The sequence below is a fragment of the Triticum urartu genome, chromosome 4 (genome assembly GCF_003073215.2).
Source record: "Triticum urartu cultivar G1812 chromosome 4, Tu2.1, whole genome shotgun sequence".
Taxonomy (NCBI): Eukaryota; Viridiplantae; Streptophyta; class Magnoliopsida; order Poales; family Poaceae; genus Triticum; species Triticum urartu.
In genome coordinates, this window is record NC_053025.1 from 550,655,547 (window position 1) to 550,727,635 (window position 72,089).

The window sequence follows — 72,089 nt, forward strand, 5'->3', positions numbered from 1 at the left end:
GAGGAAGTAGAATCAAACAAATCACACTACCGGATACAATATTCTTCCTCTTTTTTTCCTCCTATACAGTAACACCAACGGAGGGAAAAGAGACGAGGGAAGATAAGGAGAAACGAGGCCTGATATATGACTGAGGAAATGACATTTTACTTCCATGATGGTACAGCGATGTTGAAGTGCACTCAAAAAGGAAGGGCCCGGTTGACCGAAGCTTGCGGTTGTGTTACGAAAAATAAGCACTTCGATCCAGCACTCTCTAGCCAGCAAAGAAAGCTTTCGTTTTCACCAATTATTGACGGCAAACTAATGCAGGCGCTTTGTATGTGTACGTCACTTTCGGTTTCCCAAGCCAAAGATGACAGCGACTTGCGCAACCCTTTTGTTAAGCCAAAAAGGCCTCTCTCCAATTATTTTTCTCGCTTGGTTTCTCTTTCCCTCTTGTTTTGTTTTCAAGCATACCACAATGGACCGAAGTCGAACACAATTGATGCACCTAACTAGTTTACCGACAAATAAAATAATAGATATTCAGTATCATTGACCCGGACTCATTTTTTTCGATAAAGTCTAAGAGGAGCTAAACACCAATTAAATTAAACCCAAAAGCGAGTTCAAACATAAGATGATTACCTCAATATCCATGGTGCTACCCAGTAAGCCCTTGGGTGACTTCGCACTATGTTTCTAAAATCATGTTCCATTCATTCAATTGTATGAAGGCGATACAACCGAGCAACAGTTTACACCCGGTTGCTTTCTCGGGCACATTTTAATTGCATCTCAGCTGTCAACCAGGAATTGAACACATATTTAAATGAAAGCTATTTTGAGGTCCATCAACTAATAGAGGGAAAGGGGGTGAATAGGAGAATACTAATTTACACCGTATTACTTGCTTAGTCGCAAAGGCGAGGTCTTTATAAAGTGAGGCAACAAGTAAAATAGCTGCATCCTAGCAGGAAGCAAAAGTAAGTAAAGAGCCAAAAACAAAGGCATGGTGCTTATCCTAAAATTCAAGTCGTTGGCACAAGTCTACATCTTCGGAGAATACTAATTTACTGAAATAGTTGCTTAGCTACAAAGGCGAGGTGATTATGAAGAGAGGCAACAAGGCAACAAGTAAAATAGCTGCATCTTAGCATGGAGCGAAAGTAAGTAAAGATCCAAAAACAAAGACATGGTGATCATCGTGAAGTTCAAGTCATTGGAGAGGCTTGATCACAAAGTTTTGAAGTCACTGCGATTAAAGTTTCTTCTACTACAACTAATTATATTCACTAAGAACTTGCCAAATCACTAAGGCGGATCATGAGGTGATCCCTCGACCTTCACAAACCCTCTTGAGGCACATAAAAAATGGAAGCTTACAAGTAACGCCTAGCTGTTAAGGACAAGCCGATCTGCAAAGAGTAATACATCAAAATCTCTTGGCTCCGGGATGCTCTTGCTTGATCACCCGGTTAAAGCGCAAAACTCTTTCTCCCTCCCCTCCCTCCCTCTCTTTCTATCTCCCTCTCAAGATGGATCTCAAGCTCAACAGCAAAAGGGCGCATGAACCATGAGACTTCTTTTGCTTGATCAAAATATCCACTCGAGTTCAGAGGTTTTGGGTAGTACATGTAACCACATTGGAGAAAAGAGACGTTGCACTAACCGATTCATCCTCCGGAGAACCCGAATCAAAACTACAAGCACCATGATTCAAATAATCGTGTAAATTTCAGAAGTATACTGAAGCACAATGGGAGTCTCAAACTCATGGTTGGTAGTTTTGACAAGAACACGGTCGCAAAAGGATTCATGGTTTGATTCATGTAGCAATTTCTTGAACTACTTTTTGATGGTGTTGACATTAGACTCAGTGCAATTGAATTTGAACAGTGGCTCGCCTGGTTTAGTGGGAACTAAAAACACACACAACACAAGCAAACTAACAACTTTATGCTCATCAAGATGCATAATCCATATAGGAATCTTGGGAGGTGGGGGACAGAGAAAAGGTATGCCCAAGGTCAATAAACACAAGACTTGGCCATGGATAATAAGAGCAGATCCTGAAAGCATCAACTTCTAAACGAGACACTCCAAATTTAGAAATCGAGTATGTGGAGAAACTCTGGCAGAGTCACCAATAGAGCAGCCTCCATAATGGACATGGAGCGCACTCCATATGGCTATGGAGGCTGGCGAGGCGATGCAAAAATTCATATTTGCTGACTCCATTATCATGGGACACATCCGTTAATGGGACATTCCTGTTACTCCAACCTTCCTACCATCCCATGTGAGGTGGGAGCTACCTGAAGTTTCCTTCTGTCACACGGTATTACATGTAACACACTCGAATGGAGTGCACTCCAAAAGGCATCACTGAGACACCATGTATGGTGATACGTCTTCATCGTATCTACTTTTCCTAACACCTTTCTTCTTGTTTTGGACTCTAATTTGCATGATTTGAATGAAACTAACCCGACTGACGCTGTTTTCAGCAGAACTATCATGGTGTTGTTTTTGTGCAGAAATAAAAGTTCTCGGATTGGAACCAGTGGCGGAGCCAGGGGGACGAGCGGGGGCCACCCCCCTAACGATCGAGCGAACATCTCGTATCAGCGGTTAATTAGCGATAAGATCTGCACGTACAACGTTCTTGGCCCCCCTAACCTTACGTGAATACTGGAGAAAGGAGAAAAAAAGGGCCCACGTACAAAGCCCACAAACTAGTCGTTTTCTAAGTCATGCCAGGGGCGGAAGAGACTCTGCCTCTTGACGCTCCTCCCCGCTCTCCCCTTTCCCCTCCACACTCCCGCCGGCGGCCACTCCAGCCCCGGCATCCACCCCTCGCGCCGGCAACCGCTCCGGCTCCCGGCGCCCAGCCTCTTCCTGCCATGGCTTCCGGCTCCCGCAGCCCGGGCAGCCATGGCTCGGTCTCCTCTCGCCTGTAGCCGGTGGTGTCCGGCCTCTGTCTCTCTGAGTCACCAGGATCTGCGGGTTCTTCCTCTGCGAGCGCGCCTCCCCACGCCGACCGGGCGGTCGCAGATCCGGCCGCGGGCGCTGCCGTGGCGGATCCTTGGAGACGGCCGGGCCCTTCCCGCAAGGCGCTCTGGCGCCGCCGGAAGTGGGAGCTCCGGCAAAGGCAGCTTGCGGCGGAGACTCGCCCGAGGTTGCGCTCGCCGGCATCTTCTCAGGAGCAGCGCGAAGTCCCGCCGGATCTTTTCGGTCTCTGCTTCAAGTGTTTCAGGGAAGGACACCGCAGGGAAGATTGCACCTTTCCGCCGCTCTGCTTTCGTTGTGGTCTGGAGGGGCACATCTTGTCTGATTGCTCGCGTCCCCGGAGCCCAAGGCCGGAGGAGGAACTCCGGCGGGAGGCCATGGCCAAGGTAGCATGGACTGGTCTGCAGCAGCTGTCAGCAGGGACCGCGCGCAGGCTGTCGCCGGGGACTCGGCAGGTCGGTCCTCAGGGGAGGCCCTCGTCAGTCCCGGTCGACACCGTACCTGCGGGGGCCTGGCTGGCGTTGCCTGCGACGGCCCCGCTGTCGGCGGCCATGGAAGGCGTCTGTGTCATCTCACGGACGCAGGAGATGGATGATATGGAGCAACGTCTTAGGACAACAGTGGTGGCCTACATAGGTGGTTCCAGGCCGGCAGTGTCGACAGTCGAGGCGGCCGAGGCCATTGCAACTCAGTTGCATATCCCAAGACACAAGTTTGCAGTGCACAAGTTCTTCCCGGAGGATTTCTCAGTGGTGTTCGCCACCCCAGACCTAAGGAACAAGGCCCTGACGGCAGATTTTGCGGAGCACGAGTTCTTCAAGATGTTCTTCAGGACATGGCTGCGGCAAGCTCAAGCGGTGACTAAGGTGATGCGCTCCCAAGTCGACCTGATGATCGAGGGCGTGCCGTCTCACGTCTGGACGAGGGATACTGCTGCTGAGCTATTGGGTTCGGGCTGCCTGGTGGAGAGCCTCGCGCCGGAGACAGCGAACCGTGAGGACCTTTCCCTCTTCAAGCTCAGGGCATGGTGTGTTGACCCGGATGAAGTGCCAGTTGCGCGGAGGCTATGGGTGCCGGAACCGGAGATGGAGTACAACCTTGCGGCACGCCGGCCAACTTCTCAGCAACTGCTGGAGTACAAGACTTTGATACACATCGGCAGAGTTAGGGAGCATGCCGGGCCTGAAGGTTGGCTGCGGCCACCTAGCTCAGATGGCAGCGGGCAAAGTGGCTTGCCAGATGATTCTGGCAGCTACTTGGGAAGTGGTGATTGGCGTGTTCTCCCCTGGACGCGTGGTGTTCGTGATGCTAGGGCGGCGCGCCGGATCGAGATGTCGCCGGAAGGTCGTATCGACAGGCTCTGCTGGGACGTGTGGGGCCGTCCGACTGGCGTCTTCCTCCGATGGGCGCGGCGTGTACTCGGGTTACTATGGCATCAAGCCTGGTGTTTCCCTCACCGGCGGCGGCTGATCCCCCAGTCCAGACGCCGGTGCACATCAGGGGGGCTGCGGTGGAGCAGGTGCCGGCCCAACATGGAGGATCCCCGGCTGCTGCGGATCACATGCGCTCGGCCGCTGAGATTCCTGAAGTTGTTGCCGTGGGCCAGGCGTTGGTGGTGTCGGAGACCGCGCGGTCGCCACCTTTTGCGCAAGACCGGTCGCTCACTGGTACGCAAGGACAGTCCCGGAGTGGCATGCAGGAAAAGACTGGGGATTTGGTTGTGGATGGGGTGGAGGATTCTGTGATTGGTGCCTCCGACCAGCTGGAGAGGCCCACAGATGCTGGGCTGGGACAGAGCATAGGGATTGATGTTCCTCGCGTGCAGTGCATGGGTATGGAAGGCGAGCATGCCAATGCGATTCTGGGACAGAGTCGTGGGATTGCAGAGGATCACATTTTGATTCCTGGTGTGGAGACTGAGCCAGCCAATGATGAAGCTCCTGCTCCAGCAGTCGCGGTGGACCCCTTGTCTAGAGATGCAGAGCTGGTGGGGGCGCAGAATGAGGTGGGGACAGGTCAAGTGGCCAGCCCGATGGGCGAGCCGCACGAGACAGCCCCGGGATGGGCCCCGGTCTACGAGCTGCTGCCCCCCACTACCCTGCATGCAGAGGAGCGCATGATGGGACCTACTGATGGAGACAACAGGCAAGTGGAGATTGGCGACCGAGGCGCTCGGGACTTCATGATTGAGCCAGCGGATGTGGGTACTACTGCTTGCATGGATGTAGACGTCCACATGCACGCACCAAATGGTGCCTGTGATGTTTTGCTACCATCCAAAGAGCAGGTTGCGGTGGCCAATATCAAGGCATTTTGTGCGGGATTAATGAAAAAACTGGCACCACCCCTCCTTAAGGAGATTGAAGCTGTGCGTGGAAAGGGACTGGAATACACACCTCGTCGGACCACTCGTTCTGCGACAGTGAATGTGCCACGGAAGTCGAAAGCAACGGCGGCTGAGACGGTGCTTCTCAAAGCGTTAGGCATCACGCCAGAGGGTCTGGCGGTTACTGACGAGACACTTACACAGCTCAGGCAGATGTTTGATTCTCCAATAAAGGAGCCGCAACTTCGTGCACTCGCCGCGATTTTTGGCAAGGCCATCCCTTTTGATCTTGGCCAGGAGGTTGCCCCGAAGGTGGCATTGCTTGTAGTTGGCGAGCGTTGGCGCATGTGTCGATATCATGTCGTCGACCAAGATGGAGTTGGTGTGTTGGAATGTGCGTGGCTTGAACAGCCCGGCGAAGAAGAAGGCGCTGCGTGAATTTGCGGATTCGACGCACCCAGCTATGTTTTGTATTCAGGAGACTAAGCTAGCTTGTATCGATACTTATACGATTATGCAATGCCTTGGCCCGTCGTACAACGGTTTTTTCTACTTACCGGCCTCAGATACGAGGGGTGAGATTCTCTTAGCTTGGAACTCGGTGTTGGTTAGCATTACGAACTGCGTCCGTGACACGCATTGTGTGACTGGGTATGTGACCCCGGTCGACGGTACGCCCTGGTGGCTCACTACGGTGTACGGACCGCAAGAGGACAATGACAAGATGTTGTTCCTAGAGGAGCTCGCAGCGAGAAGGGATCTGTGCCCGGGTGCCTGGATGGTGATTGGGGACTTTAACATGATACTCCAAGCCTCAGACAAAAGTAACTCGCACCTGGACAGAAGAATGATGCGCAAATTCCGTCAATTTGTGGATGGCAATGGGCTTAAGGAGCTATACTTGCATGGACGCGCCTTTACTTGGATCAATGAAAGGGAAGTCCCTACCCTCACTAAAATAGACAAGGCGCTGGTTTCGGTGGATTGGGAGATTGACTATCCGGACTGCCTGCTCCAAGCGATGTCAACTTCGGCATCGGACCACTGCCCTTTGCATCTTGCCTTGAACGAGAATCTGCACCCGCAACGATGTTTCAGATTCGAGGTGTTCTGGACGAGGCTGGAGGGTTTTGATAATGCGGTCAAGGAGGCTTGGGTGTGTGACCCTCGGATTCACGATCCTTTCAAAAGACTTGATGCACTGCTTACAAATGCGGCTCGGTATTTAATAGCCTGGGGACAAAGGAAGGTTGGTAACGTCAAGTTGCAGATTGCAATGGCTAACTGGATTATCTTCCAGCTTGACGTGGCTCAGGAACGACGCTTGCTTTCGGCTGGGGAGATTTGGCTGCGTCGAACGCTTAAGCTCGTAGTGCTCGGCCTTGCCTCTCTCGAACGCACTATCGTGAGGCAAAGGTCACGAATTCGATGGCTCCAGGAAGGAGATGCTAGTACCAAGCTGTTTCACCTCGTGGCAAATGGTAGAAAAACAAAAAAATTTATACCGGCGATATTGCACGACGGCAACCTTATCACGGATCAGCACGGCAAGGAGGAAATCTTTTTCCAAACTTACAAAAACTTGCTAGGCTCGGCAAGAGGGCGCGAGAACACCATTGATCTAGAGTTTCTAGGGATCCAGCGGTGGACTTGCTGGATTAGGATGCTTATTTCACGGAGGAGGAGGTTTGGGCCACGATCAAGGACATGCCAGCGGATCGCGCACCGGGCCCGGATGGGTTTATTGGCCTCTTTTTCCAGAAGGCTTGGAGCACTATCAAAGGAGACTTGCTGGCCACCATACACCATCTCTTTCTTGGTAATGGCCGCGGCTTCGGAAGACTCAACCAAGCCCTGATTACTCTTATCCCTAAGAAGGCCGGCGCATGTCGGGTGGGAGATTTCCGTCCCATCAGTTTGGTTCATAGCTTGCCCAAGATCGGCTCCAAGTTACTCGCAAATCGGTTGCGGCCGCGTATGAATGAGCTCGTTCACGCCAACCAATCAACATTCATTAAGGGGAGAAATCTACACGACAATTTCTTGCTCGTAAGACAGGTGGCTAGATCCCTACACCGCCGGAGAGCAAAAGGTGTTCTACTCAAGTTGGATATCTCGCGCGCGTTCGACACCTTGTCTTGGCCATTTTTATTCGAGGTCCTTCGTGCCAAGGGATTTTCGGACACTTGGTTGTCCTGGATTGCGATCTTGCTCTCTACGGCCAGCTCACGCGTGGTGGTCAATGGACATGCGGGGCCAAAATTTGTTCATGCTCAAGGGCTTCGGCAAGGAGATCCGGCCTCGCCGTTGCTTTTTGCTATTGCCATGGATGTCCTCACATCGCTTGTCACGAGAGCACAGGAGAGTGGAGTCTTGAGCAAGATGCCGGGTTGCACACCCATGCAAAGAATTTCCATATACGCGGATGATGTGGTATTATTTGTTAGACCTACCACTCTGGATCTTACTTTTGTCAAGGAGGCTTTGCACATATTTGGGATTGCTTCGGGCCTGAACATAAACTACTCTAAGTCCACGGCCATGATGATTAGAGACGAGGATGGTGACAAGGAGATGGTCGCAGGCGCCATGCCCTGGAGCATGGACTCTTTTCCCTGCAAGTACTTGGGACTGCAGCTGTCAATATGGCAATTGACGCGCTCGGAATGGCAACCGATTGTGGATAATGTGCTCAATTTCATGCCAGGTTGGCAAAAAGGGTTGATCACTAGGGCAGGGAGGTTAGTGCTGGTGCATGACGTAGTGATGGCGCGCCCCACTCACCATCTCATCATAGCGGATGCTCCTAAATGGGCAATTGAACAAGTCAATAAATGGTGCAGAGCTTTCTTTTGGGAAGGATCAGAAGCGATTCATGGAGGAAAATGCCTTGTGGCTTGGCAAAGAGTTTCCAGGCCTAAAGACCTCGGTGGCCTGGGGCTGCTTGATTTATACCGTCAAGGCCTGGCTCTACGGTTGAGTTGGGAGTGGCTCAGACGTACTGACTCTAACCGACCATGGCATGGGCTACCGATGGTGAGCGATCCTCAGGTGCAGAGGGTTTTTGACAACTTAGTGCATTGGAAACTTGGTGATGGCAACAAGGCGTTGTTTTGGAAGGATAGATGGATGGATGGTGGATCTGCCAAGGAGATTGCCCCGGGTTTATGGAGCAAGGTTTGAACTCAGACGGTGAACAAACGGACAGTGTATGACGGGCTGACGAACCACCGTTGGACCGTGGACATCTCAGGAGATCTTACCACCGATGATCTAGCTCAGTTAATCAAGCTCTCGGAGATTGCTATTGCAACACATCTTGACCCTACTCAAAGAGACGAGGCGATATGGCCCTGGAACTCCAAGGAAGTTTACACCTCGGCCTCGGCTTATCAAATGCTATTCAAAGGTGCAATCAGTGTGGCCTACGCGCGATGGATCTGGAAATGCTGGGCACCCCTCACCTGCAAAATCTTCCTGTGGCTTGTTGTAACACCCCGGATATGACTTTCCCAATTTGTACTCCAACTCTTGCCGTTTCCGGCGTTAAGTTATTTTATTTTCTCGGGTTCGGGTTTTTGTCTCCATGTGTTGTTGTCATTGTCATGCATCTCATATCATGTCATCATGTGCATTGCATTTGCATACGTGTTCATCTCATGCATTCGAGCATTTTCCCCGTTGTCCGTTTTGCATTCCGGCGCTTCGTTCTCCTCCGGTGGTCATTTCTACCTTTCGTTCGTGTGTGGGGATTAAACATTTCCGGATTGGACCGAGACTTGCCAAGTGGCCTTGGTTTACTACCGGTAGACCGCCTGTCAAGTTTCGTATCATTTGGACTTCGTTTGATATTCCAACGGTTAACCGAGGGACCGAAAAGGCCTCGTGTGTGTTGCAGCCCAACACCCCTCCATTTTGGCCCAAAACCCACCTAAAACCTTTCCATCATCTAGATCGTTCGATCACGATCGCGTGGCCGAAAACCGCACCTCATTTGGACTCTCCTAGCTCCTCCTATGCCTATTTAAAGACCCCTCCCGAAATTCGCGGTTCTCCTCTCTCCCTAACCCCAAAAAATTCGTCTCCGTCGCCATCGGACACGTCCGGACGGAGCCGGACGCGTCCGCCCGCCGCCGCCAACCAGTCAGCCGCCGCCACGTGTCCCCGGGGGACCGCATCGCCGCAGCCACCGACGCGGGCCCGCAGGCCCAGCGCCGGCCCCCTTCCTCCTCCGCCCGGGCCAGAGGAGCCCCGCGGCCCGACCGCATCTCCGCCGCTGCCCGCCTCCTTCCCGGCCGAGCCGGCGAGCTCCGGCCGCCGCCCCGCGCCGGCGAGCGCCGCCGCGGCCGCCCCGCCACCGCACGGAGCTCCGCCGCGCCGCCCCGGCAAGTTCCGCTCTGGCGCCGCCTCACCGCCTTCCTCGACGTCCGCGCCGCCCTCCTCGGTGTCCCCGCCGGCCGGCAAGTCCCTGTTCTGGCGAACCTCGGCGTCCGTGCGCTACAGTGCTCCCGATCTGGATCTAGATCTCGGTTGACCTTTTGCCCCGAAACCCTAATTATCTTGCCATGTTCATCGTGTCGTAACTCCGCGTCCGTAACTCCGTTTTGGGCATATAGCATATCAAATTGTTCGTCTCAGAGAGTACATCATTTCTTCTCATTGCATCATTTTCATTTGAGTTAATCTTGATGCCCGAAATGCTGTTAGAAGAGGGCTACTTGAGATAATTGTCAGATCTGCTACTCCATTTAGATATTTGTCATTTTTGCCATGATTTTTGTATGCATGATATGCCCATGAGCTCTACATATGTTTTGTTAAGGGTTTTGCCATCTTTCCAGAGGTGCAACCCATGTATTTTTGTGATGTGTGTGGTGACTAGCACAAGCTTACAAAGTGAGGCACTTGGTAATGCTGATTTCAGGGACGTAGCATTTCCACTAAGTCCTTGAGCTGTTTATCTCATATGGCCATATGTTCATGTTGTTTCCTAGTGATCCGTGCCTCTTTTGAGGATGATCAGTAAGGATGTTTTGTTAATCTTGTAGTGCTATTTCCATCCATGTCTTTGTTTGCAATTATGGGGCATCCTAGCTTGAGTCAATCGAGCTCTACTTTTGCTACTTCGTGAATCTGGGCAGATTGTCTACTTGTTAGCGATTTTGGCCGATGATGTTGTAGTTGATCCGTGCATGCTATGTTATTGTTCTTGCCATGTCTAGCTTGCATTTTGTGCATTCTTTATGGATGTATGCTTAGTTTGTCATGACTCGCTCCGTAGTGAGTGCATCGAGCTCGTAAACATGCCTACTTGATATCTGTTTTCAGCATGCTCCAGTTTTCACTAAGTCTGAAAACTGATTATGTTTTGCCATGTTCACATGCTTGCAATTGTATTTTATGATCCCTTTTGGCTCAAGGTCACTAAGGGACTTTTGTTAATCTCTTTGAGTAGCTCCATGTCATGCTTTACTTTGCCATGTTAAGGTCCTGTAGAATGTAGTTTTGTTGCTCCGAAGAGTGCTACCTGATCTGAAATTCCAGACAAGTGTTAATTTCACTAAGTCTGAAATCTGTTTACCATATGCATTTTTGCCATGCTTGTTTGAACCTGTTAATGGATGATTTGGCCGTAGCTCAGTGCTAGACTTTTGTTAAGCATCTTGAATACATCCCTGCCATGTATTTTGTTGTCATGTTTGGGTGCTGTAGCTTGTTCATCTCTTTGCATTTAGATGGCTACTTGCTGTAAATCGCAGACCGGTGTCATATTTGATTTGCTTGCCATTTCCAAACCGTAACTCCGATTCCGGCGTTCTTTATATCGTTTTTAAGCGATTTCATCTCATCTTTCCAGTGGCACACTTGGATTCCCATGTTGAGGCCAGGTTCATGCATCCCTTGTCAAATCTTGCATATGCATTCCGCATCGCATCCCGCATAGCATACCATCCTTGCATCGTATTGTTTGATCCTTGCACGTGGTTGATTGTGTCCTTGTTGCTTGTTTGTCTTGTTTGGGTAGAGCCGGGAGACGAGTTCGCTAACGAGGAGCCCGTTGAGTTTGCTATCGAGGATCCAGTCAACTCTGACAACTTTGCAGGCAAGATGATCATACCCTCGAAATCACTACTATCTTTGCTATGCTAGATTGCTTGCTCTTTTGCTATGCCAATGCTACGATGCCTACCACTTGCTTTCAAGCCTCCCAAATTGCCATGTCAAACCTCTAACCCACCATGTCCTAGCAAACCGTTGATTGGCTATGTTACCGCTTTGCTCAGCCCCTCTTATAGCGTTGCTAGTTGCAGGTGAAGATTGGAGGCCGTTCCTTGTTGGAACTTTTATTTACTTGTTGGGATATCATTATATTATCTTGTTATCTTAATGCATCTATACACTTGGTAAAGGGTGGAAGGCTCGGCCTCTCACCTAGTGTTTTGTTCCACTCTTGCCGCCCTAGTTTCCGTCATGTCGGTGTTATGTTCCCGGATTTTGCGTTCCTTACGCGGTTGGGTTATAATGGGAACCCATTGATAGTTCGCCTTGATTAAAGCTTTTCCAGCAATGCCCAACCTTGGTTTTACCATTTGCCACCTAGCCCCTTTTTCCCTTGGGTTTCCGGAGCCTGAGGGCCATCTTATTTTAAACCCCCCCGGGCCAGTGCTCCTCTGAGTGTTGGTCCACCTCGTCAGCCGCCGGTGGCCACCAGGGGCAACTCTGGGCTGGCCTACCGGAAGTTTGGACAATCTGAGTGTGCCCTGAGAACGAGATATGTGCAGCTCCTATCGGGATTTGTCGGCACATTCGGGCGGTGTTGCTGGTCTTGTTTTAACCTGTCGAAGTGTCTTGAAGAACAGAGGTACCGAGTCTGATCGGAACGTCTCGGGAGGAGGTCTATTCCTTCGTTGACCGTGAGAGCTTGTCATGGGCTAAGTTGGGACTCCCCTGCAGGGATTTGAACTTTCGAAAGTCGTGCCCGCGGTTATGGGCAGATGGGAATTTGTTAATGTCCGGTTGTAGATAACTTGAACCTTAACTTAGCTAAAATGTATCAACTGAGTGTGTTACCGTGATGGCCTCTTCTCGGCGGAGTCCGGGAAGTGGACACGGTGTTGAGTCCGGGAAGTGGACACTGGAGTAATGCGGCCAGGTTCCATTCTCGCTCGCGTGCCTTCTCTCGCTCCTTTGAACAGATAGCCACCATATAAGCAGAACAGGATAGCCACCATATAAGCTAGTCGCTTGCTGCAGCTCCACACATATTTACCTTGCCTTACCTTTGAGCTTAAATAGTCTTGATCGCGAGGGTGCGAGATTGCTGTCCCTGTGGCTCACAGATTACTATTACCCCAGATGCAGGGCCTGATGATTCCGCTCCAGGTGACGCGCTCGAGCTCAAGTGGGAGTTCGACGAGGACTCTCAACGATACTATGTTTTCTTTCCTGATGATTAGTAGTGGTGCCCAGTTGGGGGTGATCGGGACCGTGTCGCATGTTGGGTTATCTTTTATTTTGGCGCCGTAGTCGGGCCATGAGTGTTTTGGATGATGTAATGTTATTTATGTACTTGATTGACGTGGCGAGTGTAAGCCAACTATGTTATCTCCCCTTTTATTATCTATATTACATGGGATGTTGTGAAGATTGCCTAACTTGCGACATATGCCTTCAATGCAATTATGTCTCTAAGTCGTGCCTCGACACGTGGGAGCTATAGTCGCATCGAGGGTGTTACAAGTTGGTAATTAGAGCCATCCCCGACCTTAGGAGCCCCATTGCTTGGTCGTTTTTAGCAGCCGAGTTGTGTCTAGAAAAATGTTTTGAGTCATTTAGGAATTATATATCGGAGAGTTTAGGAATTCTTTTTACTTCCCAGTCTCCTCATCGCTCTGGTAAGGCATCCTGACATAGAGTTTTGACTCTTCTCAAATTTCACTAAAAATTTTTTTAGGATCACGCGGGTATCTTGGAATCGTTCCGATGGTTTTATGACGAGAACATTGTCTTGGTGCCTCCTGTCAGGGGTTTTGTGGAAGTGTCCCGGGGAGTTGAGCTCTGAGGTGTTGTCATCATAATTTTATCGTTGCAGTTCTGGAATACCTGAGTTTAGTACGCCGACATCGAAAATCTCTTTTATGCAGTTCATTGGTGAGATAACCTCGACGCCACCCAGTACCGGGGCGGGAGTTCGGGAGTATCGCCATAACTTGTATAACGGATGCTTTTAGAAGGTTGAGGTAGATGGTTTCCGAAGTTTTTCTCGGTTATGTGTTGAAGGATGGATACAGCTGGATGTAGGATTTGCTAGATTTGGGTGAGATATTATGCTTCCCCTGTATCCCCAACACCTGATTGCATAACCGGAAAGGTTCGGGAGTTTCATAGGTGGAATTCTTGTAGCTCTAGTTTCTTCTTCCATGGATATTTGGTTTGAGATTGGGATTTCTTACCGAGTATTCGTTCTTGATCCGTACCTTGTTGATTTATTTCTCTACCTAAATTCTGAGTGGCTTCTCAATTTATGGATATGTGACCATTTCAAGAGGAATGCATTCGTTCATTTTGTTCGGATGTGAATACTATATGTTGCAATTTTCATTCCGTTGGATTCAGCTTCAATATTTGTCTATCAATGTGCTAATGGATGTCAACCTCTTCAGGATGGCTCCTCCAACGCGCACGACTCCGAATCCTGATCCGCCACCACCTCCACCTCCTCCGGAGGCATGGCAAGCTGTGATGGCCGCAACCAATGCAAACACACAGTTGATCATGCAAATTCTTCAAGAGCGCAATCAAGGCAACCAAGGGAACCAAGGCAACAATCAGAATCACTTTGCTACACTCAACCAGTTCCTTGCTAACGGGCCAAAGACTTTCAGCAATTGTGTTGAGGCAACCGATGCTGACGATTGGCTTGTGGATCTGTGCAAGCATTTCGAGTGCAGTAACGTCAGGCCTGAGGACTTTGTCAAGTTCGCTTCCTTCCAACTCAAAGATCAAGTTGCAGAATGGTTCCAGCAGTACAAGGATTCCAGGGGTGGACGTGTTATCACCTGGGATGAATTCCGTCAAGATTTCCGAGCTCACCATATCCCTCAGAGCGTGGTTGAAAGCAAGCGTGAGAAATTCCGCAACCTGAAGCAAGGCTCTTTGTCTGTCTATGACTACAACAAGTTGTTTCAGAAGCTCGCCCGTTTTGCCAAGCAGGACGTCCCTGATGAGAAGAGCATGATATACCAGTTCTCGGGTGGTCTCAGAGAAGAAATTCAGCTAGCTCTTGTTCTCTTTGAGCCCTTGAGGTACGATGAGTTCTGCAACATGGCGTTGAAGCAAGAGGCTGCTCAATTGAGGTGTGATGCTTCCAAGAAGCGAGTCAGAGATGTTACTCCTTCTTCCTCTACTCAAGTGGCCAAGCAGCAGAAGTATTGGCTTCCTCCTCCTCCGTTCCGTCAGCCGTATCAGCAGAAGAGCAAAGGTGGCAGTGGGTCTTCCCACCCACCCAACCCTGGCTTTTAGAACAAGACTTCGTCTCAAGCTCCAAGATCGAGTGCTCCGTACCACCGTCCGCTTTTAGAGGTCACGTGCAACAAGTGCCAACAGAAGGGTCACTATGCCAACAAATGTTTCAATCAGAGGCGTCTTCCTCCTCCTCCTACTGTCAGATCGGCAAGTACAGCTGTGGTCAAGCATAACCCCAAGCATGCCAAGGTCAACTTGATGAATGCAGCTCAGGCAGAGGATTCGTCAGATGTCATCATGGGTAACCTTCCTGTTAACGATGTTCCCGCAAAAGTACTTTATGATACTGGTGCATCGCATTGTTTCATCTCGAAGCCTTTTGCATCTAAGCATGAGTTGACTTTCCAAGTTATGCATAGTCCGTTAGCAGTTGTCTCTCCGGGTAAATGTTTGCTCGCTAACCACGAGATTCCGGATATTTCTATCATGATGGGTGATTTCAAGTTTCTGGCTTCTCCAATGGTCCTTGGTAACTCGGATATTGATCTTATTCTCGGGATGGATTGGCTTGCTAAGCACAAGGCTCAGCTTGATTGTGCAGCCAGACAGATTCAATTGACTCATTCGTCTGAGGATGTAATTGTCTTTGCCGCTCGGGATAATACCATCCGTCTGTTTTCTCTCAATGAGAAGGGTGAACTGGATGCTATCTCGCAAATTCCAGTCGTTTGCGAGTATCAAGACGTCTTTCCAGAAGAGCTTCCAGGAATGCCTCCGCACCGGCCAGTTGAATTCGTTATTGATCTTGAGCCTGGCACGGAACCTGTGTGCAAGCGTCCTTACAAGCTCGGACCTGAAGAGTTGAAGGATCTGAAGAAGCAACTCGATATTCAAGAGAGAATGGGTCTCATCCGGCCTAGTTCTTCTCCGTGGGGTTGTGGTGTTCTTTTTGTGAAGAAGAAGGATGGAACGGACCGACTTTGTGTTGATTACCGTCCATTGAACAAGAAGACCATAAAGAACAAATACCCACTTCCCAACATCAACGAGCTGTTCGAACAACTCAAAGGTGCCCAAGTATTCTCCAAGCTTGATCTCCGTATGGGTTATCATCAGATTTGAATCCGTGAGCAAGATATTCCCAAGACGGCTTTCAGGACAAGCTATGGTTCATATGAATACACTGTCATGTCTTTTGGCCTCGTCAACGCTCCTCCGACGTTCTCTCGCATGATGAACTTCATCTTCAACGCCTACACCAATGACTTCGTTTTGGTCTATCTCGACGACATTCTGGTTTTCTCGAAGAACAAGGAAGATCATGCCAAGCACTTGCGTTTGGTTCTTGATAAGCTCAGGGAACACTAGTTCTACGCCAAGTTCTCCAAGTGCGAATTTTGGCTCGATGAGGTTCTTTATCTTGGTCATATCATCTCTGCCAAGGGCATTGCGGTGAATCCTGAGAAGGTGTCTGCAATTGTGAATTGGGAACCTCCTCAGAACGTGAAGCAACTCCGTAGCTTCCTCGGTCTCGCAAGCTACTATCGAAGATTCGTTCAAAACTTTTCTAAGATCGCGAAGCCTCTCTCAAATCTTCTCCAGAAGCACGTCAAGTACGTTTGGTCTCCGGAGTGTGACATTGCTTTCAACACTTTGAAAGAGAAATTGATAACTGCTCCAGTTCTGACTCCGCCTGATGAATCCAAGCCGTACGAGGTCTTTTGGGATGCCTCTCTCCAAGGTCTTGGCGCAGTATTGATGCAAGAGAAGAAAGTTGTTGCTTATACCTCTCGCCAGTTGAAGCCTAATGAGAAGAACTACCCCACTCATGATCTCGAGTTGGCGGCAGTCGTGCACGCTCTTTTGACTTGGAGACATCTCTTATTGGGAAGAAAAGTGGACATTTTCACTGATCACAAGAGTCTCAAGTACATCTTCACTCAGCCTAATCTCAACCTCAGGCAAACTCGATGGGTCGAAATGATTCAAGAGTATAATCCGAGTATCGAGTATACTCCAGGCAAGGCTAATGTGATTGCTGATGCATTGAGCAGGAAGGCTTATTGCAACAGTCTGATTCTCAAGCCTTATCAACCCGAGCTTTGTGAAGCTTTCCGCAAACTTAATCTGCAAGTTGTTCCTCAAGGTTTCCTCGACAACCTTCAAGTCTCTCCTACCTTGGAAGACCAGATTCGCCAAGCCCAGCTTCTTGATGCTATGGTGAAAAAGGTGAAGATTGGGATTGCCAAGAGTCAACCCAAGTACAAGTGCTACCGCCTTGATGACAAGGACACTCTCTTCTTCGAGGATCGTATTGTTGTACCCAAAGGTGACCTCCGTAAAGTGATCATGAACGAGGCTCACAATTCTCTCCTCTCCATCCACCCTGGGAGCACGAAGATGTATCAGGACCTCAAGCAGGCTTATTGGTGGACTCGAATGAAGCGCGAGATTGCTCAATTCGTGAATGAATGTGATGTCTGCAGAAGAGTGAAGGAAGAACACCAAAGGCCAGCTGGTCTCCTCCAACCTCTTGCCATTCCAGAATGGAAGTTTGACCACATTGAAATGGACTTCGTGACTGGGTTTCCAAAGTCCAAGCGTGGCAATGATGCTATATTCGTTGTCATCGACAAACTCACCAAAGTGGCTCACTTTTTGCCTATCAAAGATTCAATCACGGCAGCTCAATTGGCGGAACTCTATACCTCTCGAATTGTCTCTCTGCATGGTATTCCACAAGTGATCTCTTCAGACCGTGGCAGCATCTTTACCTCCAAGTTTTGGGATTCTTTTCAGAAGGCCATGGGCACCGACATCCGCTTCAGCACAGGTTTCCATCCTCAAACTAGCGGTCAAGTTGAGCGTGTCAACCAGATTCTTGAAGATATGCTCAGGGCTTGTGTGATCTCCTTCGGCATGAAGTGGGAGGATTGTCTTCCTTATGCTGAATTCTCCTACAACAACAGTTTTCAAGCAAGTTCGGGCAAGGCCCCATTTGAAATTCTGTATGGCAGGAAGTGTCGTACCCCTCTCAACTGGTCTGAAACCGGTGAACGTCAGCTTTTGGGTAATGACTTAATCACAGAGGCAGAGGAAATGTGCAAAGTCATTCGAGATAACCTCAAAGCAGCCCAATCCCGCCAGAAGAGCTATTATGATAGTAAGCACTGTGATTTGGCTTTCGAGATCGGAGATCATGTTTACCTCCGTGTCTCTCCTATGAAAGGTACTCGTCGCTTCGGTATCAAAGGGAAGCTTGCCCCTAGATACGTGGGACCTTTCAAGATTGTCAGCAAGAGAGGCGACCTCGCCTATCAACTCGAGCTTCCTTCAAACTTTGCAAATGTTCATGATGTGTTCCATGTCTCTCGGCTCCGAAAGTGCTTCAAGACTCCTGACCGCACCGTCAACTTCGAGGACATTGAGCTCCAAGAAGATCTCTCTTATCGTGAGCACCCAGTTGCTATTCTTGAAGAGGCTGAACGCAAGACTCGCAATAAGTCAATCAAATTCCTCAAAGTCAAGTGGTCACACCATTCCGACCGTGAAGCTACCTGGGAACGCGAGGATCACCTCCGTTTTGAGTACCCGGTGTTCTTTCAGTCCTAGATCTCGGGACGAGATCCTTTCGTAGTGGTGGAGTGTTGTAACACCCCGGATATGACTTTCCCAATTTGTACTCCAACTCTTGCCGTTTCCGGCATTAAGTTATTTTATTTTCTCGGGTTCGGGTTTTTGTCTCCGTGTGTTGTTGTCGTTGTCATGCATCTCATATCATGTCATCATGTGCATTGCATTTGCATACGTGTTCATCTCATGCATTCGAGCATTTTCCCCGTTGTCCGTTTTGCATTCCGGAGCTTCGTTCTCCTCCGGTGGTCATTTCTACCTTTCATTCATGTGTGGGGATTAAACATTTCCGGATTGGACCGAGACTTGCCAAGTGGCCTTGGTTTACTACCGGTAGACCGCCTGTCAAGTTTCGTATCATTTGGACTTCGTTTGATACTCCAACGGTTAACCGAGGGACCGAAAAGGCCTCGTGTGTGTTGCAGCCCAACACCCCTCCATTTTGGCCCAAAACCCACCTAAAACCTTTCCATCATCTAGATCGTTCGATCACGATCGCGTGGCCAAAAACCGCACCTCATTTGGACTCTCCTAGCTCCTCCTATGCCTATTTAAAGACCCCTCCCGAAATTCGCGGATCTCCTCTCTCCCTAACCCAAAAAAATTCGTCTCCGCCGCCATCGGACACGTCCGGACGGAGCCGGACGCGTCCGCCCGCCGCCGCCAACCAGTCAGCCGCCACCACGTGTCCCCGGGGGACCGCATCGCCGCGCCACCGACGCGGGCCCGGAGGCCCAGCGCCGGCCCCCTTCCTCCTTCGCCCGGGCCAGAGGAGCCCCGCGGCCCGACCGCATCTCCGCCGCCGCCCGCCTCCTTCCCGGCCGAGCCGGCGTGCTCCGGCCGCCGCCCCGCGCCGGCGAGCGCCGCCGCGGCCGCCCCGCCACCTCACTAAGGGACTTTTGTTAATCTCTTTGAGTAGCTCCATGCCATGCTTTACTTTGCCATGCTAGATGATCATACCCTCGAAATCACTACTATCTTTGCTATGCTAGATTGCTCGCTCTTTTTCTATGCCAATGCTACAATGCCTACCACTTGATTTCAAGCCTCCCAAATTGCCATGTCAAACCTCTAACCCACCATGTCCTAGCAAACCGTTGATTGGCTATGTTACCGCTTTGCTCAGCCCCTCTTATAGCGTTGCTAGTTGCAGGTGAAGATTGGAGGCCGCTCCTTGTTGGAACTTCTATTTACTTGTTGGGATATCATTATATTATCTTGTTATCTTAATGCATCTATACACTTGGTAAAGGGTGGAAGGCTCGGCCTCTCGCCTAGTGTTTTGTTCCACTCTTGCCGCCCTAGTTTCCGTCATATCGGTGTTATGTTCCCGGATTTTGCGTTCCTTACGCGGTTGGGTTATAATGGGAACCCCTTGATAGTTCGCCTTGATTAAAGCTTTTCTAGCAATGCCCAACCTTGCTTTTACCATTTTCCACCTAGCCCCTTTTTCCCTTGGGTTTCCGGAGCCCGAGGGTCATCTTATTTTAACCCCCCGGGCCAGTGCTCCTTTGAGCGTTGGTCCACCTCGTCAGCCGCCGGTGGCCACCAGGGGCAACTCTGGGCTGGCCTACCGGAAGTTTGGACAATCTGAGTGTGCCCTGAGAACGAGATATGTGCAGCTCCTATCGGGATTTGTCGGCACATTCGGGCAGTGTTGCTGGGCTTGTTTTAACCTGTCGAAGTGTCTTGAAGAACCGAGGTACCGAGTCTGATCGGAACGTCTAGGGAGGAGGTCTATTCCTTCGTTGACCGTGAGAGCTTGTCATGGGCTAAGTTGGGACTCCCCTGCAGGGATTTGAACTTTCGAAAGCCGTGCCCGCGGTTATGGGAAGATGGGAATTTGTTAATGTCCGGTTGTAGATAACTTGAACCTTAACTTAGCTAAAATGTATCAACTGAGTGTGTTACCGTGATGGCCTCTTCTCGGCGGAGTCCGGGAAGTGGACACGGTGTTGGAGTAATGTCTGCGCAGGTTGTCCTCTAGTTTCTCGCTCGCGCTTTGCCTTCTCTTCTCGCTCTCTTTTGCGAACAGGATAGCCACCATATAAGCTAGTCGCTTGCTGCAGCTCCACACATATTTACCTTGCCTTACCTTTGAGCTTAAATAGTCTTGATCGCGAGGGTGCGAGATTGCTGTCCCTGTGGCTCACAGATTACTATTACCCCAGATGCAGGGCCTGATGATTCCGCTCCAGGTGACGCGCTCGAGCTCAAGTGGGAGTTCGACGAGGACTCTCAACGATACTATGTTTCCTTTCCTGATGATCAGTAGTGGTGCCCAGTTGGGGGTGATCGGGACCGTGTCGCATGTTGGGTTATCTTTTATTTTGGCGCCATAGTTGGGCCATGAGTGTTTTGGATGATGTAATGTTATTTATGTACTTGATTGACGTGGCGAGTGTAAGCCAACTATGTTATCTCCCCTTTTATTATCTATATTACATGGGATGTTGTGAAGATTGCCTAACTTTTGACATATGCCTTTAATGCGATTATGTCTCTAAGTCGTGCCTCGACACATGGGAGCTATAGTCGCATCGAGGGTGTTACACTTGCAGTACAACATAGAATCTGGACTTCGGACCGGAGGCTCCGGCACGGGTTACAGGATGACCCCTCCTCCTGTTATCTATGTGATCAGGAGGAAGACAATGTGGAACATCTAATCATCCAATGCGTTTACTCAAGACAGGTATGGCACACGGCCTTGTCCAGTGTAAGGATTGCGCCAACACCAGCACCGGTGGCGAATTATAACTTGGAATCGTGGTGGGGTAGCACCCGTAAGCTGATTCGCAAGGAGAACCGTAGAGCTTTCGATAGCCTGGTGATTTTGGTGTGTTGGCACCTATGGAAGCAACGAAATGCCCGAGTCTTCCATCCGGAGACTCCGTCTATCTCCGCCTCTGTATTAGTGTCTAGGATTCTTGATGAGCTGCGCATGTGGGCGATAGCGGGAGGGTGGGGAGTTCAAAACATTGTGTGAGGAGTTAACATAGTGTGTGGAGTTGGAGTTGGCCATGGCCTCAGTCGGCTTGTGACTGGTGGCTATGCTTGTAACTCTCTTGTACATTTCTTTCACTCTTCTATAAAGCTAAGGTACACAATTTGCGTACTCTCGAAAAAAATAAGTCATGCCAGGGATATTGCACCATGGGCCTCCGCTAAATCTTCTGGCGCTGGGCATTATCTCCGTGATTAGCGCGTGTGTGGGTTAGCTCTGAGCCCTGCGGTCCTATGCCTTCGCCGCCTGCCTCTGGTCTTCGACCTAAAAATCTGATTCATACAGTGGTGCAGCCGTGCAAGCTGCTTCACCCACCAATTCTTCATGCTACGGCCAACGAACTAGCCAAGGTTAACACATCACATCATTTACTAATCTCTCTCAATTCTAATATTGTATTATATTGCACTTCTCCATCTAATTTAAGTTATTTTGTTGTGTGATTTGTGATGCGTAGTTGCGCTAGGATAAGGCACCTGCAATAGTTCGAAAGGTCGGGCTCGTCAATGCTTGGTCGGGCATCTGTAAACAATTATGGTTGTCACATATGCCCGCCAACAACGACTAGCCGATCTACTTGGACCTAGCGGCAAAAGGGATAAGGGGGCGGATTTGGTTCCTTAGGTATGTATTCTAGCAACAATGATCAATTTTTGCTAACTAAACAATAATTTTTTCCTATACAACCAGTGATCATTTCTCATTCAAACTTATATAAAGCAAGTTAAAAGCCAACCATGTGATAATACATGATTATTCTTGTTTGTATGTCTTAAATTTCCATATGACAATGTTTAATAGTATGTCATTTCATGTCATATTTCATAGTAGTTTGATTATCAACTTTGTCTTCTTGGTGCGTATGTGGAATTATTGACAAATATTAGCTATCGCTACACATGCTCCAGCTGCCCAAAAAACCTTATGTGACCAAGCGAAGTTAAATGTGAACGATACTTGAGTATAAACTATTGGATACTATGCAAGGCATAATATTTGCTGGATTCATCACAGTCTGGCCCCCTATGCCTAAATCCTGGCTCCGCCCCTGATTGGAACGAAACTTAGCGAGGAATTTTTATACAAATAAAGATAATTTCTGGAGCCAAGAACCACCTGAGGGGGGCACCTGGGTGGGCACAACCCACCAGGGCACCCCCCTCCAGGCGCGTTCAGGTGGGTTGTCCCCCTCTTGTGCCCCTGCAGACCCTGAAACCGACGCTATAAAATCACATATTTCTAGCGAAAAAATCAGGGAGAAAGAATTATCATGTTTCACGAGACGGAGCCGCCGTCACCTCCCGTTCTTCATCGGGAGGCCAGATCTGGAGTCCGTTTGGGGCTCCAGAGAGGGGGATCTCCGATCTTCGTCATCACCAACCCTTCTCCATCGCCAATTCCATGATGCTCCCCACCAGGAGTGAGTAATTCCTTCGCAGACTCGCTAGTCGGTGAGGAGTTGGATGAGATTCATCATGTAATCAAGTTAGTTTTGTTAGCACTTGATCCCTAGTATCCATTATGTTCTGAGATTGATGTTGCTATGACTTTGCCATGCTTAATTAATGCTTGTCACTTTGGGCCCGGGTGCCATGATTTCATATCTGAACCGTTTATGTTATCATCATTATATTTATTTTCTAGATCCAATCTTGCAAGTTATAGTCACCTACTACGTGTTATGATCCGGCAAGCCCCGAGTGACAATGGTCGGGACACTTCCCGGTGATGACAGTAGTTTGAGGAGTTGATGTATTCAGTATGTGTTAATGCTTTGTTCCGGTTATCTATTAAAAGGAGGCCTTAATATCCCTTAGATTCTAATGGAACCCCCCTGTCACGGGAGGGTAGGACAAAAGATGTGATGCAAGTTCTTTCCATAAGCACGTATGACTATTTACGAAATACATGCCTACATTATATTTATGAACTGGAGCTACTGCCGTATCGCCCTAGGTTATGACTGTTATATGATGAATATCATCCAACGAATTCACCGATCCAATGCCTATGAATTTCTCTCATATTGTTCTTGCTAAGTTACTACTGCTATTGTTACTATCACACTTGTTACAAAATCATTGCTATCGCTGTTACCGTTACTACTGCTGTTGCTACTACTATCAAAGCTATCATACTACTTTGCTACTGATCACGTTGCTGCAGATAATTAATCTCCAGGTGTGGTTGAATTGACAACTCGGCTGCTAATACTTGCAAATATTGTTTGGCTCCCCTTGTGTCAAATTAATAAATTTGGTTTGATTACTCTACCCTCGAAAACTGTTGCGATCCCCTATACTTGTGGGTTATCATATGGCGACCACGAGGTCAGACATGAAGGGAGCTCCATAAATTATGGCAATCCCATACAAGATAGTGGCTCTCCTAGAGTATCTTTTTGGCCAAATTGCCATAATAGCTCTTATTATGGCGATCGGGCAGATATGGCGACTCTACAAGAGTTGCTCGTAACGACAAAGTGCCTAGCTCTCCAATATAGAGGCATTTCCTGGTGGCCTTGGCTTCAGGATTGGCCATACCTCTATTGAAACACAAGGAGGCCGAAGACAGTTAAGCCCTCAAAAGAATTGGGTAAACCAATAGTCTTTGGGACGCGCATGTGTATGCACTTTCACTATTCATTTTACAGTATTTCTGTGTTGAATTTCAACATTGTCTTCACAACTATAAATTTGGCTACACACATTTTCAACGTTTACGTGACACGTTGAACTTTTTAGCATACCGAACCGTGCAACTATGTCCCAAAAGTCATCATAAAACTTTGCTATTTAAAATTTCAACGTTGAGTTCATACTATCTATTTTCTATGATATCAATGAGAATTTGCAAGCCCTTCCACATACCAAGGAGCTACTTTGATATCATCGATGGATTAATGTGTGCAATAGAATTTAGAATTTAGTAGGTGTCGTGGTTCTAACTCGGACAGTGATGTAGGGGGGTGAGTATGGAGAGGTGAGATCCTAGCTATGGGGAAGTTGTTACACGCGAGGTTTACGAGTTCAGGCCCTTCTCGGAGGAAGTAATAGCCCTACGTCTCGGGGCCCGGAGGCGGTCGACTGAATTATGCGTGTATAGGTTACAGGGGTGCGAACCCTTCCTACTGAGGAGGGGGGTGGCTTATATAGAGTTCGCCGGCCCCCTCCCGCCCTCAGTAATGCAGGGTTTAAAGTACATTTAAGATTGGGCGTTACTGGTAACGCCTCTAATAAAGTGCTATAATGACCATGAAGACTACTTAACGGCTGACCGTTTGCCTACAGAGCGACTGCTGATCTCCTGGCGGTCGAGTGATAGCTTCTTGGTCGAGTGATAGCTTCTTGGTCGAGTGTCTTGAGCCCGTCGAGTGGGACGCCTTCAAGTCGATTGAAAGGTGATTTCTCCCAGGGGTGTCCTAGAGTAGGACTCTTGGGTCAGGCCCGTGTCCCTACCCTAGGTACATGTCTTCATCATTAGCCCCCGAATGGATCGAGGTTAGAGTGGGGAAAGAGTTGGAGATCTTTCCGATTGGTTCTTCGGGCTACGTGAGCGCCTCGTTTCGGGACAATCGTCACGGATGACGTTGCCAACCTTTTTCAGTCGCCTTGATCCATTCCAGGCCTTCCGTCGAGTGAATTTCTTTGTTTGTGCCATACCGAGTGCCGACGCGATCGGGGTCTTCTGTTTTTTAGCAAGTTGTTCTGTGGCCCGCGGTTGTCGCGGGATTTGAATTTTGGGAAGCGCGCGGGACGGGAGCGGCCGCAGTAATCGGAAGCGATAAAGCGGAAGTTCCTCGATCTCCGCGTCGCCTTTTTCGCCACGTACTGCGCGCGCGTCTGTTGCGGGATTTGACTGGATGGCCTGGGCCTACCGGCCAGCCACTCGGGAGCGGCCCCTTATAAGTTGCCGGCTCGGGGTTTCTAAGCCGTGCGCTCTCTTCTGCTTCCTTCTTTCTTTCTTCCTCTCTTCCTTCGTCAGCCCTCCTGCGACCCTCGGCCGTACCCTAGCGCTGCGAGCCCGTGCGAGATCTCCCCGGCGACAATGGTGAAGGGCAAGACCACTACTTTGGAGCGCGCGAAGAAGGCGGGGGCGGCGGGGAAGGGGAAGAAGTCTTCGCGAGGTGGGTCTTCGTCCCGGACCACCCTGCCCAAGGGTTGGATTCAGGGTGATTGGATGCCATCGGTGCTCCGTCAGGAAGACCTCGACGACATGGTCGAGGGAGGAGCCATTCCCCACGAGGCCGCGCGTCTCCCGGGGAGGGAGATCGAGCCGCAACCCCGCGACGGTGAGTGCGTGCTCCTCGCCACCCACATCGACCGAGGGTTTTCTCTGCCTCCCCATCCGTTCTTCCGGAGTTTCTTGAATTTCTTCGGGGCGCAGCTCCATCACTTTACCCCCAATTCCATAGTCTACCTTGCCACGTTCATTTCCATGTGCGAGGCTTTCCTGGGTTGCCGTCCGCATTGGGGGCTTTTCAAGCATATCTTCACTTGCCGCTCTTAGTCGGTGAAGAAGGCCAAGTCGAGTGACGAGAAGACGCAAGTTATCCAGTTGTGCGGGGGTCTGGCGATCCAGACGAGGGGGAAGAGCTGTTTCCCCTCTATCACCTTCCCGGAGTCGGTCCGCGGCTGGCAGTCGACCTGGTTCTACTGCCAGGACCAGGCGACCCCAGGGCAGTCGACCGGTCTTCCTCCTTTTTCACTCGACCGAGCCGAGAAGCCTATCTCTCTGAAGGTCACGCCGGAGGAAAGCGCCCAGGTCAAGGTATTGGCGGGTCGAGTGGTTGAACTTGTCCGTGAGGGGGTGACTGGGATGGACCTGTTAGAGGTCTTTCTCCAGAGGCGCATCCAACCGCTCCAGGCGCAAGACCATCCGATGTGGTTGTATTCTGGCCTTGACGACACCACTCGGATCCACCCGGAGGAGGTCACCGATGAGATGCTGGAGGGGTGGTTGTCAAGCATCACAGGGAATAAAGACAACCCCCGAGGAGCCAGAAGGGTGATTCCACTCGACCACTCATATGAAGTGGATCAGGTATGTTTTTGTGTCGGATATCTGATCTTCTGTATTAGTCTTCTTTGTGTAAGTCGACTGACTTTCGTCCTGTCTGTTGTCTTCCAGGCTACCACTGATATGTACTCGACGCCCAACGGAGCCCAAGGGCCGACCGAGGAAGGCGAGGGGAGCGGAGGCCAGAGCGGGGACGACCAGGTCGAGTGGGAGTCCGACGGTGAGGGAGAGGAGGGCGACGACATCTTCTCCAGTGAAGAGGAGGAGGAAGCTGAACCCTCCCGCCCGGAGGGACGATCCAAGCTCGCCCATGATCCAACGCAGGAACGTGGCAAGGCGACCGCTCCTGTCGGGCAGTCGTCGAAACGCCCTCGGACTTTTTCTCCTCCGCCGACCGGGAAGGCTCCCAAGCACCCACGAACGGCGCCATCTAAGCCGCCCAAGGCCTTGCCCAAGATGAAGATAGCTGTTCCCACCATTTCGGGGTAACGACAACACTTGCTTTCCTTTGTCGACTGTGGACGGATCCTTGGTCGATTCCCTGGGCCAACTGACTAATCTTTTCTGATTTGTAGTGGAGCAACTTCTGAGGTCTCTGCCAGGAACGACGACCAAGAGATGGAGGATGCTGTCACCTCCAACCCTGGTACGATCACTGCCGTCCTGCTTACGAGTCGACTGAAGTGTTGGTCGATTGAATGTTGTCCTTGCAGCTCCTCCTCATGTTATCGACCTCCCGGACGACGACGACGACGCACCATTGAGGGTGAAGAGGAAGAAGAAGGTGTTGGCTGGCAAGACTCCGCAATCCACTCCCACGCCTGAGGCTGCAGTTCGGGATGATGGCGAACCCACTCGGGCTTCCGTGACCTTCGCTGTTCCTTTGACGAGTGTGCAGCCTTCAGCGTCGACTGCAGATCCGTCTTCGCTTTTTGCTGCGTACCCCGTCCCTGAGGACCAAGCGGCTGCTGCGAAGGAGGCTGTACGCCAGGCTGGAGTCATGATGGAACAGGTAAAAGTGGCTCGGGAGGCTTGCCAGGCGGCTTACGACGCAAGCTCGGCTCTTCAGAGCAATGTCCAGGTCAGTCGACTTCAACACTTGGTCTGTTTTGGTATGTCCTTTGAAGATTCTCTTTCCCGAAGGTCTTTAAGTTTGTACACCCACTGGGTGTGTGTTTTTTTTATCTCTTAGCTGCTCGGAAGCAACTTGTCTTTGACTCAACTTCGGGGGTCGGTCGGGTGGCCTTCGACTCGACTTCGGGGGTCGGTCGGGTGGGATAGGAACCGGTGGGGGCACGCTAAGTGCACCCACTGGGTGTAGTCCCCGAGACTATGGTGGACTGCTGGCAGTCGACCGTAGTCTTAGTGTTTACTGCCTTTGTTGCTTTTTCCTTTTTACTGAAATTGTAACTCCTCCTCTCTGGCTTCAGAAATCTTGTGATCTTGGAACCCACTTGGCTGACTTGGAGAAGCAGCAAATTCAAATGAAACTTGATCTGGAGCTGGCCAGGACGGAACTGCAGACAGTCAGAGATGGCGCCGCAGGTAAGACGCCTTTGTCAACTGGTTAGTATTTCTTCGCTTCCTCCGACTCAATCATCGTTTTTGCAGAAACACTGAAAGAAGCTCTGGCGAAGAAGGATCAGGACTTGGCTGCTGCCCGCAAGGAAGCTGAAGACAAGACCGCTCTGGCCGCACAGAAGCTATCTTCGGTCGACCACTTAGAACAAGAAAATACCAAGCTCAAGACTGCTCTGAATGAAGCCAACAGGGAGTGTTCACGTTGGAAGAAGGAGAACCTCATCCTGAGCGAGAAGCTGGAAGGCCTCGCTCGCGGGAGAAACGACCTGGAGAGCTACTTGGGGGACCTCGCGAAGAAGTTGTACCTTAAGCTTGAAGGTGCGCATTCAGTTCCGACTGGTTTTTGAGTCGACTCATTCTGTGAAAATTGTCTTATCCTTGAATCTTGTATGCAGAGTTTTGCCAGAATTTTGAAGAGGAGACCAGTCGAGTGGAGCCGAGCTTGGACCCTGTTAACTCTTTTGTGAAGGACGAGGCCGCAATGAACGTGCTCCGTCTGGAGTCTCGTGTTGACGGCGTCGTGGATTACTTGGCTCAACTGAAGGTTGCCATGACGCGGATCGACCCGACACTTTGGCTAGAATCTACGCTCCAGAATGATCTCGAGTCTCTGATGACTCGACTCAATGGAATCTCTGACCGAGTGCAGGAGTGGAAGAAGTCTTCAGCTCGGTGTGGTGCTGACGTGGCTCTGTCCCTGGTCCGCGTCCACTGTAAGGAGGTGCGGGAGGAGAAGCTGGCCACCATCCAAGTCGCCAACACGAGGAAGCACAACTTCCAGGACTTCATGGAGACATTCATTGCTGCTGCTACCCGCATCGCAGATGGGATCGACTTGGATGAGTTCGTCGCCCCTGCTAGTCCTCCTCCTCCTGAGGAATGAAAAAACTTGCCTCGGGATGCCGAGTGTATTTTGTAATCCGTTGAACTCTGCCTTAAATTCGCCTCGGAATGCCGAGTGGAAGTGTAACAGTTTTAACTCTGCCGAGCTGTGGGCTCGAGTACTTTGATCTGAGGTCTCTCGGATCTTTTAGGCTTTATTTGAACTTGATTCGTCGTTGAATCTCTTTGTGGATGACCCGTCGAGTGGGAGGTTTGCTCTCCACTCGGTAGGATTTTTTAAACTTAGGCGAGTGCTGACCGCAGCTAAGTCTCTGCATAGGAGAACTTAGGCGAGTGCTGGACTGCAGCTAAGCCCCCGAGTGGGAGGTTTGCCCTCCACTCGGTAGGATTTTTTAAACTTAGGCGAGTGCTGACCGCAGCTAAGTCTCTGCGTAGGAGAACTTAGGCGAGTGCTGGACTGCAGCTAAGCCCCCGAGTGGGAGGTTTGCTCTCCACTCGGTAGGATTTTTTAAACTTAGGCGAGTGCTGACCGCAGCTAAGTCTCTTCGTAGGAGAGCTTAGGCGAGTGCTGAACTGCAGCTAAGCCCCCGAGTGGGAGGTTTGCTCTCCACTCGGTAGGATTTTTTAAACTTAGGCGAGTGCTGACCGCAGCTAAGTCTCTGCGTAGGAGAACTTAGGCGAGTGCTGGACTGCAGCTAAGCCCTCGAGTGGGAGGTTTGCTTTCCACTCGGTAGGATTTTTTAAACTTAGGCGAGTGCTGACCGCAGCTAAGTCTCTGCGTAGGAGAACTTAGGCGAGTGCTGGACTGCAGCTAAGCCCTCGAGTGGGAGGTTTGCTTTCCACTCGGTAGGATTTTTTAAACTTAGGCGAGTGCTGACCGCAGCTAAGTCTTTTCGTAGGAGAGCTTAGGCGAGTGCTGGACTGCAGCTAAGCCCCCGAGTGGGAGGTTTGCTCTCCACTCGGTAGGATTTTTTAAACTTAGGCGAGTGCTGACCGCAGCTAAGTCTCTTCGTAGGAGAGCTTAGGCGAGTGCTGGACTGCAGCTAAGCCCCCGAGTGGGAGGTTTGCTCTCCACTCGGTAGGATTTTTTAAACTTAGGCGAGTGCTGACCGCAGCTAAGTCTCTTCGTAGGAGAGCTTAGGCGAGTGCTGGACTGCAGCTAAGCCCCCGAGTGGGAGGTTTGCTTTCCACTCGGTAGGATTTTTAAAACTTAGGCGAGTGCTGACCGCAGCTAAGTCTCTTCGTAGGAGAGCTTAGGCGAGTGCTGGACTACAGCTAAGCCCCCGAGTGGGAGGTTTGCTCTCCACTCGGTAGGATTTTTTAAACTTAGGCGAGTGCTGACCGCAGCTAAGTCTCTTCGTAGGAGAGCTTAGGCGAGTGCTGGACTGCAGCTAAGCCCCCGAGTGGGAGGTTTGCTTTCCACTCGGTAGGATTTTTAAAACTTAGGCGAGTGCTGACCGCAGCTAAGTCTCTTCGTAGGAGAGCTTAGGCGAGTGCTGGACTACAGCTAAGCCCCCGAGTGGGAGGTTTGCTCTCCACTCGGTAGGATTTTTTAAACTTAGGCGAGTGCTGACCGCAGCTAAGTCTCTTCGTAGGAGAGCTTAGGCGAGTACTGGACTGCAGCTAAGCCCCCGAGTGGGAGGTTTGCTCTCCACTAGGTAGGATTTTTCAAACTTAGACGAGTGCTGACCGCAGCTAAGTCTCTTCGTAGGAGAGCTTAGGCGAGTGCTGGACTGCAGCTAAGCCCCCGAGTGGGAGGTTTGCTCTCCACTCGGCAGGATTTTTTAAACTTAGGCGAGTGCTGACCGCAGCTAAGTCTCTTCGTAGGAGAGCTTAGGCGAGTGCTGAACTGCAGCTAAGCCCCCGAGTGGGAGGTTTGCTCTCCACTCGGTAGGATTTTTTAAACTTAGGCGAAACGGGTTCGCGGCTAAGTCGCCCACTGGGGGTTCTCGTATGTAAACAGAAGTGATAGCAATCATTGGAACACTCTTGACTTTGATAAAAATGGACTGCGGAAGTTTCTCTTATTACATCTTTATGGGAAGGAACTTAAGTGTAAAAGGGGCGGAGTAGTTCCGCATTCCAAGCTCGCGGCTCGTCGATCTGGCGATCAACATTGTAGAGGTGATACGCTCCATTGTGGAGGACTCTGGTGATGATGAAGGGGCCTTCCCAAGTAGGAGCAAGCTTGTGAGGTTTCTGTTGATCCACTCAGAGGACCAAATCTCCTTCTTGGAAGGCTCGACTCTTCACATGTCGGGCATGGAATCGACGCAAGTCTTGCTGATAAATGGTCGATCTAATCATGGCCATCTCTCTTTCTTCTTCCAGGAGGTCTACTGCGTCTTGCCGAGCCTGTTCTGCTTCGTCTTCGGTGTAAAGCTCGACTCGGGGAGCGTTGTGAAGGAGATCACTTGGCAGAACGGCTTCGGCTCCGTAAACAAGAAAGAATGGGGTTCTTCCAGTCGACCGGTTAGGGGTGGTCCTTAATCCCCACAAAACTGACGGGAGCTCGTCGACCCAGGCACCTGTTGCGTGCTTGAGATCATGCATTAGCCGAGGCTTTAGTCCTTTGAGGATCAGACCATTTGCCCTTTCAGCTTGTCCATTCGACTGGAGGTGGGCGACTGACGCATAGTCGACACGAGTGCCTTGAGAGGCGCAAAAGGCTCTGAACTGGTCTGAATCGAAGTTTGACCTATTGTCAGTGATGATGCTGTGAGGGACTCCATATCTGAACGTTAGTCCTCTGACGAAACTAATAGCAGTGCTAGCATCGAGGTTCTTGATGGGTTTAGCTTCAATCCACTTGGTAAACTTGTCGACTGCCACAAGCACATGGGTGAATCCGCTCCTGCCTGTTCTCAGAGGGCCGACCATATCCAGTCCCCAGACAGCGAAGGGCTAGACGAGTGGAATGGTCTTCAGGGCTGATGCGGGTTTGTGGGACATGTTGGAGTAGAACTGACACCCCTCACACTTGTCAACTATCTCCTTTGCCATCTCATTCGCTCTTGGCCAGTAAAATCCCGCTCGGTATGCTTTGGCCACAATGGTCCGGGAGGACGCATGGTGACCGCAGGTCCCCGAATGGATCTCATCAAGAATCATCTGACCTTCTTCCGGAGTTATGCACTTCTGACCGATTCCAGTCGCGCTTTCTCTGTACAACTGCCCCTTTATGACCGTGAAGGCCTTCGATCGGCGGACGATCCGTCGAGCCTCTTCCTCGTCCTCTGGGAGCTCTTTCCTTAGGATATATGCGATGTATGGTATCGTCCAGTCGGGAGTAATGGCCAAGACTTCCATGATCAGGTCGACCACGGCAGGAACTTCGACTTCAGTCGGATCTGTGGCACTTTTAGGTTGTGGGGCTTCTTCTGTGAAAGGATCCTCCTGGACTGACGGCGAGCGGATGTGCTCCAAAAACACATTGCTGGGAATGGCTTCTCTCTTGGAGCCTATCTTTGCCAGATCATCGGCTGCTTGATTTTTGAGTCGGGGGATGTGATGAAGCTCTAACCCCTCGAATTTCTTTTCTAGCTTTCTCACTGCATTGCAATAACCAGTCATAGCTAGACTTCTGACGTCCCACTCCTTCATCACCTGATTAACCACCAAATCTGAGTCGCCATAGACCATGAGGCGACGGACACCGAGTGAAATGGCCATGCGCAACCCATACAAAAGTGCTTCATACTCTGCTTCATTGTTGGAGGAATCCAAGTGAATCTGGAGAACATATCTGAGCTTATCTCCTCGGGGGGAGAATAGAACTACCCCAGCACCGGAACCATTCAGCATCTTAGATCCATCGAAGAACATGGTCCAGTGCTCCGAGTGAACTTGAGTCGGAAGCTGCTGTTCAATCCACTCGGCGACGAAATCTGCGATCGCTTGGGACTTAATAGCCTTCTTTGCTTCAAACCTGATATCTAAGGGAAGGAGTTCAATCGCCCACTTGGCCACTCGACCAGTTGCATCTCTGTTATGCAGTATCTCTGACAGTGGGGCGTCGCTGACGACTGTAATGGAGTGGTCAGAGAAGTAATGTGCAACCTTCTTCGTGGTCATGTAAATCCCATATACAAGCTTCTGGTAGTGAGGGTATCTTTGTTTTGAAGGAGTCAAAACTTCAGACAGATAATAGACTGGGCGCTGAACTCTGAAGGCCTTTCCTTCTTCTTCCCGCTTGACCGTGAGTACTGTACTGACAACTTGTCCTGTGGCCGCAATGTACAGCAGCAGAGGCTCTTTGCTGATTGGGGCAGCAAGCACCGGCTGGGTGGAGAGCAGAGCTTTGAGTTCTGCAAATGCTGCGTCAGCTTCTGGAGTCCACTCGAACTTGTCAGACTTCTTCATCAGTCGGTAGAGAGGCAATGCCTTTTCACCGAGGCGAGAAATGAATCGACTCAAAGCGGCCAAGCAACCTGTAAGCTTTTGGACATCGTGCACGCGCACAGGACGCTTCATCCGGAGTATGGTGCCAATTTTCTCAGGATTGGCGTCGATCCCTCGTTCGGAAATGAGAAAACCGAGTAACTTTCCGCCTGGAACTCCGAATGTGCATTTTGATGGATTGAGCTTGATATCATACCTCCTGAGGTTGGCAAAAGTTTTGGCAAGGTCAGCTCGCAGGTCGGAACCTTTGCGTGACTTGACCACAATATCATCCATGTATGCCTCCACATTCCGACTGATTTGAGTGAGTAAACACTTCTGAATCATTCTCATGAACGTGGCTCCGGCGTTTTTGAGGCCGAACGGCATAGTGACATAACAGAAACATCCGAATGGGGTGATGAAAGCTGTTTTGATTTCATCGGGTCCATACAGACGGATCTGATGGTATCCGGAATAAGCATCTAGGAAAGACAATCTCTCGCACCCCGCAGTCGAGTCGACTATTTGGTCGATGCGAGGGAGAGGAAAATGATCTTTCGGGCAGGCCCGATTGATATGTTTGAAATCAATGCACATGCGAAGTGACTTGTCCTTCTTGGGGACCATGACGACATTGGCGAGCCACTCGGAGTGGTAAATTTCTCGGATGAACTCTGCTGCTAAGAGCCGAGCCACCTCCTCGCCAATGGCTTGCTTCTTCTGGATGGCGGACCGCCGAAGATGTTCCTTCACAGGCTTGAATTTCGGGTCGACCCGTAGACGGTGCTCAGCCAGCCCCCTGGGAACTCTAGGCATGTCGGAGGGTTTCCATGCAAAGATGTCCCAGTTCTCACGGAGGAGCTGGATGAGCGCTTCCTCCTATTTGGAATCAAGCGTCGTTGAGATGTGAGTCGGGGCAGCATCGGGGTCGGTCGGGTGAACGTTGACTATTTTTGTTTCACCGGACGACTGAAAAGCTGATTCTGAAGCAGGCTTCTTGGCTCGTAGCAACTCGCTTGGGTCGGCAGTCTTTTGGTACTCTTGCAGATCGACCACTGCCATCTGAGCATCTGCAATCTTTGAGCCCTTCTGAAAGCACTCTTCCGCCTTCTTCCGATTGCCTGTGATAGTGATCACACCTTTGGGGCCAGGCATCTTCAGTTTGAGGTACACGTAACATGGCTGGGCCATGAAGCGTGCGTAAGCTGGCGTGCCCAAAATGGCGTGATAAGCACTTTGGAAGTCCACGACCTCGAATGTCAATTTTTCCTTGCGGTAATTCTTTGAATCGCCGAAAACCACATCAAGAGCGATCTGGCCGAGTGATTGGGCTTTCTTCCCAGGAATGACTCCATGGAAACTCATGTTACTGGTGCTGAGTCTGGACATCGGAATGCCCATTCCTTTCAATGTTTCAGCATATAGTATGTTCAGGCGACTGCCTCCATCCATCAGGACTTTAGTCAGTCGAGTGCCTTCAACAATTGGGTCGACCACCAAAGCTTTCCTCCCAGGGGTGGCAATGTGCGTCGGGTGATCAGACTGGTCGAATGTGATGGCGGTCTGGGACCACTTCAGGTAACTGGGCGTTGCCGGGGCAACCATGTTCACCTCTCGGTTAATGACTTTCAGTCGACTTTTGCTTTCGACATCGGCAAAAATCATCAGGGTGGAATTGACTTGGGGGTATCCATCGTCACTGTCTTCCTTATCCTCGATTCTGTCCGACTCTTTTTCCTTGTCCTTGGACTGTTTTCCTTGGAACTGCTGGATCAGGAGGCGGCACTGTCGAGTGGTATGCTTTGGGTAAATGAAATTACCCTCTTCATCCTTCTTGGTGTGGATGTGACATGGCAGATCCAAAACATCGTTTCCATCTTGATCCTTGACTTTATTGGGCTTCCAGGTGCCCTTGGGTTTTCCCTTGAAGCTTCCCTGGGCTACGGCCAGGGCCTCCCCAGGAGCGGCCGGCTCGGCCTTCCGCTTCTGCTTCCGACTGGAATTGCCTCCAGTTTCCTGGGCGACTGCTTTCTGCTTGCCACTCCGGAGTCGATCTTCGTCTTCTCCGTTAGCATACTTGGTGGCAATCTCCATCATCCGATTTAGAGACATCTCTCCAGTTCGACCAAACTTCAGATTCAACTCTCTGTATTTAACACCTTCCTTGAAGGCACAAACCGCTTGATGGTCCGACACGTTCTTAACTGAGTGATGCAGTGTGATCCACCTCTGGATGTATTCCCTCAGAGTTTCATTCGGCTTCTGCACGCAAGACCGCAGCTCGGTTAGGCCTGCGGGTCGCTTGCATGTTCCTTCAAAGGTTGTGATAAACACTCGGGAGAGGTCCTCCCAAGTGTAAATGCTGCTGGGTGCCAACTGATTTAGCCATGCTCTGGCCGAGCCCTCTAACATGAGAGGCAAATGCTTCATGGCCACCTCGTCATTGCCACCGCCAATCTGTACAGCCACTCGGTAATCTTTGAGCCAGGTGTCAGGCTTAGATTCACCGGTGAACTTGCCGATTCCAGTCGCCAACCTGAAATTGGGAGGTATCACTGCGGCTCTGATGGCTCGACTGAAACACTCTGGCCCTGAAGCGCGTACTCTGCTGCTGGCAGGAGCATCTCTGTTGTGGCCTTCTTAGTGAGCTCTGTTCCTGTTAACCAAACCTTGAACGAGGATGGATCTCGCATCAAAGCCTGGGTCTCTGGGGTCGACTGGAATCCTCTGCCCAACGCTATGAGGGCGTCTGTCATCTTGCCGCCGAGGCGCATATGACCCACTCCTCGGGGGAGGGGTTGGCACTCGACGTCGATCATCACGGTCGAATCGGTGATCATACTGCTCATTCCTCCTGTACTGATCATGCTGGCCACCACGTCCCTCACGCCTCGGGGGCGATCTCGGGCTGTGAGCTGACTCGACTGTATCTGTTACGACAGGCCGACTATGGATCCTATTCCGCGACTGAGAGACAGCGGAATTCTGGTCTCCCGCCGCCCGGAGCAATGCTCTGATCTGTATCAAGCCCCTGCCAGCCTCCGACTGGGAGGGCTGAATCGATTCTGCTATACGGGCCGCGGCGGCCAGATTCTAAACTGGGGTTCGATATACCTGCGTCGGCGGGAAGAGCGGGCGTCGACTAGACTCGGGAGCCCGCTGACGCGCTTGCTCGTCGAGCGCTCGCTGGAGATTCTCCAGTCGAGTGCGCTCGGCCAAGTTGGCCAAACGCGCGTCCTCCAAGGCCCGGGCCTCGGGGGTCTCTCCGACGATAGGAGTGCGGAGCGTGTCCATGTTCCAGCGGCGAGGCTCCTCTCGCTGCAATGACGTGAGAGGTTCGGGGAGATATTCGTCGTGGGGATGCGACGGATCGCCCCCACCCGCCCCTCCGTCAGTGCGAGGGAAACCAGGGGGACTGTGTGTCCCATCGATCGCCAGAACCTCAGCCGCTGGATCGCTGCTGTCGCACTCGGATGCGGTCTCCACGGAGCCAGTCGACAGATCGAACAGGCCGTAGAGGGATTCGACGGGCTCGATGGCCGCGACTTGCGGGGCTGCCGATTGGCGGGCCACGGTGTGCCTCACCCACCGCTGAAGTCTTGACCGACCGGAGCGCTTGCGCTGGTGGGAGACAGGGCAGGGAGACGATACGATGGCCGACCCATATTGGGTCGACGGTTGCCGCAGGAGGACGCCGTGAATGCATGCGCGGAAATGTGTCGCACCGCGGGCGGGGAGCGCGTCGATGTCGAGCGGCGCCTCCTGAAGCCAGGCAGAGTCGTCGACGATGAAGGTGAACGCGCCGAGACGGATCTCGCGGCCCTCCACCAAAACTCCGCAAGAAAACATGATCAAAGGGATCGAGAAAAATCACAACTTCTCCAACTAAGCGCTAAGATTCTTGCCCCACGGTGGGCGCCAACTGTCGTGGTTCTAACTCTGACACTGATGTAGGGGGGTGAGTATGGAGAGGTGAGATCCTAGCTATGGGGAAGTTGTTACACGCGAGGTTTACGAGTTCAGGCCCTTCTCGGAGGAAGTAATAGCCCTACGTCTCGGGGCCCGGAGGCGGTCGACTGAATTATGCGTGTATAGGTTACAGGGGTGCGAACCCTTCCTACTGAGGAGGGGGGTGGCTTATATAGAGTTCGCCGGCCCCCTCCTGCCCTCAGTAATGCAGGGTTTAAAGTACATTTAAGATTGGGCGTTACTGGTAACGCCTCTAATAAAGTGCTATAATGACCATGAAGACTACTTAACGGCTGACCGTTTGCCTACAGAGCGACTGCTGATCTCCTGGCGGTCGATTGATAGCTTCTTGGTCGAGTGATAGCTTCTTGGTCGAGTGTCTTGAGCCCGTCGAGTGGGACGCCTTCAAGTCGATTGAAAGGTGATTTCTCCCAGGGGTGTCCTAGAGTAGGACTCTTGGGTCAGGCCCGTGTCCCTACCCTAGGTACATGTCTTCATCAGTAGGCCCCGCCACCGCCACATGCTTTCAATGGCTAGATTTTAATTATAGTTTTATGTCTTAAAAACATTGAATTTGGTTTATTCAAGTAGATTCCAAGTCTAGTATAATAGATTTGAGTTTGATTCTAAAGGATTACAATCTCAATATCTATGTTTGGATGCTATATGGAGTTTGAAGCTAATCATTCTACAAATTAGTGGTGTTTATAATTTTCACCCTATGTTTTCACACTTAAAAAGTTCCTCAAAATCAACCGAATCTGCATCAAGCTTGATCACGTAGCGAGAGAAACTCTAGTAGAGTCACCATATCGCCCCGATCGCGATTATGCCAATTTTGGTAGAAAGGCCTCTTTATCATAGTCACCCTCCGGTCCTCGATAACCATATCTACTTTGAGTTAATGTTATTTCAATGTGATGCATAGTGGTTTTGTCTCTTGTTGCTACCTTGATCCTAGGGCTTGTAGGTACCCAAGATACCAAAGATCGAATAGGAAGAGTTTAAGGGCAGAGAAGAGTTGAAGGCTCAGTCAAACATCGGTGACATCAAGATTAGTAAAGTAGCTGAAAGCTACTGTGTGGGGTAAGATAAGGTGTATTCATTAAACACCCAATGTGTTGGTATAGTTATTCCTTAATAACTGAGGTAAAACCGTGTGTCGGAAGGGCCTTGGTTGGACGATAGAATCGGTGGTGGTTGTTTGTGGGGTTATTTGGATGCATCTCCCGGAACAATGCGTTGACAAGATATATGTAACAACGTTTACCAATGCCATGTTGACTATCTAGATTGGATCCCGAGAGCAAGTACATGACTCCAGGTGTATCCCTAGCATATTTTATTATTATTGCCTCTTAATCACCTAAGAGATTTGATCCGGGAAACTTGAGCTCTTTTAGACAATGATGAGTGTATTTTTTACGCTCATCACCCCGTTGTTTAAAATTATTTTATCTTATAAAATCTAAGATATTCCCTCCGATGTTGCAAGAAATGACTAATGAAGGAAAGAGATTGTGAATTACTTGTTTTTTTTGTTTCCACAAGAGCCAGACATGGATAAATATCATCACTTATATGGAAAGAAGCAAAATGGACAAAGAAGAGATCAATTGGGAGGCGCGCCAGGAGAAACAGAGCACAACACAACGTCTGGTATGAGCGTGTGCACTCATACTAGCGCTCGTACCAAGTGCCTACAACACCATGTTATCCAACCCTCCAACTCTTATAAAGCCCCTGTACTAGATTCGTGAAGGAGCATCGCAAGAAACCTCCATCTTCGCACCAAAAGCCATTCACAAACCCTAGCCATTATCATTTCCCATCTCATGTCCATATCCACCACCATATTCACCACCGCAAAAATCCACCTCCAAGTTACCATACTTGTAATCGTGTATCACATCCGACAACCATTGTAAGGCATATTATCAATAAAGTCTTCATCTCGATATTCTTCAATGATTTCTTCATGCAATCCAATCACCATGTGTGAGTAATTCGGTAAGGCAATGGGTTGGGCATAGCCATGCAACCAGATGTGTTTGTATGAGGAATTAATGGAATGACTTTGAATGAACGTCATGTATGTGTGAAATAAAACTGCATCATAGTTGTCTCTTGTATCTGTCGCATTCTTTGACCCGGTAGGTACTAAGGATCATAGAGTTCAAGCCACGAGGAGGTTAGGAGTGCAGGGAGGAAGTGGAGCGCTATTCTGAACACTAGTGACATAAAGTTTTAGTACGCTAGCATGAAGCCAATCCCTAGGGGATACATGAGATGTGGTCCTTAAACGCCCATTGCTTTTTTCTTATTTATCTTAATTACCAAGGTTACCCAGTGCAATGGATAGGGCCTATAGTTGAACAACTGACTCTTGATATAGGGTGTGTTCCAATCAAGATGTAATTTGGATGCATCCCCACTTCAAGTCGCTGCAAGCGCATCTTAACGGGTGTTTGTGAGAGCACAAATTAAGATCACAATAACCCCTATCAGAAACATATGGTTGTAAGAATAAAGTCCTCATACCCATGCATGTTTTTATTATAAGTGTTTTTGGTAGAAACTTTGATTATGATCTAGTCTAAAATGGAATTAAGCTCTTGCAAAAGCTTGGTAGAAACCTTTGTCATGAGTGCACGTCCTCTCGTGGGTTTGATAACTCAGGGTCACACCTTGGGGAAAGAGGCTGGGAACCTTTCTGCTATCCATTACCGTATCACTAAAGGGACTCAACAGATAACAATTTCTTGTATAATTCTTCTTGCTAAGCATCACTTCACGTGGTTTCTATAATACATTAAAACCTAGGGTCTCTAGGGAAAAAAGCGCCATCTAAAATCTGAAATCAGATCGAAGGTAATCCAGAGGGAGCCGAGGAGGGAAATACATGGACAAAGCACACAAGGGAGCAGAGAGGGTTGCAATGGTGGAGTGAGCGAAGCAGAGTGCTCCTCGTGTTCGTGCGAGGGAGGAATACGATGGTGGGTGGCATGTCGAGTGGATGAGTCTGCATCGGGGGCACATGGGTGGCTGTCACGAGGGTGATGAATAGGGACCTCTCGATAATAGCCGAGTTAACGACTCTGCACTTGGTCGATGTATGTGCTCTATTAGCTGGCGAAAAATAATCATTTCTCATTATCTTACCACATAAGCGCTCCTATTTTGGGGGTTCAACTTTCCTTGCCAGTGTATGCAATCAACTAAACCCATATCATGCTGAACCAAAGCCTATATAACGGATGCACGTAGCCACGCTGCCTCCACCTCCATCGGCAGAACAAGAGCCAGATTCAAACATAATCCAAACTGTTTCCGACATGCTCGAGGCAATGCCAGTGAGGTAAAAAAATATTTTTTTGTTTTTGATTTTCAGTTGCTTGGTTGAATGATATGATGCTAATCACTAGGTTTTTCTTTTCTTTTATAGTGAGACAATGGGGCTCGATTACATTGGCGATTTCATTTCACAATTGAATGCAACTCACACTCTTGACCTCAACGACATTGCCATGTCCATGCCCTATAGCCAAGAAATGAGAAGTGATTAGAATGCAGTCATGGAGGAGGAGGAGGATGAAGACGTTGAGGAGGCGAAGACCCAAACAATGAAAAAGAGGGATCAAAGTTCATGCAATTATCGGTCCTAGGAAGATTTGGCTTCTTGTCACACATGGATGTACATCTCTCTTGATGCAACGGTCGAGACCAATCAATTCGAGGACAAATTTCAGATAAGGATCAATGAGTACTACAATAGTCATGCATGCCCTTGTTCTCTTCAACCACACAATTGATTCTCCCAAACATCGTTGGAGTGTGCTTTAAGAACAATGCAGCCGATGGTCGAGCTGTGTTGAGCAAGTCAACCTAGCACCACCAAGTGGAGTGCCCATTATAGAGTACGAACAGGTCATCCAAGCTTATTATCAATAAAGGAACAAGAGGTGAGGTGGCAAGGGATCTTCTTTTCATCATAGTTAGAAGAGTCTTGTGGGAAATGAGAAATGGATGAGGAACAAAGAAAAACATCGAAGATGACAAGACTTATCACATTCATTGATGATGAAGGCTTCACAGAGAACCCATCCACTTCTAATGGTCGCCCTTATTATGAACAAAAAATGCAAAGGCAGCAAAGAGGAATTACGGTGTTAGAGCATACAAGGAGGATCTTACTATGATGGTGGAGGTGAAGCTGCCATTGATGACCAAGTGAAAGCCAAATGAGTTGTCTCGTTTCTAGAGATGAAGATGATGGAGGAATTTAAAGGAAATATTCCCTAGAGGCAACAATAAAGTTGTTATTAATAGTTCCTTATATCATGATAAATGTTTATTATTCATGCTAGAATTGTATTAACCGGAAACTTAGTACACGTGTGAATACATAGACAAACAGAGTGTCCCTAGTATGCCTCTACTTGACTAGCTCGTTAATCAAAGATGGTTAAGTTTCCTAGCCATGGACATGTGTTGCCATTTTATGAACGGGATCACAATATTAGAGAATGATGTGATGGACAAGACCCATCCGTTAGCTTAGCATAATGATCGTTCAGTTTTATTGCTACTGCTTTCTTCATGACTTATACATGTTCCTCTGACTATGAGATTATGCAACTCCCGAATACCGGAGGAACACCTTGCGTGCTATCAAACGTCACAACGTAACTAGGTGATTATAAAGATGCTCTACAGGTGTCTCCAATGGTGTTTGTTGAGTTGGCATAGATCGAGATTAGGATTTGTCACTCCGTCTATCGGAGAGGTATCTCTGGGCCCTCTCGGTAATGCACATCAATATAAGCCTTGCAAGCAATGTGACTAATGAGTTAGTTGCGGGATGATGCATTATGGAACGAGTAAAGAGACTTGCCGGTAACGAGATTGAACTAGGTATTGAGATACCGACGATCGAATCTCAGGCAAGTAACATACCGATGACAAAGGGAACAACGTATATCGTTATGCGGTTTGACCGATAAAGATCTTCGTAGAATATGTGGGAGCCAATATGAACATCCAGGTTCCGCTATTGGTTATTGATCGGAGACGTGTCTCGGTCATGTCTACATAGTTCTCGAACCCATAGGGTCTGCACGCTTAACGTTCAGCGATGATCGGTATTATGAGTTTATGTGTTTTGATGTACCGAAGGTAGTTCGGAGTCCCGGATGTGATCACGGACATGACGAGGAGTCTCGAAATGGTAGAGACATAAAGATTGATATATTGGACGACTATATTCGGACACCGGAATTGTTCCGGGTAATTTCGGAGAAAATCGGAGTACCGGAATCCCCCCGGGAGAACTAATGGGCCACATGGGCCTTAGTGGAGAGAGAGGGCCGGCTAGGGCAGGCTGCGCGCCCCTCCCCTCTAGTCCGAATTGGACTTGGGAAGGGGGGCGGCGCCCCCCTTTCCTTCTCCCTCTCCTCCTTCCTTTCCCCTCCTAGTAGGAGTAGGAAAGGGGAGTCCTACTCCTACTAGGAGGAGGACTCCTCATCTCCTAGCGCGCCCCAAGGGCCGGCCAGCCTCCCCCTTTGCTCCTTTATATACGGGGGCAGGGGCACCCTAGAACACACAAGTTTATTGTTTCCAGCCGTGTGCAGTGCCCCCTCCACCATAATCCACCTCGGTCATGTCGTAGTAGTGCTTAGGCGAAGCCCTGTTCCGGTAGCATCATCCTCACCGTCATTACGCCGTCATGCTGACAAAGCTCTCCCTCGACACTCTTCTGGATCGTGAGTTCATGAGACGTCACTGAGCCGAACGTGTGCAGATCGCGGAGGTGCCATAACTTCGGTACTAGGATCGGTCGATCGTGAAGACGTATGACTACATCAACCGCGTTGTCATAACGCTTCTGGTTACGGTCTACGAGGGTACATAGACCACACTCTCCCCTCTCGTTGCTATGCATCACCATGATCTTGTGTGTGCGTAGGAATTTCTTTGAAACTACTGCGTTCCCCAATAGTGGCATCCGAGCCAGGTTTATGCATAGATGTTATATGCACGAGTAGAACACAAAGGAGTTGTGGGCGTGGGTATTTACATATTGCTTGCCATCACTAGTTGATTCTTGATACAACGGTATTGTTGGATGAAGCGGCTCAGACCGACATTACACGTACGCTTATGCAAGACTGGTTCTACCGACGTGCTTCGCACACAGGTGGCTAGTGGGTATCTGTTTCTCCAACTTTAGTTGAATTGGATTCAATGAACAGGGTTCTTTCTGAAGATCAAAAAGCAATCACTATACTGTGTTGTGGTTTTTGATGCGTAGATAAGAACGGTTCTTGCTAAGCCCGTAGCAGCCACGTAAAATTTGCAACAACAAAGTAGAGGACGTCTAACTTGTTTTTGCAGGGCATTTTGTGATGTGATATGGTCAAGACATGATGAGATATAAATTGTTGTATAATATGATCATGTTTTGTTAAAGTTATCGGCAAGTGGCAGGAGCCTTATGGTTGTCTCTTTATTGCATAAGATGCAAGCGCCATATAATTGCTTTAATTTATCGCTATGCCATATCAATAGTTGGCGAGATAACCATGTGACGACACGTTGATAAAGATCAAGATGATGGACATCATTGTGTCATGCCGGTGACGATAGAGATCATGACGGTACTTTGGAGATGGAGATCAAAGACACAAGATGATGATGGCCATATCATGTCACATATTTTGATTGCATGTGATGTTTATCTTTTATGCATCCTATTTTTCTTAGTACGACGGTATCATTATAAGATGACCCCTCACTAAATTTCAAGGTATAAGTGTTCTCCCTGAGTATGCACCGTTGCGAAAGTTCGTCGTGCCGAGACACCACGTGATGATCGGGTGTGATAAGCTCTACGTTCACATACAATGGGTGCAAGCCAGTTTTGCACACGCGGAATACTCGGGTTAAACTTGACGAGCCTAGCATATGCAGATATGGCCTCGGAACACTGAGACCGAAAGGTCGAGCGTGAATCATATAGTAGATATGATCAACATAGTGATGTTCACCATTGAAAACCTCTCCATATCACGTGATGATCGGACATGGTTTAGTTGATATGGATCACGTGATCATTTAGATGACTAGAGGGATGTCTATCTAAGTGGGAGTTCTTAAGTAATATGATTAATTGAACTTCAATTTATCAGGAACTTAGTCCTGATAGTATTTGCATATCTATGTTGCAGATCAATTGCTCACGTATAGCTTCCCCGTTTTATTTATGATATGTTCCTAGAGAAAACTATGTTGAAAGATGTTATTAACAATGATGCGTACTAGCTCCGTGATCTAAGGATTATCCTCATTGCTGCACAGAAGAATTATGTCCTTGATGCACCACTAGGTGACCGACTTTTTCTAGGAGCAGATGCAGATGTTATGAATGTTTGGCAAGCTCGGTATGATGACTACTTGATAGTTTAGTGCACCATGCTTTACGGCTTAGAACCGAGACTTCAAAAATGTTTTGAAAGCCACAGAGCATATAAGATGTTCCAAGAGCTGAAATTGGTATTTCAGACTCATGCCCAAGTCGAGAGGTATGAGACCTCTGACAGTACTTTCCCTACAAGATGGAGGAGAATAGCTCAACCAGTGAGCATGTGCTCAGATTGTCTGGGTACTACAATTGCTTGAATCAAGTGGGAGTTAATCTTCCAGATAAGATAGTATTTAACAAAGTTATCTAGTCACTATCACCAAGTTACTTGAACTTAGTGATGAACTATAATATGCAAGGGATGACGAAAGTAATTCCCAAGCTCTTCGCGATGCTGAAATTGAAGAAGGTAGAAATCAATAAAAAGCATCAAGTGTTGATGGTTGATAAGACCACTAGTTTCAAGTAAAAGGGCAAGCGAAAGAAAGGGAACTTCAAGAAGAATGGCAAGCAAGTTGCCACTCCCGTGAAGAAGCCCAAAGCTAGACCTAAGCCTGAAACTGAGTGCTTCTACTGCAAAGCGAATGGTCACTGGAAGCGGAATTACCCCAAATACTTGGCGGATAAGAAGGATGGCAAAGTGAACAAAGGTATATTTGATATACATCTTATTGATGTGTACTTTACTAGTGTTTATAGCAAACCCCTCGGTATTTGATACTAGTTCAGTTGCTAAGAGTAGTAACTCGAAATGGGAGTTGCAAAAATAAACAAAGACTAGTTGAGGACGAGGTGACGATGTGTGTTGGAAATGATTCCAAGGTTGATAAGATCACCATCGCACACTCCCTTTACCTTCGGGATTAGCGTTGAACCTAAAATAAATGTTATTTGGTGTTTGCGTTGAGCATTATATGATTAGATCATGTTTATTGCAATACGGTTATTCATTTAAGTCAAAGAATAATTGTTATTCTGTTTACATGAATAAAACCTTCTGAGGTCATACACCCAAGGTGAATGGTTTATTGAATCTCGATTGTAGTGATACACATATTCATAATATTGAAGCCAAAAGATGCAAAGTTAATAATGATAGTGCAACTTATATGTGGCACTGCCGTTTAGCTCATATTAGGGTAAAGCGCATGAAGAAACTCCATGCTGATGGTCTTTTGGAATCACTTGATTATGAATCATTTGATGCTTGCAACCATGCCTCGTGGGCAAGATGACTAAAACTCCATTCTCCAAAACAATGGAGCAAGCAACTGACTTATTGGAAATAATACATACTGATGTATGCAATCCGATAAGTGTTGAGGCTCGCGGCGGGTATCGTTATTTTTCGACCTTCACAGATGATTTGAGAAGATATGGGTATATCTACTTAATGAACAATAAGTCTGAAACATTTGAAAAGTTCAAAGAATTTTAGAGTGAAGTGGAAAATCATCATCACAAGAAAATAAAGTTTCTACGATCTGATCGCGGAGGCGAATATTTGAGTTACAAGTTTGATCTTCATTTGAAACAATGTGGAACAGTTTCGCAACTCACGCCACCTGGAACACCACAACATAATGGTGTGTCCGAATGTTGTAATCGTACTTTATTGGATATGGTACGATTCATGATGTCTCTTACCGATTTACCACTATCGTTTTGGGTTTATGCATTAGAGACAGCTGCATTCACGTTAAATAGGGCACCATCTAAATCCGTTGAGATGACACCGTATGAACTATGGTTTGGCAAGAAACCAAAGCTGTCGTTTCTTAAAGTTTTGGGTTGCAATGCTTATGTGAAAAAGTTTCAACCTGATAAGATCGAACCCAAATCGGAGAAATGCATCTTCATAGGGTACCCAAAGGAAACTGTTGGGTACACCTTCTATCACAGACCCGAAGGCAAGATATTCGTTGCTATGAATGGATCCTTTCTAGAGAAGGAGTTTCTCTCGAAAGAAGTGAGTGGGAGGAAAGTAGAACCTGATGAGGTAACTGTACCTGCTCCCTTATTGGAAAGTAGTTCATCACAGAAATTAGTTCCAGTGATTCCTTCACCATTAAGTGAGGAAGCTAATGATAATGAACATGAAACTTCTGATCAAGTTACTACCGAACCTCGTAGGTCAACCAGATTAAGATCCACACCAGAGTGGTGCGGTAATCCTATTCTAGAGGTCATGTTGCTTGACCATGACGAACCTATGAACTATGAGGAAGCGATGATGAGCCCAGATTCCGCGAAATGGCTTAAGGCCATGAAATCTGAGATGGGATCCATGTATGAGAACAAAGTATGGACTTTGATTGACTTTCCCGATGATCGGTGAGTCATTGAGAATAAATGGATCTTCAAGAGGAAGACGGACGCTGATAGTAGTGCTACTATCTACATAGCTTGAATTGTCGCAAAAATGTTTTTGACAAGTTCAAGGTGTTGACTACGATGAGATTTTCTCACTCATATCGATGCTTAAAAGTCTGTCCGAATCATGTTAGCAGTTGCCGCATTTTATGAAATCTGGCAAATGGATGACAAAAACTACATTCCTTAATGGATTTCTTAAAGAAGAGTTGTATATGATGGAACCAGAAGGTTTTGTCGATCCTAAAGGTGCTAACAAAGTGAGCAAGCTCCAGCGATCCATCTATGGACTGGTGCAAGCATCTCGGAGTTGGAATATATGCTTTGATAAAGTGATCAAAGCATATTGTTTTATACAGACTTGCGGTGAAGCCTGTATTTACAAGAAAGTGAGTGGGAGCACTACAACATTTCTAATAAGTATATGTGAATGACATATTGTTGATTGATACGTCTCCAACGTATCTATAATTTTTGATTGCTCCATGCTATATTATCTACTGTTTTGGACATTATTGGGCTTTATTATCCACTTTTATATTATTTTTGGGACTAACCTATTAACCGAAAGCCCAAACCAGAATTGCTGTTTTTTTTGCCTATTTTAGGGTTTGGAAGAAAAGGAATATCAAACGGAATGAAACCTTCGGGAATGTGATTTTCTCACCAAACATGATCCAGGAGACTTGGACCCTATGTCAAGAAACAAAGGAGGAGGCCACGAGGTAGGGGGGCGCGCCTACCCCCCCAGGCGCGCCCTCCACCCTCGTGGGCCCCCTGTTGCTCCATCGACGTACTCCTTCCTCTTATATATATCTACGTACCCCCAAACGATCAGATACGGAGCCAAAACCCTAATTCCACAGCTGCAACTTTCTGTATCCACGAGATCCCATCTTGGGGCCTGTTCCGGAGCTCCGCCGGAGGGAGCATCCATCACGGAGGGCTTCTACATCAACACCATAGCCTCTCTGATGAAGTGTGAGTAGTTTACCTCAGACCTTCGGGTCCATAGTTATTAGCTAGATGGCTTCTTCTCTCTTTTTGGATCTCAATACAATGTTCTCCCCCTCTCTTGTGGAGATCTATTCGATGTAATCTTCTTTTTGCGGTGTGTTTGTTGAGACCGATGAATTATGGGTTTATGATCAAGATTATCTATGAACAATATTTGAATCTCCTCTGAATTATTTTATGTATGATTGGTTATCTTTGCAAGTCTCTTCGAATTATCAGATGTAGAAGCCATCTAGCTACTAGCTATGGACCCGTAGGTCTGAAGTAAACTACTCACACTTCATCGAAGAGGCTTGGATGATGATGTAGAAGCCCTCCAAGATCGATGCCCCCTACGGCGGAGCTCCGGAATAGGCCCCAAGATGAGATCTCGTGGATACAGAAGGTTGCGGTGGTGGAATTAGGTTTTTGGCTCCGTGTCATTTGGGGGTACGTGGATATATATAGGAGGAAGAAGTACGTTGGTGGAGCAACAGGGGGCCCACGAGGGTGGGGGCGCGCCTGGGGGGTAGGGCACGCCCCCTACCTCATGGCCTCCTGTTACATGCCTTGACGTAGGCTCCAAGTCTCCTGAGTTGTATTCGGTAGAAAATCACGTTCCCGAAGGTTTCATTCCGTTTGGACTCCGTTGGATATTCCTTTTCTTCGAAACCCTAAAACAGGCAAAAAAACAGCAATTCTGGGCTGGGCCTTCGGTTAATAGGTTAGTCCCAAAAATAATATAAAAGTGGATAATAAAGCCCAATAATGTCCAAAACAGTAGATAATATAGCATGGAGCAATCAAAAATTATAGATACGTTGGAGACGTATCAATTATGGTGGAGGGGGCACGACACACGGCTAAAAGACCAATGATCAACTTGTGTGTCTATGGGGTGCCCCCTCCCCCGTATATAAAGGAGTGGAGGAGGAGGAGGGCCGGCCCTCCTATGGCGTGCCCTATGGGGAGTCCTACTCCCACCGGGAGTAGGATTCCCACTTTCCCTAGTTGGACTAGGAGTGGAAGGAAGGGGGAGAGGGGGAAGGAAAGGGGGGTGGCCCCCACCCAATTCGGATTGGTCTTGAGGGGGGGCGCCCCCTAATAGGCCTCCCTCTCTTCTCTCCCACTATGGCCCAATAAGGCCCATATACCTCCCGGGGGGTTCCGGTAACCTCCCGGTGTTCCGGTATATGCCCGAACTCACCCGGAACCATTCCGGCGTCCATATATAGTCATCCAATATATCGATCTTTATGTCTCGACCATTTTGAGACACCTCGTCATGTCTGTGATCATATTCGGGACTCCGAACTACCTTCGGTACATCAAAACACATAAACTCATAATACCGATTGTCACCGAACATTAAGCATGCGGACCCTACGGGTTCGAGAACTATGTAGACATGACCGAGACACGTCTCCGGTCAATAACCAATAGCGTAACCTGGATGCTCATATTGGTTCCTACATATTCTATGAAGATCTTTATCGGTCAAACCGCATAACAATATACGTTGTTCCCTTTGTCATCGGTATGTTACTTGCCCGAGATTCGATCGTCGGTATCTCCATACCTAGTTCAATCTTGTTACCGGCATTTCTCTTTACTCGTTCTGTAATGCTACATCCCGTAACTAACTCATTAGCTACATTGCTTATTGATGTGCATTACCGAGAGGGCCCAGAGATACCTCTCCGACAATCGAAGTGACAAAACCTAATCTCGATCTATGTCAACCGAACAAACACCATCGGAGACACCTGTAGATCACCTTTATAATCACCTAGTTACGTTGTGATGTTTGGTAGCACACAAAGTGTTCCTCTGGTATTCGGGAGTTGCATGATCTCATAGTCATAGGAACATGTATAAGTTATGGAGAAAGCAATAGCAACAAACTAAACGATCATCGTGCTAAGCTAACGGATGGGTCAAGTCAATCACATCATTCTCCAATGATGTGATCCCATTAGTCAAATGACAACTCATGTTTATGGTTAGGAAACATAACCATCATTGATTCGACGAGCTAGTCAAGTAGAGGCAAACTAGTGACACTATGTTTGTCTATGTATTCACACATGTACTAAGTTTCTGGTTAATACAATTCTAGCATGAATAATAAACATTTATCATGATATAAGGAAATATAAATAACAACTTTATTATTGCCTCTAGGGCATATTTCCTTCAGTCTCCCACTTGCACTAGAGTCAATAATCTAGATTACATTGTAATGATTCTAACACCCATGGAGTCTTGGTGCTGATCATGTTTTGCTCATGAGAGAGGCTTGGTCAACGGGTCTGCAACATTCAGATCCGTATGTGTCTTGCAAATCTCTATTCTGCCTCCTTGACTTGATCGCGGATGGAATTGAAGCGTCTCTTGATGTGCTTGGTTCTCTTGTGAAATCTGGATTCCTTTGCCAAGGAATTGCACCAGTATTGTCACAAAAGATTTTCATTGGAGCCGATGCACTAGGTATGACACCTAGTTCAGATATGAACTCCTTCATCCAGACTCCTTCATTTGCTGCTTCCGAAGCAGCTATGTATTCCACTTCGTACGTAGATCCCGCCATGATGCTCTGCTTGGAACTGACCAACTGACAACTCCACCATTTAATAAAAATATGTATCCGGTTTGTGACTTAGAGTCATCCGGATCAGTGTCAAAGCTTGCATCGACATAACCGTTTACGACGAGCTCTTTGTCACCTTCATATACGAGAAAGATATCCTTAGTCCTTTTCAGGTATTTCAGGATATTCTTGACCATTGTCCAGTGATCCACACCTGGATTACTTTGGTACCTCCCTACTAAACTGATAGCAAGGCACACATCAAGTCTGGTACACAGCATTACATACATGATACAGCCTATGGATGAAGCATAGGGAACACCTTTCATTTTCTCTCTATCTTCTGTAGTGGTCGGGCATTGAGTCTGACTCAACTTCACATATTGTAATACAAGAAAGAACCCTTTCTTTGCCTGATCCATTTTGAACTTCTTCAAAACTTTATCAAGGTATGTGCTTTGTGAAAGTCCAATTAAGCGTCTTGATCTATCTCTATAGATCTTGATTCCCAATATATAAGCAGCTTTACCGAGGTCTTTCATTGAAAAATTCTTATTCAAGTATCCTTGTATGCTATTCAGAAATTCGGTATCATTTCCGATCAAAAATATGTCATCTACATATAATATCAGAAATGCTACGGAGCTCCCACTTACTTTCTTGTAAATACGGACTTCTCCAAAAGTCTGTATAAAACCATATGCTTTGATCACACTATGAAAGCGTATATTCCAACTCCGAGAGGCTTGCACGAGTCCATAAATGGATCGCTGGAGCTTGCACACTTTATTAGCACCTTTTGGATCGATAAAACCTTCTTGTTGCATCATATACAACTCTTCTTTAAGATATTCATTAAGGAATGCAGTTTTGACATCCATTTGCCAAATTTCATAATCATAAAATGTGGCAATTGCTAACATGATTCTGAAAGACTTAAGCATCGCTAAGGGTGAGAAGGTCTCATCGTAGGCAACTCCTTGAACTTGTCGAAAACCTTTTGCAACAAGTCAAGCTTTGTAGACAGTAATATTATTATCAGTGTCAGTCTTCTTCTTGAAGATCCATTTATTCTCTATGGCTTGCCCGATCGTCGGGCAAGTCAACCAAATTCCATACTTTGTTCTCATACATGGATCCCATCTCAGATTTCATGGCCTTAAGCCATTTTGCGGAATCTGGGCTCATCATCGCTTCCTCATAGTTCGTAGGTTCGTCATGTTCAAGTAACATGACTTCCAGAATAGGATTACCGTACCACTCTGGTGCGGATCTTACTCTGGTTGACCTATGAGGTTCGATAGTAACTTGATCAGAAGTTTCATGCTCATCGTCATTAGCTTCCACATTTACTGGTGTAGGAATCACTGGAACTGATTTCAGTGATGAAGTACTTTCCAATAAGGGAGAAGGTACAATTACCTCGTCAAGTTCTACTTTCCTCCCACTCACTTCTTTCGAGAGAAACTCCTTCTCCAGAAAGGATCCATTCTTAGCAACGAATATCTTGCCTTCGGATCTGTGATAGAAGGTGTACCCAACAGTCTCCTTTGGGTTTCCTATGAAGACACATTTCTCCGATTTGGGTTCGAGCTTATCAGGTTGAAGTTTTTTCACATAAGCATCGCAGCCCCAAACTTTAAGAAACGACAACTTGGGTTTCTTGCCAAACCACAGTTCATAAGGTGTCGTCTCAATGGATTCAGATAGTGCCCTATTTAACGTGAAAGCAGCTGTCTCTAAATCATAACCCCAAAACGATAGCGGTAAATCAGTGAGAGACATCATAGATCGCACCATGTCTAGTAAAGTGCGGTTACGACATTCAGACACACCATTACGTTGTGGTGTTCCAGGTGGCGTGAGTTGCGAAACTATTCTGCATTGTTTCAAATGAAGTCCAAACTCATAACTCAAATATTCACCTCCATGATCAGATTGCAGAAATTTGATTTTCTTGTTACGATGATTTTCAGCTTCAGTCTGAAATTCTTTGAAAATTTTCAAACGTTTCAGACTTACGTTTCATTAAGTAGATATACCCATATTTGCTTAAATCATCTGTGAAGGTGAGAAAATAACGATATCCGCCACGAGCCTCAACATTCATCGGACCACATACATCTGTATGTATGATTTCCAACAAATCTGTTGCTCTCTCCATAGTTCCGGAAAACGGTGTTTTAGTCATCTTGCCCATGAGGCACGGTTCGCGAGTACCAAGTGATTCATAATCAAGTGGTTCCAAAAGTCCATCAGTATGGAGATTCTTCATGCGCTTTACACCGATATGGCCTAAACGGCAGTGCCACAAATAAGTTGCACTATCATTATCAACTCTGCTTCTTTTGGCCTCAATATTATGAATATGTGTATCACTACTATTGAGATTCAACAAAAATAGACCACTCTTCAAGGGTGCATGACCATAAAAGATATTACTCATATAAATAGAACAACCATTATCCTCTGATTTAAATGAATAACCGTCTCACATCAAACAAGATCCAGATATAATGTTAATGCTCAACGCTGGCACCAAATAACATTTATTTAGGTCTAAAACTAATCCCGAAGGTAGATGTAGAGGTAGCGTGCCGACGGCGATCACATCGATTTTGGAACCATTTCCCACGCGCATCATCTCCTCGTCCTTAGCTAATCTTCCCTTAATCCGTAGCCCCTGTTTCGAGTTGGAAATGTTAGCAACTGAACCAGTATCAAATACCCAGGCACTACTGCGAGCATTAGTAAGGTACACATCAATAACATGTATATCAAATATACCTTTCACTTTGCCATCCTTCTTCTCCGCCGAATACTTGGGGCATTTCCGCTTCCAGTGACCAGTTCCTTTGTAGTAGAAGCACTCAGTCTCAGGCTTAGGTCCAGACTTGGGTTTCTTCACTTGAGCAGCAACTGGCTTGTTGTTATTCTTGAAGTTCCCCTTCTTCCCTTTACCCTTTTTCTTGAAACTGGCGGTCTTGTTGACCATCAACACTTGATGCTCCTTCTTGATTTCTACCTCCGCAGCCTTTAGCATTGCGAAGAGCTCAGGACTCGTCTTATCCATCCCTTGCATATTATAGTTCATCATGAAGCTCTTGTAGCTTGGTGGCAGTGATTGAAGAACTCTGTCAATGACACTATCATCAGGAAGATTAACTTCCAGTTGAGTCAAGTGGTTGTGGTACCCAGACATTCTGAGTATATGTTCACTGACAGAACTATTCTCCTCCATCTTGCAGCTGTAGAACTTACTGGAGACTTCATATCTCTCAATCCGGTCATTTGCTTAAAATATTAACTTCAACTCCTGGAATATCTCATATGCTCCATGATGTTCAAAACGTCGTTGAAGTCCTGGTTCTAAGCCGTAAAGCATGGCACACTGAACTATCGAGTAGTTGATACGTCTCCAACGTATCTATAATTTATGAAGTATTCATGCCAAGTTTACAATAGTTTTACATGATTTTGGTATGATTTGATTAGAACTAACCCGGACTGATGCTGTTTTTAGCAAAACTACCATGGTGTTGTTTTTGTGCAGAAATAAAAGTTCTCGGAATGCGATGAAAATCAACAGAGAATTTTTCTGGAAAATATAAAAATACTGGAACAAAAATCTACCGGATGGGAGTCCCGTGGGCCCCACGAGGGTGGGGGGTGCGCCCACCCCCCTAGGGCGCGCCCCTGTGCCTCGTGGACTTCCCGTGGGGCCCCCTGACTTGTTCTCGACGCCAACCTCTCCTATAAATACCCAAACCTCTAGAAAATAACCTAGAACGGAAGTTCCGCTGCCGCAAGCCTCTGTAGCCACGAAAAATCAATGTAGGCCCTCTCTCGCACCCTGCCGTAGGGGGCCATTATCACAGGAGGCTATGGAGGAGGGTCCCGGAGGGGCCATCATCACCATGAAGGCCAAGGATCATAGGGAGAACCTCTCCCCATCCAGGGGGAGGCCATGGAGGAGGAAGCACAAGGGGGAGAACCTCTCCTCCTCTCTCTCGGTGGCACCGGAGTACCATCGGGAGGGGAATAATCGCCGCGGTGATCGTCTTCATCAACATCACCATCCTCATCTCTTTTACACAGTCCACTCTCCCGCACCCCATTGTAATCCCTACTTGAACATGGTGCTTTATGCCACATATTATGATCCAATGATGTGTTGCCATCCTATGATGTTTTGAGTAGATATCCTTTGTCTTTGGGTTGATTGATGATCTAGATTGGTATGAGTTGTATGTTTTATTTTGGTGTTGTCCTATTGTGCCCTCCGTGTCGCACAAGCATGAGGGATTCCCGTTGTAGGGTGTTGCAATACGTTCATGATTCATTTATAGTGGGTTGCTTGAGTGACAGAAGCATAAACCCGAGCAAGGGGATTGTTGCGTATGGGATAAAGGGGACTTGATGCTTTAATGCTATGGTTGGGTTTTGCCTTAATGATCTTTAGTATTTGCGGATGCTTGCTAGAGTTCCAATCATATGTGCATATGATCCAAGAAGAGAAAGTATGTTAGCTTATGCCCCTCCCTCATATGAAATTGCAGTGACGACTATCGGTCTTGTTAACAATTTCCTAAGATAATTCCGCACACCGACCCATCATTATTCCACACTCGCTATTTATAATATTTAGAAATATATTCTAACTTTGTGATAACAGCACCTACTTTTATATTTTAGCTCTCCGATATCATGCAAAGTTATCCTCTTCATACCCACAACGTAGTTTTATTTCTCGTTTCTAGTTGGAAGCAAATGTTCGGTGTACGTAGAGTCGTATCAGTGGCAGATAGGACTTGAGAGAATATTGATCTTACCTTTAGCTCCTTGTGGGTTCAACACTCCATACTTATCACTTCCACCTTTGGGAATTGCTACGATGATTCCCTGCACTTGGGGATTATCAAGCTCTTTTCTGGCGCCGTTGCCGGGGAGCAATAGCGTGGGGTTGATATTCTCTTGTGTGCTTGTTTGCTTTCTTCAGTAAGTAGATTTTGTTTTTCCTTTTTTGTTTCTGTTTAGTTGTGGGTGAAACATATTTTTTTTAAATAATGAAAATACAAAAAAATTTACTTGCCTCTCATACCTAAAAAGTTTTTCAATAAGAGAAGTGATTGGAAGGTTATGCATTGGAGAAGTGAGGGTCGACCTTGAACACTTGTGTTCATGCTCATGGAAACAATGTAAATTTTTTCATGGAAGCTTCTCTAAAAATAATTATCCCCTTGTATATATCCATTGTATTATAAAAATAATGTGCCAAGCTTTGGTTTTAGGATGATTAGATTGCTTGTTTACTATGTACAGTACAAAAACAGAAACTTTGGCTGTAGCGCGTGATTTTACATTTTTACTGGAAAGTCAAATGGGTCTGAAACTTTTTGCAGATTACTTCTGTATAAATTTATTAAATTTTCATATTTTTTAGAATTGTTTGGAGTTACATAAGTATACTAAACTTCCAGATTACTACAGACTGTCCTGTTTTTGACAGATTCTGTTTTCTATGTGTTGATCGCTTATTTTGATGAATCTATGGGTAGTATCGGGGGGTATGAACCATGGTGAAGTTGGATTATAGTAGATATAGTTCTAATATGAAATTGGAATGAGTTTGCAACAATACCTAAAGGTAGTGATTTGCTTTATTATACTAACGGATCTCACAAAGTTTTTGTTAAAGTTTTGTATGGATGAAGTGTTCGAAGATCGAGGAGCTATCAATATGAGAAGAATAAAGAGAGGCAATAGCTCAAGCTTGGGGATGCCCAAGGCACCCCAAGTAAATATTTCAAGGATACTCAAGCATCTAAGCTTGGGTATGCCCCCGTTGGCATCCCATCTTTCTTCTTCATCAATTATCGGTATACCTCGGTTTTTGTTTTGTTCACATGATTTGTGTCCTTTGTGTTTTTCTTTTTCTTTAAGAACCATGCTAGTATGAGATAGCCCTTCATTGATTTATAGAATGCTTCATGTGCTTCACTTATATCTTTTAAGTATGATCTTATAGAATTGCTCTTCGTGCTTCACTTATATCTTTTAAGTATGATCTTATAGAATTGCTCTTTGTGCTTCACTTAAATTTTTTGAGTATGGTTTTATAGAATGCTTCGTGTGCTTCACTTATATATTTTTAGCTTGGATATTGGTTAGTCTATATTAATTGTAGAATGCTCCATAAACTTCACCTATATCTTTTGGAGTATGAATAATGCTATCATCTAAAGCAGGTTTGGAAGAGTGTCAACTTTAGTTAATAATGATTCCACTATTCTGAATGAGAAGAACTTTGCTTATGTGGAGAGTAGTAAAATTTCTATGCTTGTAGATCATGAAAAGAATGCTTTATGTGATGTTTATATTGTTGAATTCATTCATGATGCTACTGAAAATTATTATGAGGGAGGAATATATGCTTGTAGGAGTTGCAATAATATCAAGTTTCCTCTCTATGTGCTTAAAGTTTTGAAGTTATACTTGTTTTGCCTTCCTATGCTAGTTGATTCTTGTTCCCATAAATTGTGTGCTCAAAAAATCCCTAGGCATAGGAAGTGTGTTAGGTTTAAATGTGCTAGTCATATTCTTCATGATGCTCTCTTTATGATTCAATTCTTATCTTTTATGTAAGCATCATTGAAATCATCATGTCTAGCTAAAAAGCATTAAAGAAAGGCGCTTGTTGGGAGACAACCCAATGTTTACCCTTACTGTTTTTGTGTGTTCTCATGATTAAGCTACTGTAGAAATCATGTATTATAGATTTTGTTTCAATAAAGTGCCAAGTAAGATCTTTGGGAAGACCTGGGTGAAAGTCAATGTGATCTAGCTGTAAAAAACAGAAACTTTGCGCTCACGAGATTAGCTTTCATTTTTTACAGAAGAGTGTGATTGAGTTGATTATTTTTCAGAAGATTAATAGACAAATTCCTCACGTCCACCAATTTATTTCAGAATTTTTGGAGTAGCAGAAGTGTGGTTGGTGTTCAGATCATTATAGACTGTTCTGTTTCTGACAGATTCTGTTTTCATTGCATAGTTTGCTTGTTTTCTAGTTTCTATGGCTTATATTTCTCAATATAAATTGTAGAAATGATATAGTACAGTAGGCATTGTGTGAGAACAATTATGAACCTTGTCTTTGAAAGTACCAAAGTGAATGGTTTACTCTTTATCATACTAATGTATCTCACGAAGTTCCGTTAAGTTTTGTGTGATTGAAGTTTTCAAGCTTTGGGAGAGATATCGATATGAGGAGAATAAGGAGTGGAAAGACCCTAAGCTTGGGGATGCTAAAGGCAATCCAAGGTAATATTCAAGAAAGACTCAAGCGCCTAAGCTTGGGGATGCCCCGGAAGGCATCCCCTCTTTCGTCTTCAAAATTATCGGTATACCTTACTCGGAGCTATATTTTTATTCATCACATGATATGTGTTTTGCTTGGAGCGTATTTTCAATTTTACTTGCTGTTTGAATAAAATCATTGGATCTGAAATCTTGAATGAAAATGAATCCTCCCATGGCTAGTTAATTATTTGACTACTCAGTGTTCTTCACTTATATCTTTTTGGAGTAGTTTGTCATTTACTCACGTGCTTCACATATATCCTATGAGTAAATGGTTGAATGAATTGAATATCATAAATCTGAATTTATATACGTTTCATATGCTTACAACATGGGGAGTAATGACTTCACACATAATAAGTATAGGTAGTAAACTTATTGGAACTTAGCAAATGCAGAATTGGTCACTTGAACAATTCATGAAAGAATATTGAAGGAAGAGAGATTTCACATATAAATATACTATATTGGACATCTTTTGCAATTGTGAGCACTCATTAAAATATGACATGCTAAAAGGTTGATGTTGGACAAGGAAGACAACTTAATGGGTTATGTTTTCTTATATCCGATATGTTATATTGTCTTGGATCATCCAACATGTTGAGGTTGCCTTTCCCCCTCATGCTAGCCAAATTCTTTGCACCAAGTAGAGATACTACTTGTGCTTCCGAATATCCTTAAACCTAGTTTTGCCATGAGAGTCCACCATATCTACCTATGGATTGAGTAAGATCCTTCAAGTAAGTTGTCATTGTTGCAAGCAATAAAAATTGCTCTCTAAATATGTATGATCTATTAATGTGGAGAAAATAAGTTTTATACGATCTTGTGATGTGGAAGAAATAAAAGCGACAGACTGCATAATAAAGGTCCATATCACAAGTGGCAATATAAAGTGACGTTCTTTTGCATTAAGATTTTGTGCATCCAACCATAAAAGCGCATGACAACCTCTACTTCCCCCTGAGGGACTATCTTTTACTTTTATCTTCTACCCTTATACAAGAGTCATGGTGGTCATCACCTTTCCTTTTTACACTTTTTCCTTTGGCAAGCACTTTGTGTTGGAGCGATCTGGATGTATATATCCACTTGGATCTAGGTTTTCATAAATATTATTGTTGACATTACCCTTGAGGTAAAAGGTTGGGAGGAGAAACTATAAGCCCCTATCTTTCTCTGTGTCCGATTAAAACTTTAAACCCATAATATCACATGCGTGATAGCAATTGTGAAAGATTAAATGATAGTTGAATATGTGGAGTTTGCTGAATCAAAGCTCTTACATAGGCCCTTCCCGAAAATAAGATGAATTGCAATTGTTTGATGACTAAGTGCATGATTTGTTAGTTTTCAATAAAGTTTATGATCTATACTTTAACATGTGAATAGCTTGTTACTTGATCATGAGAAGTTTCATGAGTTGAGCTACAAAAATTATGCCAAGTAGCACTCCGCATCAAAAATTCTGTTTTTATCATTTACCTACTCGAGGACGAGCAGGAATTAAGCTTGGGGATACTGATATGTCTCCAACGTATCTATAATTTATGAAGTATTCATGCCAATTTTACAATAGTTTTACATGATTTTGGTATGATTTGATTAGAACTAACCCGGACTGGCGTTGTTTTCAGCAGAACTACCGTGGTGTTGTTTTTGTGCAGAAATATAAGTTCTCGGAATGCGATGAAAATCAACGGAGAATTTTTCTGGAAAATATAAAAAATACTGGAACAAAAATCTACCGGAGGGGAGTCCCGTGGGGCCCACGAGGGTGGGGGGCGCGCCCCTGTGCCTCGTGGACTTCCCGTTGGCCCCCCTAACTTGTTCTGGACGCCAACCTCTCCTATAAATATCCAAACCTCCAGAAAATAACCTAGATCGGAAGTTTCGCCGCCGCAAGCCTCTGTAGCCACGTGAAATCAATCTAGGCCCTCTCTGGCACCCTGTCGGAGGGGGCCATCATCACCGGAGGCTATGGAGGGTCCCGGAGGTTCCATCATCACCATGAAGGCCAAGGACTAGAGGGAGAACCTCTCCCCATCCAGGGGGAGGCCATAGAGGAGGAAGCACAATGGGAGAACCTCTCCTCCTCTTTGTCCGTGGCATCGGAGTGCCATCGGGAGGGGAATCGTCGCCGCGGCGATCGTCTTCATCAACATCACCATCCTCATCTCTTTTACGCAGTCCACTCTCCCGCACCCCGCTGTAATCCCTACTTGAACATGCTGCTTTATGCCACATATTATGATCCAATGATGTGTTGCCATCCTATGATGTTTTGAGTAGATATCCTTTGTGTAGCGACCAGACCTCAAACAGTCTGATCTCTGTGCTCCGGTGTCATCCCTGGATCAGTAATGCTGACACCACACAATACTCGGAGGATTTATAGCAGAGTAGCAATCACACACTTATTACATCGAGTGTCTCAAAAGAGAACTTATTACAATAAATATGGCTTAAGGCCATCTAATTACGATAACAGCGGAAGGCTTGGAAGATAAGTGAGTCCATCAACTCCAACGGCATCACTGAGTATAGAACCACGACCTAAAACTCCTTAAACGTCGTCTGAAAAGTCTGCAACATTAACGTTGCAGCCCGAAAACGGGTCAGCACATGGAATATGCTGGCAAGGTAACACATAGAGAGTAATGGAATGCAACAGCTATACTATATGCATATTTGGCTGGTGGAAAGCTCTATGGTTACAGTTTTGCATAAAGCCAATTTTTCCCTACTTCAAAAGGAATAAATTTAATTACTATCATGGTGGTTGTTAAACATTGAGAATGGTTGACATCATTCTCAATCCCAATTAAGCATCATCATTAACCCAACAACATTAATTTTAGAGTAACATGTTGCGATTCACATGATAATCCAGATACTAGATACTCAAGATGTCCATAACCGGGGACACGGCTAATCATGATTAGTTTGTTACACTCTGCAGAGGTTTGCGCACTTTTCCCCACAAGACTCGATCGCCTCCGTTGGATTTCTCGCACTACATGGTGTTTGAGAAACGGATGACCGAGACACAGTCTTTCAGAAGCGCTAGCACCTTACGATGGATAGACCGGTACACCTACTTTCCCCTACATCTGCTAGTCTACCCTGTAAGAGTTCGCACGACTTAATCAACTATGCCAGATCCCATAATGGCTTGTGGCTGCACACGGAAGTTTCTAGTTTGAAAAATCTCATGATCCCTTTGAGCCTGGGTGGCGGTCCAAAAGAAAACAGGCAGGTCCTGGAATACCCAGGTGCCTCAATCCACCCAGATGTGTGTTTAAGTTGCCACCTTAGATAAACCATTAATTATCAATCTCACATCTGTCATGGATTTCACTCATCCAATCCACGTCTACTAGCATAGCATGGCATAATAAGCAAACGTAGAAGTAACTCCCAAAGGTTTGATAATAAACAGGTAATAGGTACTACCTCATCTACTTCCCATCCCACAGTTTAATTAGATCCTAATCATGCAATGTGTGAAGATTGATCTAGTGCAAAAAAACTGGGTTGTAGAAAAGGTATGATCAAAGTGTTACTTGCCTTGCTGATGATCCGTGAAACCTAACGATTCGAAGTAACAGGCGGCGCACTCCGGGTACTCTATCGCAGGCAAACAAACAAGCATACAATAAGTACTCATCTAATGCACAGGTAAAACTCAAATAAGAGATCTAACCAGAAGGTTCAACTTAAGAACTCCGGTTGGCAAAAGAATCAAATCGAACGAAGCAAAGAAAGTCAAACGGCGAAAGAAAACAACTTCGTTCTAGTAATCTGAACCTAAGTCAAATTTTACATTAGCAAAAACTTGTTTAAGTTGATTATTCGGATAGAGGGTTTCGAGACGAAACTCCAGGCGCTTGAATCGTCTGATTCCGATAAACGAGCGAAAAGAAAAACTAAAACGAAAATCGGATCAGAAATCGCGATCAGAAAATAACCGCGGAAAAATCCGACAAAAAAGAAAAACGACGAACGGAATTTTTTTTAAACGGCACGGAAAACGAGGCAGCGGTGAACCTCGGGCGACGGGTCGCGACGGCGGCGGCGGGGCTAGGGTTTCGGGGCGGCTGGGCCTTCGGGCTGGCTTGCCCCGGCTTATAAAGGCCCCGGCCAGGCGGAGTCCTGGCCGATTACGGCCCAAAGTCGGTTCCGCTTTTTTTTCGCTCGGAAGAAAAAAAATAAAAAGAAATACTAAACGGACTCCAAAAATCCCGAAATAAATTTTCCCGGGCTTCTAAAATCAAGCCCGACAAAGCGAACATTTATTTGGGCCCTAAATGCAATTTTGAAAAACGTGCATTTTTCCTAATTCAAATAAAAAAACTCCGAAATAAAACTATTTGATTTTTTTATTAAATCCTCAATATTTCTATATTTTGGTAAAGTCATTTTATTCCCTCTCTCATATTTTTGTAATAGAAATAATTGATGATAAAATAAATAAAATCAAATGATCCTATTCTCAAAATTTGAGAAAAAACTCAAATATGAAAATAACGAAATCCCCAACTCTCTCCGTGGGTCCTTGAGTTGCTTAGAATTTTCTAGGATCAAAACCCAAAGCAAATAAAATATGATATGCATGATGATCTAATGTATAACATTCCAAATTGAAAATTTGGGAGGTTACACTTTGTCTTTGGGTTGATTGATGATGTAGATTGGTATGAGTTGTATGTTTTATTTTGGTGTTGTCCTATTGTGCCCTCCGTGTCGCACAAGCATGAGGGATTCCCGCTGTAGGGTGTTGCAATACGTTCATGATTCATTTATAGTGGGTTGCTTGAGTGACAGAAGCATAAACCCGAGCAAGGGGGTTGTTGCGTATGGGATAAAGGAGACTTGATGCTTTAATGCTATGGTTGGGTTTTGCCTTAATGATCTTTAGTAGTTGCGGATGCTTGCTAGAGTTCCAATCATATGTGCATATGATCCAAGAAGAGAAAGTATGTTAGCTTATGCCCCTCCCTCATATGAAATTGCAATGACGACTATCGGTCTTGTTAACAATTGCCTAAGATAATTCCACACACCGACCCATCATTATTCCACACTCGCTATTTATAATATTTAGCAATATATTCTAACTTTGTGATAACAGCACCTACTTTTATATTTTAGCTCTCCGATATCATGCAAAGTTATCCTCTTCATACCCACAACATAGTTTTATTTCTCGTTTCTAGTTGGAAGCAAACGTTCGGTGTACGTAGAGTCGTATTAGTGGCAGATAGGACTTGAGAGAATATTGATCTCTCCTTTAGCTCCTTGTGGGTTCGACACTCCATACTTATCACTTCCACCTTTGGGAATTTCTACGATGATTCCCTGCACTTGGGGATTATCAGTAGTCATCAGCTTTGCTCTGCGAGGTGTTCACAACATCTCGTGTTGCTCCTGCAGCGGGTTTGTCACCTAGCGGTGCTTCCAGAACGTAATTCTTCTGTGCAGCAATGGAGATAATCCTGAAGTTACGAACCCAGTCCGTGTAGTTTCTACCATCATCTTTCAACTTAGCTTTCTCTAGGAACGCATTAAAATTCAACGGAACAACATTACGGGCCATCTATCTACAACAACATAGACATGCAAAATACTATTAGGTACTAAGTTCATGATAAATTAAAGTTCAATTAATCAAATTTCTTAAGAACTCCCACTTAGATAGACATCTCTCTAATCATCTAAGTGATCACGTGACCTATATCAACTAAACCATGTCCGATCATCACGTGAGATGGAGTAGTTTTCAATGGTGAACATCACTATGTTGATCATATCGACTATATGGTTCACGCTCAACCTTTCGGTCTCAGTGTTCCGAGGCCATATCTGCATATGCTAGGCTCGTCAAGTTTAACCCGAGTATTCTGCGTGTGCAAAACTGGCCTGCACCCGTTGTATGCGAACGTAGAGCTTATCACACCCGATCATCATGTGGTGTATCGGCACGACGAAATGTAACAACGGTGCATACTCAGGGAGAACACTTATACCTTGAAATTTAGTGAGATATCATCTTATAATGCTACCGTCGAATTAAGAAAAATAAGATGCATAAAGGATAGAAATCACATGCAATCAATATAAGTGATATGATATGGCCGTTGTCATCTTGTGCCTTTGATCTCCATCTCCAAAGCACCGTCATGATCACCATCGTCACCGGCTTGACACCTTGATCTCCATCGAAGCATCGTTGTCATCTCGCCAACTATTGCTTCTACGACTATCGCTATCGCTTAGTGATAAAGTAAAGCAATTACATGGCAATTGCATTTCATACAATAAAGCGACAACCATATGGCTCCTGCCAGTTGCCGATAACTGTGTTACAAAACATGATCATCTCATACAATAAAATTTAGTATCATGTCTTGACCATATCACATCACAACATGCTCTGCAAAAACAAGTTAGACGTCCTCTACTTTCTTGTTGCAAGTTTTACGTGGCTGCTACGGGCTGAGCAAGAACCATTCTTACCTACGGATCAAAAACAACAACGCGGTATAGTGATTGCTATTTAATCTTCAGAAAGAACCATGTTCATTGAATCCGATTCAACTAAAGCTGGAGAAACAGACACCCACTAGCCACCTGTGTGCGAAGCACATCGGTAGAACCAGTCTCGCGTACGCGTAATTCCGGTCTGGGCCGCTTCATCCAACAATGCCGCTGAATCAAGAATCAACTAGTGACGGCAAGCAATATGTATATACCCACGCCCACAACTCCTTTGTGTTCTACTCGTGCATATAACATCTACGCATAAACCTGGCTCGGATGCCACTGTTGGGGAACATAGTAATTTCAAAATTTTCCTACGCACACGTAAGATCATGGTGATGCATAGCAATGAGAGGGGAGAGTGTTGTCTACGTACCCTCGTAGACCGTAAGTGGAAGCGTTATGACAACGCAGTTGATGTAGTCGTACGTCTTCACGATCGACCAATCCTAGTACCGAAGTTACGACACCTCCGTGATCTGCACATGTTCGGCTCGATGACGTCCCACGAACTCACGATCCAGCAGAGTGTTGTGGGAGAGCTTCGTCAGCACGATGGCGTGATGACGGTGATGATGATGTTACCGGAAACAGGGCTTCGCCTAAGCACCGCTACGATATGACCGAGGTGGATTATGGTGGAGGGGGGCACAGCTCACGGCTAAAAGATCAATGATCAACTTGTGTGTCTATGGGGTGCCCCCTCCCCCGTATATAAAGGAGTGGAGGAGGGGGAGTGCCGGCCCTCCTATGGCGTGCCCTATGGGGAGTTCTACTCCCACCGGGAGTAGGATCCCCCCTTCCCTAGTTGGACTAGGAGTGGAAGGAAGGGGGGCACCCAATTCGGATTGGGCTTGAGGGAGCGCCCCCTCCTAGGCCTCCCGCTCTTCTCTTCCACTATGGCCTAATAAGGCCCATATACCTCCCGGGGGGTTCCGGTAACCTCCCGGTGCTCCGGTATATGCCCAAACTCACCCGGAAACATACCGACGTCCAATATATTGATCTTTATGTCTCGACAATTTATAGACTCCTCGTCATGTCTGTGATCATATCCGGGACTCTGAACTACCTTCGATACATCAAAACACATAAACTCATAAAACCGATCGTCACCGAACGTTAAAGCATGCGGACCCTATGGGTTCGAGAACTATGTAGACATAACCGAGACACGTGTCCGGTCAATAACCAATAGAGGAACCTGGATGCTCATATTGGTTCCTACATATTCTACGAAGATATTTATCGGTGAAACCGCATAACAATATACGTTGTTCCCTTTGTCATCGGTATGTTACTTGCCCGAGATTCGATCGTCGGTATCTCAATACCTAGTTCAATCTCGTTACCGGCAAGTCTCTTTACTTGTTCCGTGATGCTACATCATGTAACTAACTCATTAGCTACATTGCTTGCAAGGCTTATATTGATGTGCATTACCGAGAGGGCCCAGAGATACCTCTCCGACAATCGGAGTGAAAAATCATAATCTCGATCTATGTCAACTCAACAAACACCATCGGAGACACCTGTAGAGCACCTTTATAATCACCCAGTTATGTTGTGACGTTTGGTAGCACATAAAGTGTTCCTCCGGTATTCGGGAGTTGCATGATCTCATGATCATAGGAACATGTATAAGTTATGGAGAAAGCAATAGCAACAAACTAAATGATCATCGTGCTAAGCTAATGGATGGGTCAAGTCAATCACATAATTCTCTAATGATGTGATCCCGTTAATCAAATGACAAATCATGTCTATGGTTAGGAAACTTAACCATCATTGATTCAACGAGCTAGTCAAGTAGAGGCAAACTAGTGACACTTTGTTTGTCTATGTATTCACACATGTACTAAGTTTCCGGTTAATACAATTCTAGCATGAATAATAAACATTTATCATGATATAAGGAAATATAAATAACAACTTTATTATTGCCTCTAGGGCATATTTCCTTCAGCGGCGCCCCCTTTCCTTCTCCCTCTCCTCCTTCCTTTTCCCCTCCTAGTAGGAGTAGGAAAGGGGAGTCCTACTCCTACTAGGAGGAGTACTCCTCTCCTGGCGTGCCCCAAGGGCCGGCCGGCCTCCCCCCTTGCTCCTTTATATACGGGGGCAGGGGGCACCCCATAGACACACAAGTTGATCACTGATCTGTTAGCCGTGTGCGGTGCCCCCCGTCCACCATAATCCACCTCGGTCATATCATAGTGATGCTTAGGCGAAGCCCTGTTCCGGTAGCATCATCATCACCATCATCACACCGTCGTGCTGACGAAGCTCTCCCTCGACATTCTGCTGGATCGTGAGTTTGTGGGACGTCACCAAGCCGAACGTGTGCACATCGCGGAGGTGCCGTACTTTCGGTACTAGGATCAGTCGATCATGAAGACGTACGACTACATCAACCGCGTTGTCATAACGCTTCCGCTTACGGTCTACGAGGGTACGTAGAAAACACTCTCCCCTATCGTTGCTATGCATCACCATGATCTTGCGTGTGCGTAGGATTTTTTTTGAAATTACTGCATTCCCCAATAGAGATGCGGAAGGCAAAGGCGGCAGTCGAGGAGACAAAGGTGCAATTGGAAGAATAAAAGCCGGAAATTGAGATGGAAAGACTTGCATTGGAGGCCGAAGCAAAAAGAAGAAGATGAAGATTGGGGAGCAAAGGCTAACATTGGAGGTAGATGAACACAATACCAAGAGGGGGGAGCGCTCTACAATATTTATGGATCCAGGAAATATGGGTGGGAGGGCGAAACAATATTTGGAGTTAAGTTTGCGATGACATCCTAGCCAAGTCATTTGGTGGTGTTGGTGGTGTCGATCATGATAACGCGAGTGCATGAGGTCAAAAAAATTATGATGACTTTTGGTCAAACTTGTGTTTGCTGGTTTTTTGCAATGGAATTGTTCATTCGGAGCCTTTTGTCCGGAGGTTTTAGTTCTTTGTTGGCTTGGATGAAGGTTTTTTATAATCATAGTTGAATTAAGGTATGGTGCATTTAATTTTATGTGTTTATTTAGATTGTTTGCGTAAAATATCAATAATTGTCAAAATATATATTTTGGTTGGGGGAGGGTGGGGGATCAAGTATGAGGGATGAGCTAGCTGAGTAAAAAATCAATATTTTGCTACATCTCAGTCGACTAAAACTTCTTTAAGTCTTGGTTCAGGCTATATTCGTCAGATCTTATATCGAGATCCGTGCATCTCCCCACTTTTACATGTTATGTAGACCCGACTGTCGACTGAGACCTAGTCACATTGCAAAATTAAATTTAAACAGGTCAAGAGTTAAGCAGATGGAAAATATGATGGGGGAATTAAAGTAGGGATGGCTAGAGACGTACTTGGTGAAAGGCTAGCCTTTGCGCAAAGGTGAATGAAGACACGAAGAATTGTGCTCTCCCCTCTCCCGACCCCGTTCTCGTGCCATCTCCTGGGGAGGCGGCCGAGGCGGCGCACGACCTCCTTCCCTCCGTCCCCTTCCCGCTGCCGCCGACAGTCACCCCCGGACTAAGCCTGGGTGGTGTCAGTGGTAGAGGGATCTTCTCTCCCTGCGCGCGGCCCTCCATCTCAGGGAAGGAGGTCGGCGATTGTGCGGCTCGACAGGCGACGGTCTGGCGGCCTGGAGGCGGTGTCTAGCGGGCGGAGTGGTGGCGGCGGGGGGGGGGGGGGCTAGGGTGGGCTGGTGGCGCGGGGCTGGCCGGTGATGGGCCTAGATTTGGGCCCTTAGGGCCCCATCTGGGTCCGTGCGGGCCGGCTTCAGCGCACCCTCGTTGCTTTCTCTGCGGTGAAGAGGAGAGGTGGCTCGGACGGGGGTGGCGATGCCAAGGGCGTGCCTTCTGCAGCGTGACGACGGGAGCTTTATGGGCATTTCAGGGCCCAGCCGGTCCTAGTTTGCTTACGCTGTTGCGTCCGGTCGGTTACTATCATTGACGGTGGAGGTCGGTGCCTCACGCATGCCGACGGTGCTGTTGCCCTTGGTCCCGACTCTTCTTCTTCGCTGTGCATGCCCCACTTCTCGGTGTTGTGGTGAGACAGCGTGTGTGGCTTCAAGATCGTGCTAGCGCAGGGTGGTGGGCGGTATAGTGGAGTGCTTTGGAGCACTCTGGGTGATGGTTGGGATCGGGAGAAATCCCTGTCAGCTTGCCCGACACCAACGCGGTGGCGCCTAAGGGTGCCGCCGGGCCTTCCTGAAGGGCTTCGGGTGTTGCCCTTCGTCTCTCCTTGCTGCGTACCGGGCAAAACCCTTGACAGAGCGTCGTTATCGCCGCGTCCCTTCTTGGAGGTATTGTTTGGTACCGGCACTTCGCAGTCTAGTAGCTTGGTCGGAGATCTCCGATGGGCGCAGCGGTGACGGGACTTCTTTGTTTTTGTTAATCCGCCGTTGTCGGCATTTGCTTTTTTCTCTTTCTTTTCTTTTGAACGTGATTGTGCTACTGCTGCCTCAACATCTATAATTGGTTGTGTGGGGTGTTTGCTATATTAATATAGTGTTTTGAGAGACGTAATTTGCGGTTTGGCACTATGTGACCCCTCTTCTCTACCATCCCATCGGGTCTACTCCACCGAATTATTAAATAGTTCAGTTCACTTGACCACTCATTTGGGTCCGGCCGATTAACCTATGATCATCCTTATATTAATCAAGTATTATATGTTAACGAACCGCTTAGGTCCATTTCTTGTTCCTCTTGGTACGGCAAGGGTTGACGCCGAGTTGTGGGACCAAACGTGTCAAGGGTCTAAATGTCAGTGTGAAAAGCATCATGGAGAGAGTGTACTACGTGCATTGTCAACATTTTCTTTTCTTTTGCCTACCATCTGATGTTGCAGACCAGCATTGTCGCTATCCGCCTATTTTTAATTTTAATAATAAATTGTTTAGTCATCGTGGACAACGAAGATTCTGACATTTTAGTATTGAACCATAATCCAACAACTGCGTGAACTCGGGAAGCCGGCCTACTCCGTTTTTTCCCCGATAATAGACCTATTCCATGTTCATTTGCATAATCTACCGTAGATCGGAAGTTGATCCGTTCTCTTGCTGTCTCGCTTCACGTGGCTTCCTCTGCTGTTCTGGACATGCGTAAAAAAATCTGGATGCGTCGAGATCGATCGGACATGCACGCTAGGCAGGGACCATTGGCCGTGAAGTTTTTGCACGTACGTACGGTTCGCTGTTGTTACCATGCATGGCCATAGGGTCGTTCTCCTTCGTCTCTCCTGCAGTCGTCGGCAGCGGCAAAGCCGGTGGGAGCTGTTGGCACAGCACACGTTTCCCTTGGCATAGACCGGTCGGCAGTGGTGGATGCGTGCTCGCCGGCGTTAGATAGGGTGCCACAAGTAATTCAATGCCCGATCTGAGCCTGGCGATGCACATCCCGGTCCCGGAGCACGTACTAACTTGGGAGACCAAGCGCCCCACCAACTCGAGCTACTCCGGCGCACTATTCTGACCGCCTCGCCACCTACTGCGAATCTTGACCAACGCTCGTACGCCACCGGTCCTGCCCGGGGCGCTACCACGCCAAGATGGTCGGCGTTCCGTCCGTGCAAACCACATGATTCACGCGTCCACCTACGCTCTCAAAGGCAACCAAATCGCTGGATGGAAGCTGTGCAGGCCTTGGCCACCCACCATGCTGCGATCTATACATGGCGGGCGGCAACTGCTCCCCGCTGCTAGCTGCAGGTCTTGGCACAAGCGGCGGCCGCTTCCCTCTGGTGGATGTGCGCGGCGTGCCGTGCAGAGCAGAGCATTGAACTCGCTGACGAGGCCGTGGGGCTCGGGGTCGGGGCGGAGGCTCTGCCGCGGAGAGTGAGTGCTGCGCTGGTCCAGGGAGGGCCTGGTGGCCGTGCGGGTGCACGCTCATTTAATACGGTTCGGTTCCGCGCTGGGACAAGCAAGCGTGCAGCTTTTTATCGTAGCAGCGGGCGAGGCGGCACCAGGTGGAGAACACTGGCGGTGTGCGTGTCGGATCGACCTCCTTTCTTCGGTACGCAGGGCAGGAGTGAGTGCTGCGTCGACTCTCGTTGAACAACATGGTACTGTTGCTACTGCCGGTACTCTTTTTTGTTTGTGATGAGGAGCTGGTACGCTAGTTAGCTACTGTTACTGCGGAGACCAACGCTAGTGCGAGGCCTTCTAATGCTGCTGGTACTACTACCATATTGTGAGGAGATAGCACTTACGGATATAACTAGAAATGGGGTTACAAACTAGTCCAGCCAATTCCTATCCTTCCGTTCCAAGCACACCTGAGCTACGACTAGTCTATTTGTATTCAGAGAAGTGTCAACGGACCTAGATCAGGCCTGCAAGCCAGTTGGGCTCCTTTCTATGTCCGTTCAACCGGGCTTTGATCTGCTTGCTAGTGGATCCTGGGCTTGTAGATGGACAGTTGCTGACAATCCCGTGTTCTTGAGTAACGGCTTGCCATCAAGCCGGCGAGCACGGGAACTGCTAGTGAAGAGTGTCCAAATCTTTCCACGTAGCAGTTGCATCAGAACCAGTGGCGGAGCTACAAACTAAGAGCAGGGCGGGCCAATCTGAAGAATACCATCTAAAAAATTCAGAAATAGCCCAGTCAGGCTCATATTTTGCATGATCTTCGTTCTAAGCTGGGCGGGCCATGGCACTATTTTTGCGCCTACATAGCTCTGCCACATCTGAACCTTCCCACTCAAAAGAATCAATCCTTGTGCAATCAAGCATGCTATTGAACTATTTGCTGCAGCACAACTAAAGGAATTTGACAAAAGTGAGGTCTTTTGTGCTTCTGTGCTTCGAGGCTATGTTGGAGCAAGATCAACTTTAATAAAAATGAGGTCTTCGTTCTCGGGTTCCCGCTCGAGGGCCAACAACAGATTGCTAATAACTTAAACTGCAAGCTGGTGTCGTTCCCACAATGTATTTAGGGATGCCTCTAGCTGACTCGAAGATCTTGTTGAGTGGATTTGATCCTTTGGTCGGCCGGGTGGCTGCACGGGCCGAGCCGCGGCGAGGCCGCTTTACATCCAAGAGAAGTAAAACGGTCCTCATTAGTTCTAACCAAGCGATCCTCCCCATGTATATGATGGTGTTGTATATCCTTCCGGAGGGTGTCCATAGCTCGTTTGATAAGGAGCTCGCTAGGTTCTTCTGGCAGGCATCTGATGGCCGCCAGAACAACCAAATGATCAAGTGGGAAGATACCTGCTTGCAAGGACCGTGGAGGTCTAGGGATTACAACATCTCGTAGGATGAACACCGCTCTCATGCTACGTTGGGTTTGGCGGATCTTGCGTGGCAAAAGGAGGCATGTGGCTCCAGTTCCTTCAGGCAAAGTACCTAAGGGGCGAGCCGCTCCTCGCATGCTCCCGCTTTGGAGGTTCCCAGTTCTGGCTTGCGATTTAAAAGATTAAGGAGAAAATTCGACTAGGAATTTCCTTCTCTATAGGTAATGGGGAGGGAACCCAGTTCTGGCTAGACCCATGGATTGGGGACGAGCCGCTAAGGATGGGGTTCCCGGTACTGTTCTCCATATGTACAGATCTGTCTCTTCTAGTTTGTGCGGCTAGGCA